General features: G+C 31.4%; 7 protein-coding genes across 18 annotated transcripts; 5 read left to right on the top strand and 2 right to left on the bottom strand.

Annotated features, from left to right (window-relative positions):
• Nucleotides 1-7,782: 7,782 nt before the first annotated feature.
• LOC112754221 (uncharacterized) lies at nt 7,783-8,861 on the bottom strand. Its single transcript, XM_025801788.3, has one exon. The coding sequence runs from the start codon at nt 8,711-8,713 to the stop codon at nt 8,036-8,038; it is 678 nt and encodes a 225-aa protein (XP_025657573.1). The 5' UTR covers nt 8,714-8,861; the 3' UTR covers nt 7,783-8,035.
• Nucleotides 8,862-14,032: 5,171 nt separating this feature from the next.
• On the top strand, nt 14,033-17,126 carry LOC112728864 (inactive cytochrome P450 76AD1-like). Its single transcript, XM_072221442.1, has 2 exons — nt 14,033-15,009; nt 16,451-17,126. Exons 1-2 carry the CDS (start codon nt 14,038-14,040, stop codon nt 16,895-16,897), a joined length of 1,419 nt encoding a protein of 472 aa, XP_072077543.1. The 5' UTR covers nt 14,033-14,037; the 3' UTR covers nt 16,898-17,126.
• A 5,384-nt stretch (nt 17,127-22,510) lies between these two features.
• LOC112720307 (cytochrome P450 76T24) lies at nt 22,511-24,821 on the top strand. Its single transcript, XM_025771204.3, has 2 exons — nt 22,511-23,473; nt 24,022-24,821. The coding sequence occupies exons 1-2, from the start codon at nt 22,565-22,567 to the stop codon at nt 24,625-24,627; spliced, it is 1,515 nt and encodes a 504-aa protein (XP_025626989.1). The 5' UTR covers nt 22,511-22,564; the 3' UTR covers nt 24,628-24,821.
• A 2,027-nt stretch (nt 24,822-26,848) lies between these two features.
• LOC112754226 (putative acyl-activating enzyme 19) lies at nt 26,849-34,640 on the top strand. Its single transcript, XM_025801799.3, has 16 exons — nt 26,849-27,322; nt 27,863-28,363; nt 28,641-29,041; nt 29,218-29,934; nt 30,314-30,963; nt 31,093-31,168; nt 31,252-31,338; nt 31,724-31,767; nt 32,268-32,376; nt 32,473-32,532; nt 32,944-33,025; nt 33,118-33,182; nt 33,274-33,333; nt 33,569-33,613; nt 33,975-34,087; nt 34,180-34,640. Exons 1-16 carry the CDS (start codon nt 26,938-26,940, stop codon nt 34,409-34,411), a joined length of 3,627 nt encoding a protein of 1,208 aa, XP_025657584.1. The 5' UTR covers nt 26,849-26,937; the 3' UTR covers nt 34,412-34,640.
• Nucleotides 34,641-36,333: 1,693 nt separating this feature from the next.
• On the top strand, nt 36,334-43,403 carry LOC112754252 (probable phosphopantothenoylcysteine decarboxylase). Of its 12 annotated transcripts, XR_011874668.1 has the most exons (6): nt 36,334-36,502; nt 37,062-37,429; nt 37,930-39,107; nt 39,206-39,260; nt 40,727-42,010; nt 43,222-43,403. XR_011874668.1 is itself a non-coding variant. In XM_072221499.1 (5 exons), the coding sequence occupies exons 2-4, from the start codon at nt 37,082-37,084 to the stop codon at nt 39,214-39,216; spliced, it is 633 nt and encodes a 210-aa protein (XP_072077600.1). In that variant the 5' UTR covers nt 36,361-36,502; nt 36,985-37,081; the 3' UTR covers nt 39,217-39,260; nt 43,222-43,403. The 12 variants fall into 12 exon arrangements, 7 of the variants coding, with proteins under 7 accessions (XP_025657626.1, XP_072077593.1, XP_072077600.1 ...); XR_011874663.1 differs by lacking the exon at nt 39,206-39,260 and having other exon boundaries at nt 36,339-36,502; nt 37,930-38,203; XR_011874666.1 differs by lacking the exons at nt 39,206-39,260; nt 43,222-43,403 and adding an exon at nt 42,543-42,686 and having other exon boundaries at nt 36,339-36,502; nt 37,930-38,203.
• A 6,184-nt stretch (nt 43,404-49,587) lies between these two features.
• On the top strand, nt 49,588-55,883 carry LOC112754291 (calcium-dependent lipid-binding protein). The gene is made up of 12 exons (XM_025801891.3): nt 49,588-49,882; nt 50,057-50,191; nt 50,822-50,923; nt 51,007-51,057; nt 51,736-51,856; nt 52,086-52,207; nt 52,304-52,402; nt 53,326-53,406; nt 53,502-53,587; nt 53,721-53,946; nt 54,313-54,477; nt 55,194-55,883. Exons 2-12 carry the CDS (start codon nt 50,087-50,089, stop codon nt 55,611-55,613), a joined length of 1,578 nt encoding a protein of 525 aa, XP_025657676.1. The 5' UTR covers nt 49,588-49,882; nt 50,057-50,086; the 3' UTR covers nt 55,614-55,883.
• Nucleotides 55,884-62,424: 6,541 nt separating this feature from the next.
• LOC112728872 (uncharacterized) lies at nt 62,425-63,846 on the bottom strand. The gene is made up of 2 exons (XM_029290401.2): nt 63,816-63,846; nt 62,425-63,719 (listed from the first exon to the last, which is right to left on the bottom strand). The coding sequence occupies exons 1-2, from the start codon at nt 63,844-63,846 to the stop codon at nt 62,425-62,427; spliced, it is 1,326 nt and encodes a 441-aa protein (XP_029146234.2).
• Between the last annotated feature and the right edge of the window lie 7,806 nt (nt 63,847-71,652).

Raw genomic sequence — 71,652 nt, forward strand, 5'->3', positions numbered from 1 at the left:
GTCGGGAGCGGCTTCTCGAGGGGAAGAGGGAGTAGACGACGTCCCGAGCACTTCGTGTGAGGAGCGGGGTGTCACCTGCAAAGACATTCCGACGCTCTAGTCAGTGAAGTCTGCAGGCGAAAAAGGGTGAGTGGTATGTGACGTACCTTGGGGGAAGGGTAGGACCTTCCCCATATATCCGTGTCAGAGGTGGGCCCTACAAGGACAGGCCCACCTCCTTCGATGCTTCCTTCACACAGCTGTAGCAAGTTGTCAGGGACGCGTATCCGGGTCGGCGACTGGGCGCCTCATTCCTGACCGTTCGGATCGGGTGGTGCTCGGGTCGGGCCGGCCCGCAAATGGTTTGGGCCAGGCCGTAACAAAATTTTAATCACTTTTTAATAAAATTAATAAAAAAATAGAGATAATTGTTTAAATAAACTGTATGCAATTTTTGTAACAATAGCAAATCGAACAAGTGTCTGAAAGAGATGATGTTAGTTGCTGATGGATAGAGCAGCTAGCTAAAAAGTTACATGATAAACTATAGGTGACAAAAGAAGAGGTTGAAAAAAAGGACAGAAGAAGACGTTGCAGTCTTGCTGGACCAGGGAATTTTGCCATTTATGGGACTATAGAAGAAAATCAGAGATTTTGAGCTGTGATTATTGGTATTGGTAAAATTTTTATTATTAATTTAAAATTTAATAATATCTATTTTATTATTTAAAAATTAGATTTAATACAATTTATTATAATAAATTAATTATATTAATTAATTAATTTAATTAGATATTTAAATATTATACTATTATATAATTTATTATAATTTTTTTAAAGTTAAAAAAATATTTTATTTTATTAAAAAAATATATAATTTAAAATTTAGGACATGAAAAAAAAAAGACTTTCAAATTTTACTAACACAAAAATACATACTCTTTTGAAGATGTTAAAATAAAAGAAAGTAAAAGAATTAAATAAAAGAAAGTAAAAACTGTTTTTAAAAAATAAAAATAGTATATAAAATAAATATTTTATTATTGAACTTCTTTGCCTCATCTACCACTTCTTTAGGTTCTACGGCTTTGGTTCGAAATATAACAGTACCATAGGAAATTTTAAAGTATGAATAAATAACTATTTGTACCTATGAGAGATGAAAATCCTGACATTTGTATTTATGATAGCTTAAAATTAAACTTATACCTATGATAGATGCCTTCCGTGTGATAAAGTGTCCTGACTTAAATCTGAGCTTGGTTCGTGGGAATCTGATTCTAGGTGGCACTCCAACTATGGCAAGGTCTTTGACCGAGAAGATGCTGTCGCCGCCGGCAATGGCACCACCGCAGGAGGCCTAGCCGGCATCACCAGTACTTGAGCCCCACAAGGCTTAGGCTTACAAATATTACCAAAACCAGAACAGAAGTATTGAGATTGAGGATTGTTCCTGTGTGAAAATGAACTCTGAGGTATAGCTCGTTAGGCTGACGCTTGAACTGACTTTTCTTGGAGTAAAGAGTGTGGAACGTCGTCTTCTTGTGGGGAAGCGGCGTTGGATACCTGCAAAGGGATTCCAACGCTCAAGTAAGTATGAGTGTGAGAGAGTTCAGAGTAAAAATTAGAATGAATTGTGTACATTTAGATTAGCAACTCGTTAGCACTTATAGTGGGTTGTTCGAATGGTTTGTTATCCGTATCTTTGTTGCTGGTTTGACGGGGTTTATGCTGGCCGTTGCCCGGGTTTATTAGGATAGTGATAGCCTTGAGTGGAGTAGTTATCCTAGAGAAATTATCTCTGCCAGCTATACTAGGTTCCGAGATTGTTATTGTGGGCCAAGGTTTTGGGTAACGGATCAAGGATAGATACCGCACTCACTGCAAGAAGATTGAACACAAGGACCCAAAAGAATCGAAGACAAAAAAAGAACCACAACATCAGAATCAGAACCATTTAACCAACCAGGACCCTAACACAAAACAGAGAAATTTCTTGTCGTTAATCCACAGATAAAATCAGATCCAGAAACAATAGCTTTAAAGTTTAAAAGACACACCTTTTGTGAAATTAGCATTGAAAATTCCGTTACCACCCCCAACAAAAAACAGAACCATTGGATCTTCTAATAGAACAACTATGAGAATCACCGAGAGTCAAACCAGAATACTCAAAAGCAACACCTTGATGAGGAACCTCAATTTGCCCAAAACTGTTACTTCCTTTACACACTAAAAACTCAGTTGAATTCAAACCACAGGTGTGAACCGCCATCCACAATGCTTAACATTGAAATGTTTCGAAACTCACTCTCTATGGAATCCGGAACGGAAGCGTTACTTCCCCAACACCGAATTTGAGAACTTTCCTTCAAAATACCACATGAAAAAACCAAACCTACTGGTGATATGGACGCGAACCGGTCCGACCCAGATGAAAAGTCGGAACCTTTGCTTTTACCAGTTCTCCAGCACGATGCCGTCCTGATTCCCACAACTGTGGGGCAAACCTGGGAGTCTCCGACGGCAAAATTCTCGAATAGAACAGTGTCACTGTTGTAAAGTGGCTTGCTTGTCAAGTCACTTTTGTTGTATAAATGGTTATTTATTCTTTAAAGTATAATAAAATTCATATCTACGTAGTTCAGTTAAAATTAATCATCCTTAACTTGAGAATCTTTAATTCTAATGAAAAAAAGTAATAATAAATAGATGAAAATTTTAACTTATTGATGCGAAATAATAAAAGTATAATTTGTTAGAAAAAGTTTTCAAAATATCATATTAGATACTTTGGTAATTGTTTAAATATTAGAAATAATAATTATTTTTATTATTTAAATAATTATCCCTATTATTTTTTATTAATTTTATTAAAAATAATAAAATTTAAAGTTAATTGATATAAAATATTATAATATAAAATTAAAAGTACTCCTTACTTATAAAGAAATGAGTCTAATAAATAATTATTTTATTTAATATATTTATAATTAAGAGTACTCCTTACTTATAGTACATGTGTAATGAATTTATTAAGAAAAAACTATGAAGCAGCAAGAAACTCAAATGAATTTTCAGCTTACCAGAATTTGTAAGACTATTTAAATGGTCAAAACAATCCTCACACCATCATGGAGTAAAAGATAAATAATTTATCAAAATTTTGGCAAAAATAACGGAAAGATAAGTTTACCATAGAAAAATGCTATTTGTACAATAAAATTTAGTTTTTATTCAACTTTTAAATCTAATATTTTATTATTTTAATCTTTTAATTAATCATATTTCCTATTTTTAAGGAACCATTTTTATTTTGAATACTTATCACTGTAAAATTTGTAACCACTTGCAAATTAATTTTTTGCAAACTAAACCATAAAACTCATAACAACTTTTCGTGTACTAATTTTTAAAAAATCAGTGAAGTTTTCAAAATCAATTAAACTCACTTCAATTAATTTTTTTATTCAAAACATTCAAAATTTATGCCAAAAACACATCTAAAATTAAATAAACAACATAAAGATGGAGGAGGCACGGAGATACGCAGGGGAAGTGCGCGTCGCGGAGAGGAACGCGTTGCCGAAGGAGGAGATCGTCATAGAGGAGTGCCCAACGTGGGAGAAGACGGAAGACGGAAACGGGCCACAGATGAGGAGGGAGAGGCGATGCTGGATCTTTATGGAGTGAAGATTTTACTAGTGATTTAAGATGGTTTAAGATTTATTTTAGAATTATAAATTCAAAATTTTAAACTCTAACTAATTTGATTTTTGGATGTGTATTTAAATGGTAATATATTAATAATTAAATATATTAAATTTGAAACAGAAATTTAAAATTGAAATTTAAATTTTAAATTTTAGTTTTATTTAGTTTGTATTTTAAATGTGTATTTAATTTTAAAAAGACACTAAATTTATTTATAATTTTTAGATGCATTTGTTTTACTTTTTTTTAAATCATTGTAATAAAAAGTTGAATATTGTACAACTTTTAAAGGATACCTAGTTGAATTGTTTACCATGTATCTTAAATCCTTAAGAGAATCAACTACTTTGATGTTATTAGCCAGCTTGACAAAAATTTAATTGGATTTAGCTATATCATCATCCCACGTATCAAAAGCATGTAGAATTTCTTCGTGCTTAGTTCGCTTAACTTCTTCAATTTCTAAGGCTGTTGATGTGAACATCTCAGCACGGAGAACAACATCTTCAATTTTCCTTCTTAAAGAAAATAAACCTGATCATATTGAAATAACTGTCATAAATAATTGAAAATTTATTAGGTAATTTATTAGCTATAACAGCCATTATGCTACCAAGATTTATAGTTTGACATTAACTTCAATCTAGCTCATCAGATTTATAGAAGAGCATTCAACTGTTCAAACCCAAAGCACGTGATTATTTGCATTTGATAAAACCCAAAGTCTGATTGGAATTTAGAACGGGAGAAATGATATGCACGACCCCTCATATCAATACCAGACGTGTTTTCTCATAATTAGGTAAGTATACCATAAATCCTACTGAGTACTGATACAATTTCTTGTAACTTAACTGTGTGTTTTGTTTTAAAATTTGTAAAAAAAATCATCTATGCCAAAGAAAAATAAATTCTATTTTCAAGCAATGTATCTGTATTATCATAACACCTAAATTTGTGTATTTAAACTAAGAAGGACTGTTCATGACTGCAAATACTCGCCACTAAATAAATCATGTTTTGTTATGCACCAGGACTTAAACGTGGAGTTCTAATCAGCAAGCAGAGGTGAAATGGATAATGTGATAATGAGCTGGAGTTAGTTATATACAAAAGAACATAGTTCACTACAACATTTTGGATCTATGGCTACGGTTTTTTTGGTCACGGTGAAAAACCGTGACTATAGACCCTCTATGGTCACGGTTTTTTAAGGTGACCAAAAAAAAAGCTATGGTCACGGTTTTTTTGGAAAGGGTGACCATAGAGTATCTATGGTCACGGTTTTTTAAAAAAGGGTGGCCTAAAAGGGTCTATGGTCACGGTTTTGGGGGGTGACCTAAAGGGGTCTATGGTCACGGTTTTTTACAGTGACCAAAAAGGGTCTATGGTCACGGTTTTCACATAAAGGGTGACCATAGGGTACCTATGGTCACGGTTTTGAGGGGTGATCTAAAGTGGTCTATGGTCACGGTTTTGGGGGGTGACCTAAAAGGGTCTATGGTCACGGTTTTAGGGGTGACCTAAAAGGGTCTATGACCACGGTTTTTTACAGTGACCAAAAAGGGTCTATGATCACGGTTTTTCAAAAAAGGGTGACCTAAAGGGGTCTATGGTCACGGTTTTGGAGGGTGACCTAAGTGGCCTGTGGTCACGGTTTTGATGGGTGGCATAAAAGGATATATGGTCACGGTTTTAGAAGTGGTCTATAGTCACGGTTTTTTACAGTGACAAAAAAAGGTCTATGGTCACGGTTTTTCGAAAGGATGACCTAAAAGGGTCTGTGGTCACGGTTTTGGAAAGTGACCTAAAAATATCTATGGTCACGGTTTTCGGAGATGACCATAGATATTCTATGGTCACGGTTATTAGGGGTGGCCTAAGGTGGTCTATAATCACGGTTTATTTTTTTAATTCATTTTTTATTATTTTAAGTATCCCTCCAAAAACGCCGTCGTTTTCCTCCCCCCCCCCCCCCCCCAATTCCCTTCCCTCCCAACAAAATTCCCATTCCCTCCTAATTAGTAACTTAGGAAAAAAAACCCTATCATCACTTCGTCACAGCCCCCCTCCAATTCTCACTGTTTTCCTTCGAGCCAGCCCGCACCTTCGTCGAGCTCCTCCCAACCCTCTCCATCGTACGTCGTTTCCCTTTCTCCCAGCCCTTACCATTGTTGTTCACCTTCCTCCCAACCCCTACTTCATCACAGCCCCCATGATCGAAGAAGGCAGAAACCCTAGTGTCGCTGAGCTCCTCTAGCGCGTCTCACCGCGAGGAAGAAGAGTAGGCGTCGCGCTCCTCCACTATCCAGCCACCGTGGAACTTCGAAGAGAGAGAGAGAGGGGTCAATAGCTGAGCTCGTGTCCGTCACCGCCTCCACTGCCGTCACCGCCGCCGTTGAAGCTCTGGTGCGGCTGCTGCTGCCGTCTGAGCCGCCGCCAGGGGAAGCTGCTGCCGCCATTACCACGGGTGGAGTTCGCCGTTGAGCTGTGCCCCGTTCAGTTTCATCGCGAGTTTCCTGTCACAAGAGCAAGCCTGATTATGTGAGCAAGTCTTATTCGAAGTAAAATCTTCTGGGTAACATTCAATCTTCTACTTTAGGTTGAAGTATCTTCTAAGTATAGATTGGATAAAATAAAATAGTTTTTTATCTGAAAGGGAATGAAGTCTAAGTTTATAGATTAAAAGGAAAAAAAAGAAGTAGAGGGGGTGACCATAGAGGCTATGGCCACGGTGAAAAACCGTGACCATATGTAGGGCTATGGTCACGGTTTTAGGTGGGGTGACCATAGAGACTATAGCCACGGTGAAAAACCATGACCATAGATAGGCTACGGTCACGGTTTTAAGTGGGGTGACCATAGAGTCTATGGCCATGGTGAAAACGGTGACCATAGGTTGGGCTATGGTCACGGTTTTAAGGAGGGGTGACCATAGAAGCTATAGGTCACGGTTTTTTACCGTGACCATAGATTAACCTATGGTCACGGTAAAAAAACGTGGCCTAAAGTGTCAGATTTTGAAAATTGAAACCGTGACCATAAAAACCGTGACCATAGATCAAAAAACCGTGACCATAGACCTATGGCCACGAGAGAATAGGCCATGATAAAAAACCGTGACCATAGATCCAAAACCGTGACCACAGATCTATGGCCACCCTTTTTACTAGCTATGGTCACGGTTTTTTACCGTGACCATAGGCCTTTTTTTTGTAGTGGTTATTGAAGAGTGGTCGAAAAATATAAATACAAATGCAAATATGTATCATTTTATATAAATGATAATACTTATGGAGTGTTGCACAACAATATTTCTACTTCTAGTAACGATGATGATGATGATAATACTTCTCCTTTGGCAATGCCTTTGTTTCATCACATTATCAAAGTCTCCAAAATATTATTAGTTAAACTTACCATAAAATTGCCACCAGGTCCATACCCTTATCCCATAATAGGAAACATCTTAGAGCTTAGCCATAAACCCTATGGATCACTCTATAAATTTTCTAAAACATATGGTCCTATAATGACTCTCAAATTTGGTAGTTTAACAACTATTGTTATTTCATCACAAGAGATAGCCAAAGAAGCATTAACCAAACATAACTTAGCATTTCCCAATAAGAAAGTCTTAGATATGACAAGAGCCCTTGACCACGTGTCTATGGTGTGGTCACGCGGATGTGATTATTGGAGAACACTAAGAAAATTACGTATTAAACTACTCTTCCACCTTAACTCATGACAACAATAAAAAAGTCTTGTGTCCCACAAATTCAGTCCAACAAAATACATAAATTTAATTACAATTTTAGCCTTTATTATTTTATCTTATCTTATCTTTTGTTATTCTTATCTTATTTTTATTTGTTTTTTTTTTTATTGGAATGCTCTATGCTTGGATTACTACTAACATTGGTTATGTATAAAAAATCAATGGATTAAAGTATGGTGCCAAAGCCAACATCCAACTTTTAACATAAATGGACCTGGCATGAAGAAAGAGGCAATTCAATTCTCACAACCCAAGAACATAATTTACCCGATGACAAAAACAAAAAAAAACATAATTTACCCAAAAAGTAAAGTTGAATGTTGCCAAGTTCATCTTCAAACTTTTTAAATTATATGAATCATCTACTGAAATCTACCTCCGAGTATGAGAAAAACAGATGTAGTTATAGTGACAAAATCGACATAGACAAGTAATAAGACACTGATGCACACACTTATTGGACAAATTACAGGGTATGCCGAAGGGTCTTGTCCCAACTTCCAATGTTGAAAAAGGTTGAAGAATCCCATGACTATTTGAATGGAATCGAACCAAAATTTTTCACATGAAATCATAATCGTCCAAAGCCTCATATCGATCACTGATAGCAAAATAATCATCCGGTTTTTCAACAATAAGCTGTTTTTTCTTGCCACCTTTCTTTTTCCCAGCATTGGCTTCTTTCTCTGCTTTTATCTTCTCTTTTGCAATGGCAGTAACTGAAGATGCAATGTCTTTTGCATCGGCTCCTTTCAATTGAACCATAGATAGTCTCATTACAGCCTTCAGCAAACCAATATAATGATAGCTTTTCTCAAAAGCACGAAGCCTGTGTGAGATGAGCTCTGCATACTCCAAGAAATCACTCTCTGACTTGGGTATGAAAGTATCAAGGTTTTTCTCATCTTTTTCCCCACCACCAAACAATTCTTTGGTACTCTTATAATCTGCTTCTTTAACCAGTCTTTGTTGTCTAAGTTTTTCAGCCACAGGATCCAACGATTCTTCCTTTACTGGTTCTACACTCTTTCCCTTCTTTTCAGCAGCTTTTTCAGATTTTTTAGGAGCCTTTTCGGTTGTTTTAGGGGCAGGTGCCGATGCCAGAGCAGGCTCATCTTCATCCTCCCATGATTCCTTTACATCATTTTCATCCACATCTTCATCATCCCATTTACTTTTAGTCACTTCTTTTTTGTTAAGGTCAATAGGTGCAATTTGCTCATCCTCCCAATCGTCCATTTTGCTGTGTGCACTTCTTTGACAAAATAGAATAGCAAAATAGCAGCTGATCAATTGGTGAGCTACGACGGCAGAAGCGTTGATCGGAGAGAGTGATGATGTGAAAGAGAGAGAAAGCGAGATTAGGGCACAATTGGTTTTGAGTGTGTTTTGGGAATTTCTATTAAACTACTCTTCCACCTTAGTATATATAGAGCATTGATCTAAGAAAGATAAAAGCAAATAAAAATAAGATAAGAACAACTAAAGATAAGAAAAGATAAAATAATAAAGACTAAAATTGTAACTAAATTTATGTATTCTGTTAGACTGAATTTGTGGGTCACGAGACTTCTTTATTGTTGTCATGAGCTAAGATGGAATAATAGTTTAATATTATGTGCTACAAACATATTCTCCCCTCGAAAGCTAGAATCAACTAGCACACTTCGCCACAAAAAGGTGCAAGAATTGGTGAATTTTGTGGGAACATGTTGCACCAAAGGTGAGGCTATTGATATTGGTAAGGTTGTATTCATAACAATAATGAATTCATTTTCCAATACACTTTTCTCTATGGATTTTGCTAACTATGGAGCTAGTGATGATGATGATCATGGTTCTCATCAAAATTTCAAGGAGCTTATAGAGGGAATATTGGACGATGCTGGAAAGATTAATGTAATAGATCTTTTCCCAATTATAAAATTTCTTGATCCACAAGGCCTAAGGGGAAGAGGTGAAGAATCTTTTAATTAAGAGACTATTGAAGGCTTTCGATCATGATATCTTCGATGAACGAGTGCGGTTGAGAGCATCTTCTAACAAGAATCTGGGAGGGACTTGTGACCTGTTAGATTCTTTTCTAGATTTCATCGAAGTGAATAATGGTTCCGCAGATTTGGGCCGCCACCATTAGTTACATTTATTTATGGTAAGTGTAGTACTTCTACCCTCCATGTCAAAATATTTCATAGATGTGAGTAATAACTAGATTGTGGATTTGAGGAAGAACGTCTAAATTTTATAAAGAGTAAAGTATCGTTTTTGTCCTTAATGTTTGGGTAAGTCCTATTTGTGTCTCTAATATTTAAATCGTCCTATTTATATTCCTAACATTTATAAAAGTGATTCAATGTTATCCTATTATCAATTATACTAACAAATCATATTATATTTTTCAATTATTCTTACTTGAATGTATTCATTCTTAATTAGGTCTCACTTGGATGTGTTCGATTTTAATATTATATCCACTATTTATGTTTAGATTCAATTATGTCCCTAGAAAAGTGAATTATGTAAATGTTGTAGGAATTAGTTTCAACTTTTGATGAGCTATTTTTCGGAGTGGATTATCGATTCTATCCCAGATATTTGTATTCTAACTTTAAGAAGAGATTTTTAAAACTCAAACTAAAGCGTTCGTGTAATTGATGGCAGGATAACATTGAATCACTTTTACAAACGTTAGGGATACAAATAGGACGATTTAAACGTTAGAGACACAAATAAAATTTGCCCCAATCGTTGGGGACAAAAACGATACTTTACTCATTTTATAAATTAATACTTTCTCTAATTAATATAGTTTATTATTTGTAAATTGGAATTGCATGACATCTATATAACTCTAAACAATTACACTGGTGAATAATTTTTTATTTATTTGAAATGTCACAAAATTTAAAGTGGGATTAAAAAACTGTATCTAATAGAATATTTTAATAAGTTTTGAATAAGTAAAAGAAATTAAACTTTTAATTAATTAATATTAATTAATTTTTTATTATAATTTTTTTAAATTTTTATTTTTTGGAACATTTAAAATTTAGAGTTAAAATATAGAATTTAGATTCTAAAATTTAAGGTTAAAATTTAAGATAAAAATATAATATTAAAAAATTAAAAATAAATATCATTTTTTATTTCTCACTATTATTTGTCTAAAAGACAAAGTAATTTTCTATAATTTAAAAATATATGTGTAATCATCCCTCTCTAGTCATTTAAATAATTGGTCTAATCGATTCTCAACTATTTTGTTAGAAATAAGAGACTAAACTGGAGGAAAGATTTGTATATTATTGAATGTAATCAAGTTGTCTAGAACGATACAATATAGAATGATATTTATAGCTACTAAGAGAATCGAAATAATAAAGACGTAATATCCTATAATAAATATTCAGATATGCTAAATAATGCTAATTGATTCTAATTATATTCTAACATCCCTCTCAAACTCAAGTGACAACTTGAGTTTGAAACATATTTAAAACAACGAAATTAAAAATGCATAAACTAGTAGAACAGATGCAGAAGGAAATGCCGGAAAAAAACGCAGACGGAACTGCCGCTGTCGGAAGGAATAAACGCAGATGGAACTGCCGCGGGTGCAGACGGAACTGTTGGAAGAAAATGCAGACGGAACTGCCACAAGGTAACACAGACAAAACGCAGACGGAACTACCACGAGAAAATGCAGACGGAACTGTCACAAGAGAACATAAACGGAACTGCCACGAGAGAACGCAGATGGAACTGCCACGAGAGAACGCAGACGAAACTGCCACAAGAGAACGTAGACGGAACTGCCGAAAGAGAGCGAAAACTATATGATTTCTTCATAAAAATAGGTAAGTAGCGGATGACAATGGTGTTTGATCATTCAACTAAAAATAGGCTAGTCGGCGAGGTGAAAAAGTATCAAAGGAGTGACAAAAGAGAAAGAAGAATGGCATAGAAAAAAATACAAAAACTACGGTGATTTTACCGCAAGGAAAATAACCTATCCTCTTCAAGGAGCATGACTTTGAAACCATGTTAGAAACAAGAGACTAAACTGGAGGAAGGATTTGTATATTATTGAGTGTAATCAAGTTGTCTATAACGATAAAATATAGAATGATATTTATAGGTACTAAGAGAATCGAAATAATAAAGACGTAATATCTTATAATAAATATTCAGATATACTCTAATTGATCATAATTGATCCTAATTATATTTTAACATATTTAATTAACGAGATTAAACAATTTTTGTGAACACTGACCTATTTATCATGAGCTTTTTTATTGATATACACATGGAAAAATCTTTATTTTTCATAATACGCACGAAACTCTTCCCAAAATGCGCATGGCCAATTTGCAATCCTCACCCACGAAATGAAAATAGGCACCATTTCAAGTAAGGTAGCCATGAAATAGGTGCTGCCATCTGACACACGTCATGCCAATTAAGCTCACCAGCCACAAAATGGAGAGCACCTCAAGACTGACACACACGAAATGTCCAACTCACTAGCGGCACACATGAGTTGGCCCATTCCACGACTGTCAAGCACAAATAGGTTTGGGGCAGTGAAGGCAGTAACTCCCAGCGGTGACAATTCCCGTACGAAGATGCAGTAGATAGTTTGGAAGGCAATTTATTATAGTGTTGTAAATGAAGCAATATAAAAGAGGGCGAATGGAAGGGACCAATTCGGAGGGTAGAAAATAGGAGAGAAGTAGTGTGGTTTAGTGTGTTGTTGTGTTTTTGGTGGGATAGGAAACAGGAAACAGATGCATGTGGGCAAAAAATAATTCAACCCTTCGAAGTGGTCCCCTCCCCTTCGCCCCCTTTTATATTGCTTCACCCATAATATTACAATAAATTGCTTCCCAAACTATCCACTACATGCTCGTACGGGAACTGTCACCACTGGGAGTTGCTGTCTTCACTGTCCCAAACCCATTTCGTGCCTGACAGTCGTGGAATGGGACAACCCATGTGTGCCGCTAGTGAGTTGGACATTTCGTGTGTGTCAGCCTTGAGATGTTCTACATTTCGTGACTGGTGAGCTTGGCATGGCATGTGTCTGATGGCAATATTTATTTTGTGGCCATGTTGTTTAAAATGGTGCCTATTTTCATTTCGCGGATGAGGGTTGCGAATTGGTCATACGCATTTTGGGAGAAGTTTCCAATGGTGCGTATCATGGAAAATAAAGAAATTTTCATGCATATATCAATAAAAAAGTCATTTATCATGTGTCAGGAACCACTTAGATCAATTATTTGAGTGGTTAGAGATTGGATAAAAATGTTTGAATTGTAAATGACTGCTTTATTTTTTGAATAAATGATTAGGAATTGAAACAAATCTTTACTCAAAAATTAACTGATATTCGCTCAAAAAGTTGACTCCCTAATCTAATCATGCATTATTGCTTAAAGTTTAATTTTTTATATATGATTTTCGGTGTCATATGGATGATTATTTTCATTGTATATTACCATTTACCAGGACTTGTTTAATGCTGGGATAGAAACAACAACAAGCACAGTGGAATGGGCAATGAGAATTGCTATGTAATCCTGAAAAGATGGTGAAAGCCAAAGAAGAGCTTTTAGTAGTGCTTGGCAAAAATGAAAAGCCTCAGGAATCAGACATGTCAAAACTTCCTTACTTGGATGCAATTGTGAAGGAAATCTTCCGAATGCACTCTCCAATAGGACGAAATTCTAGTACTTGGAATAATCCAAATTCCTTTGTGCCAGAAAGGTTTATAGAACGCAAAATGGATACTAATAAAGACTTCAATAATTTTGAGTTAATTCCATTTCGGCTGGAAGAAGAATGTGTCCCGCAATTTCATTGGTTCATAGAATAGTACCTTTGATTTTATTAGCAACTCTTTTGCATTGTTTTGATTGGAAGATTGCGGGTGAGAAGAAACTAGAAGAATTAGACATGAGAGAAAAAGTATGGTCTCACTATACGTAGGGCTCAATCACTCATACTCATTCCAATTCAAACCAATTAATAATATTTTCTTAAAGACAACGTAACTTTGTGTATGCATGTGTGATTTTAAACATGTATGAATTATTGTTGAAATATATATTGTCCATTTAATTCTTTTTGTACGTATTCTTTTTGTCAAAAACAATGCATGGCAACTAAACTGTTACTTTGCATGCCGAAAAAATTCAATGATGAGTGGTACCTTAGCTTCCATTTCAAAATTTAACATACACATGGCTGACAGCACAAGTTAGCAGAACCTCTAAGAGTGCATTAAATTTGTTTGTTTTTTTCTTAATAATGTTAGAAAACTAATATTATAGCAATCAATTTGAATGAATAATATAACAAGTTGGCTAAAGAAAAAACAGCTTTTCCCTCGTCTTATTTTCTCTGATCACTTCAATAAATTTATTGCTAATTAATAATGCCAAATTAAAAACAATAAATTTTGATAGTATTTTAACATTTCTTTATCCAAAATATTCTATATATCTTATCTCTATATATACGTATGTGTCATCATCTACTTTATTCGTGTTCAAGATATGCCACACCAACATCCATTATTATCATATATAGAGTATTATTTTTATTATTACCCAATATTTCTCTTGATGATGGTTATCCTTGTATGGCCATGCCTTCATTTTTTCATCAAGAAAGTTTCCAAACCCACCATAAAAATGCCACCAGGTCCTTACCCTTATCCCATAATAGGAAACATCTTAGAACTACTTAGCCATAAACCCTATGAATCACTCTTTCACCTTTCCAAAACATATGGCCCCATAATGACTCTCAAGTTTGGAACCTTAACCGCTATTGTAATCTCTTCTCCAGAGATAGCCAAAGAAGCATTAACCAAACATGACTTAGCATTTTCCAATAGGCAAGTCCTTCATATCACTACAGCACTTGGCCACAACAAAGTCTCTATGGTGTGGTCACCCGTATGTGATCATTGGAGAACACTAAGAAAACTATGTTCCACAAACATATTCTCCCCTCAAAGGCTTGAATCAACTAGCAAACTTCGCAACAAAAAAGTGCAAGAATTGGTGAATTTTGTGGGAACATGTTCCACCAAAGGTGAAGCTATTGATATTGGTAATGTTGTGTTCATAACAATAATGAATTCATTGTCCAATACCCTTTTTTCTATGGATCTTGCACACTACTATGGAGCTAGTGATGATGATCATCATGGATCTCAAAATTTCAAGGAGCTTATAGAGGGTATATTGGATGATGCTGGAAAGATTAACGTTGTAGATCTTTTTCCAATTCTAAGTTTCCTTGATCCACAGGGCCTTAGAGGAAGGTGTGAAGAATCTTTTAAAAGGTTGTTGGAGGTTTTCAATGATATTTTTGAGGAAAGAATGCGACTAAAAGTATTATCGTCCGACAAAAGCAGTTTTGGAGGAACTTTTTATGATGTACTAGATTGTTTCTTGGATCTTCCCAAAGTGTATGAGTCTTCAGAACTGAGTCGCCACCATTTATTACATCTATTTCTAGTAAGTAATACTTCTACACAAGATCTCCAAAATAATGTTTCCTAAACTAGAGTGACAACTATTATTTTATGCTCGCATAAAAAATACTACTGACGGTTGAGAATAAATTATGTCTTAGATATATACCCACACTATTATTATATATTAAGTAGAGACTAGAGAGTACAAATAATCTAGATAGACTTATATGTGTATCTGATAATTTTTTTATTCTATTCTTTCTAAGGCACTAGCTAGTCCCTTTTTTAAGAAAGGTTAAGATTTTAACGAACATATGTCATCACAAAATTTTCGTATTTATCATGATCAATAAATTTTTGTATTTTTCTGCTTTTTTCTTTAAAAATTATGTACTTTAATTTCAAAATATTTTATGCTTATTATCCTTAAATTATTTCTATATTTTCTCTCAATAGTTTCAAAAAAAATTTGTAATCATCACAAATTTTTTGTATTTATCGTCAATAAAATTTTGTATTTTTTTCATTGTTTCTTTTCAAAAAATTATATATTTATGTTTAAAAAATTAACGTGTTTATTATAACAAAATTTATGTATTTTTTAACTAAATTTATATTTTCTTCTTATGTTTCTATTCAAAAAATTGTGATTATCTTTAAAAAGTTTATGTATTTGTCACCATAAAATTTTTGTGTTTGTGGTTTATAAATTTGTGTTTAATATTTACCTTCAAAAGGTTTTTATATTTATCATTAATAAATTTTTATATTTTTTATTTTTGTTTTTCATCAAAAAATTGTGTTTATCTTAAAAAAATATATGTTTTTATCGTTATTAATTTTTTACATTTTTTTCAATAAATTTCTATGTTTTGTTCATATATTTATCTTCTAAAATTTCTATATTTATCATTACAAAATGATTATGTTTTGTATAAAAAACATCTATCTTTTTATTATGCATTTTTTCTTCTTTTCTTCATTTTTTTTTTTGTTTCTCTTTTTTATTTTTTTTTTCATTTTTTTTCATTTTTTTTCATTTTTATTTTTTTAAAATACATAAAGAAACTGAAAAATAAATAAAAAGAAGAAAAAAATATAGAAGAAGAATTAATAAAAAATCAAGGAGAAGAAGAGAAGAAGAAGACGACCCAAACGAAAAAAGAAAATGAATAAAATGAAGTTGAAGAAAGAAGAAGATGTAGATGAAAATGGAGGAGAAGAAAAGAAGGAAAAGATGTACGGGAAGCTAATCGTTTGAGTAAGATTAAAAAAAAATACGATTAGAGGTGATGATTAAGTAGACTAGGTTATAAAATGAATTTGATCATCGAATTATTATAATATAATATTTAATCATGCGGTGATTTTATTTATGTTTTCACAAAATTTATTTCATTTCATTACACAAAATATACACTTTCACATTAAACTATATATTTGATTTCGGATGTGTTACATATGCATGAATTTTTTGGTAGGACTTGTTTATTGCTGGATTAGAGACAACAACAAGCACGGTGGAATGGGCAATGGCAGAATTGGTGCATAACCCTAAAAAAATGGCTAAAGCCAAAGAAGAGCTTTTACAAATTCTTGGTAGAGATGAAAACCCTAAAGAATCAGACATATCAAAGCTACCTTACTTGGAGGCAATTGTAAAGGAAACATTTCGGTTACACACTCCAATTCCCATTTTGTTCCACAAATCAAATTTCAATGTAGAAATCAATGGCTTCAAAGTTCCCAAACATGCAGAAGTTTTAGTTAATTTATGGGCCATAGGACGAAATTCTAGCATTTGGAGTAATCCAAATTCCTTTGTGCCAGAGAGATTTCAAGAGTGGAAAATGGACACAAAAGATAACAATTTTGATTTGGAGCTGGAAGAAGAATGTGTCCTGCAATTTCATTGGTACATAGAATAGTACCTTTGATTTTAGCCACTCTTTTGCATTGTTTTGATTGGAAGATTGCGGATGAGAAGAAACCACAAGAGTTAGACATGAGAGAAGAATATGGTCTTACTGTCCGTAGGGCTCAACCACTTTTACTCATTCCAATTTCTACCAATTAATATTAGCTTGAAGGAAACTAATTTGGATTAGTCTAGTAGTCAGTTTATTAATCTACTTAAATAAATATTAAAAGTTTAAATCTCGTTTTATGTATATAATAATTTATTGGTCAATGACAAACTTTTAAATAAAACTCAAATCATAACGAATTAATTTTTATCCTATCAAATTAAAAAATACCGTAAGAAACTAAAAAAAATATTTAACTTGATAACTAGTGTGTAGATTTTATAATTTTTTTATCTAAGGATTTTATTTATGTATAATAAATTATATGGTGAATTATCATTTGGTAATATATAGTTTTTCTTAGTGCTTTGCAAAGATATGTGATAGATAATCATTTTTTGTTACTATTGAAGGTTTGGTATTTGTAATGTATTGTTGGTTATGAAATTATTTCTCATTGATGGTTTCAGTGGCTAAAAGAAGGGGTTGAATCTTAGCCCCCTTTTTTCGTTTGATAACACTTGCTGATTTGTCAGACTAATTCTGGAAACTTTTACTCTTTTTATCTCTTCACTATACACGAGACTTTTTTTTTTTGTCTCGTCCCTAGTCACGAGACTTTTCGTTTTGTCTCGTCACTTGGCATGAGATAATTCTGGTTTTTGCTCCTGTGTAGTAGAAAACAGAAATGGAGTAGAAAGGAGAAGAAGATTGCACCCAGATATATCCTGGTTCGGCTGCTAAGTGCAGTGTAGCCTACATCCAGTCTCCATCACAAACATGATGGAATTTCACTATAATCAATCTGATTACAACTTGTAAAGTGCTAACCCAACTTACAAGGGGATTCCCACAGAATCATGATACACAACATAGATGAACAAAGGACCTCTAAGACATCTATGGCTTTTTCTTTTAATTCTGCACTCTCTGCCTTTTTCCGCTCTATGGCTTTTTCATACAAACCTCACTAGTTTGCCTTTTTCCATGAGACTCAAGACATGACAAAATTAAACAGAAAAATTACAAAACATAATACATTGAAGGAGAAGAGAAAACTGTTAGCTCAGGTAGCTCTGAGAACTCTGTGCCTTGCACTCTCAAATTTTCTCCTTACTTCAAACAGTGGTTGTCCACCCTTATTATAGAAGAGGGGAGCCTCCACTTATTGAAGCCAAAACCGAACCAACTTCTTCCTCCTTCAATGAACAGAACTGGTTCGGCCACTTAGAGAGAGAAGAGATAACCATGTAAAACCCAACATGCAATTACCTCTAGTCTTTTCTTGATCATCACCCTTCATCAATCCGAGCTCTCCATCCTTGGCTTGCTCTCCAAGACGGATTTCTGGCCCTTGATGCTTCATGATGATGATGACTTCATCTGCTTCAATCTCTGCCTTCAACCATTACTTCGCCACTCTAGCTACTCCCTGTGGTGGTTGAGCAGAATCAAAGACAAGCCATGCTTCAAGAATCTCCCTTGCTGGCCGAATCTTCATCTTCCTTTTCTGAGCATAAAGAGCTCGAGATTACCTCACCAAATCTAACCACATTTGGTGAAAATCTCAGCCACTACATACTTTACTTTTTCCTGCCATCATTAACTTGATGGTCTTGATGCATGCAACTTCTTCTTTTTCTTTGTTGATGAGCATAGCGTCCATAGCTTCTTGGACAAGGACCGAAGAAGAAACAAGAAACAGATGAGAGAGAATAAACAACTTAGAGAAAAGCAATTCAATGTGATAAACCACTTTGTTGGTGAAAGTTGCTTTTACTTCCCTAGCTTACAGTGGCGTGTTTGTCATAATACCCATCAATCAATTCAACTGAATTTTTCTCTCTCATATTTCCCATGTATTAATTGATAATGTAATAGATTTTGAAATCCATCACATGGTGAAATACTTGGATCCGTTGGAAGCATTTTGCTTTCATTTTAATCTTGGTTTCGGACCAAGTTTGGAACCATTCATCACAAATGAGATTTGGGCTTGTAGTATTGAAGTTAAAACTGGCCAAATTAGTTAACATTTGCTTTCATGATGAATATTGTTTCGGATCAAGTATGGAAAAATTAACCATGAGCTTGGTTGTAATAATATTGAGCTTGGCCCATCAATAAAATTCAGCTACTCAATATAAGTCATGCATCAAGGTTGATTATTGGGCTTAAACCAGAAACTCATTTCTCGGCCCAACATAAAATCTGCACAACAAAATTATTAATTAAGCAAATATGAATCAAGATCAAATTAATAATTTTGTAATTAAATATTTTAATAATGTTTGTTCATCGTCAAAATTAAATAAGAGTTTTCCAAACTCATCACCCATAAAAATTTAAATTTATAAGATAAAGTACTGAATATATAGTTATATTTTGAATACATTTTTATATAAAAATTATTTTTTGGGTTTGTGTAAATTTTTTATATAATTTTTCTTTTCTTATGTTGAATTTCTTTTTTCTGGATTAACAAAAATTGAATTCTAAATTTTTAGATTGAAAAAGTTTTAATACCATGTCAAGAAATTATATTTCTCAAAAAATTAATAAGATGATGGAAAAAAATACATAAATAATTAAATCTCTATTACGTAAAAAGTTGAAAATTTTAATTTGTTTGTTGAAGAATATAACAATCAAACAAGTTCTATATTTTTAGTACGTATTTTATTGTTATATATATTTTAAGTTGTTAACATATTTTGTTTAATATATTTTAATTTATTTTTATTTATTAGTGAACTAGACTTTATGTTAAAAGGTTTAGATTTTCTGTTTTAGCTAATCTAAATTATATAAATATTTTTAAACTATCATAGCCACAAATTATTAGTGAATGAAAAATCTTCTCTAATTTCTGAAAAAAAAAATTGTAGTTTGAGCAAGTGAAGTTGACTTTGCTTGTTACATTGTCCTTAATACTTTTTGATGTGCATGCAATATATATGTTCTAAAGTGATTTTGTTTAGTTTGTCAAAAGGAACTAATTTACTTTTCCATTCGCCTAGCAAATTAAAACAATATATAGGCGTGGAAGGTTATTATGACATAAAAGTTTTCTGATGTGTTAATTACTAACAAATAAAAAAAACAGTATTAATTTATAGGCGTAAGAGTCGTAACCAATTAACTACTATACGACATTAAAAATATTGATTCAATTTGCATGCAGCGTTAATCAAGATTGCGAGAATTGGACCGATCAATAAACCGATAAAATTATTGGTTTAATAATTTATTAGTTCAATCGGGGTTTAATTGGGATTCAATTGGTTTAATTAAATATTAAATAAAATTATTAAAAAACTTAAAATAATCTTAAGTATATAAATTTAATAATTTCTAACTTAATAAAATTTAATATTTCATATAATAAATTATCCATTACTTAATATTAGAGGTTCACAAACAACTTCAAATATCAAAGTTTATAACTAAACAAAAAAAACGTACATAATAACAAACCAATAATGTTCTACATTCAGAAAATCAAAGACCAGAAAACAACTTCAGAAAACCATGAAAATAATGAAAAAGCAAGCATATTCAGAAGCAGCAAAAAATATTCATCATGAAGCAGCAAACAGAAGCAGCAAAACATATTCAAAATAAAAAACAGCAATCATGAAAATAATGAAACAGCAAACATATTCAGAAGCAGCAAAAAATATTCATCATGATTCATAAAGCAGCAAACAGAAGCAGCAAAACATATTCAAAATAAAAAACAGCAATTATGAAAATAATGAAACAGCAATCAAAATAACCTCAGAAAATCAAAAACATAAATCAAGAAGGCAGCATAGAACAGGCGAGCTCATAAATCAAGATCAGAACCTCAGAAAATCAAAAACAAAAATCAAGAAGGCAGCATAGAACATGGAAGCTCATAAATCAAGATCAGAACCTCAGAAAATCAAAATTAAGAAACATAGAACTCATAAATCATAATCAGAATTCAGAAGGAAGCAAGTTCAAATTTAAGAAGACAAGAACAGACAATAGAGTCTTACCGGCGAATGAGGAGGCGGGCTCGGCGACGAGGAGGCGGGCTCAGCGAGAAGCAGAACGTGGTGGTGGTCGCGGCTGCTGTGGATGGCTGTGGGTGGCGAATGACGAGGCGGGCTCGGCGACGTTCGGCGACGAGGAGGTGGGCTCAGCGAGAAGCAGAATGCGGTGGTGGTCGCGGCTGCTGTGGGTGGCTGTGGGTGAATGGAGCTTGGTGGCAATGGTGGCCTTGGTGGGTGAATGGCCGCTGGCGCTGAATGCACTTCGAAAGGGGAAGAAAGGGGAGATTACTCAGATTAGGGTTAGTGGCATAGTGGGTTAAGTTACGACTTACGCGTACGCCTTTGTTTTTTTTTTTATAAAAAAAAACAAAACGACGTCGTTTAGCATCTGAAGTTGCAAACCACTAAACCGCCAAAAAATTGGACGATTCTTTCGGTTCAACGGTTAACTGCTGGTTCGACCAATTTTTTTACTGGTTCTTTATCAGCCGGTTTTCGACGTTATCTGGATCAGCTAAGTAATTGTCTAATCGGTTCCCGATTATTCCGGTTAAACCGGCCGGTTCAGTCCGATTTTCAGAACCATAGCGTTAATCTTTGACAGTGAAAGATCATCACTACAGTGTTACAAATGTTTCCACATTTCAATATGAGTTAACATACATAGTAGACTAGTAGTGGTGCCAACATATCACTAGTGTGAACCGGTTCATACATACTTGTGGTGCTAGTTAATTTAAACATACATCACACTACCGAATTCATACGGAAATAGATCCAGACAATATGTCTATAGAATTTAAGGCAAAATATAGAAGTCAACGAACATTATCCAAAAATAGTAGTAATTCGTGATTCTCGCATATAATAATGCCAATAGTGAAGTTGTTGTGGGATTGTAAATGCCGAATAATATATATGAAAAAGTATAGGGTACCAATATATTATCTGTCAATTTATTGTCAATAATAATTAATTATTATATTTTAAACATATATATAAAAAATATATCTAAAAAATATATCTATAAAGACACTTCTATTAAACACAATTATAAAAAGTACATTTTTATTAGACATATCCATAAAGACACTTCTATTAAACACATTTATAAATAAGAGTTGGCAGAATAAGTTTTGTAATTTGTAGTTATTAATTAATCATTATTAATGTTTTTAATGATATGAGATTTTTTTTTGCTAGTTAAATGTTAATCAGATTTTAATAAAAGTATTGACCTTCTAGACTTTCTATTTATATCTTAAAGTTAGAAGTGAGACTCCAACAACTCAAAATTTCTAGATAAAAATAGAAAGACTATGCATTTGAACAATATCTTTTATTGCATGAGCACGAGGTAAGATTAATATTGCAATATGTGAATCCACCCAATGCGTGAAGCACGGTGTTTTTGAATTATATGAAACACGTTGTTGTATGAGCCTATATATACCTATACATAGAGGTGCAATAATCTTCATTCGAAGCTATACAATCATAACCAAGCAACAAAGATATAAGAATTGAGGTATCCACTATCATATATATGGAGTGTTACAACATATTTGAGGTAATGATGCTCCTCATTATAATCCTCAAATTAGTACTACTAATCTTTAATAGAGTCTCTAAACCCACAAAAAAAATGCCACCAGGGCCTTACCCTTATCCTATAATAGGAAACATCCTAGAACTTGGCCAAAAACCCCATCAATCACTCTTTAACCTTTCCAAAATTTATGGTCCTCTAATGACTCTTAAGCTTGGAAGCTTAAATGCTATAGTAATTTCATCACCAGAGATAGCCAAAGAAGCATTAACCAAACATGACTTAGCATTTTCCAATAGGGAAGTCCCTGATATCACAAGAGCACTTGACCACCACAAAGTTTCTTTAGTGTGGTCACCAATTTGTGATCATTGGAGAACACTAAGGAAACTATGTGCTACAAACATATTTTCTCCTCAGAAACTAGAATCAACTAGCACACTTCGCCACAAAAAGGTGCAAGAATTGGTGGATTTTCTCAGGACTTGCTCTTCAAGAAGTGAAGCTATTGATATTGGTGAGGTTGTATTCACAACAATAATGAATTCATTGTCCAACACCCTTTTCTCCATGGATTTTGCTCAATATGGAAGTAGGGATGATGGATTTCAAAATTTTAAAGGGACTGTAGAGTCCATAATGGTAGATTCTGGGAAGGCAAATGTGGCGGATCTTTTCCCACTTCTTCGATTTCTTGATCCACAAGGCATCCGAAAAAGGGGAGATGAGGTTACTCAGAAGTTGTTGAAAGTTTTTGGTGATATTTTCGATGAAAGAATGCTACTAAAAACTTCATCAAATAAAAATGTTGAAGTATATGATGATGTATTGGATTCTTTCATTAATATCATCAAAGAAAATAGTTCGACAGAATTAAGTCGTCATGATTTATTACATTTATTTGTGGTAAGTACTTTTGCACAAAATTCTTTTTCTTTTAAAATATTTGTAGTTTGTCTGAAAAGATTTTTTTAAAGAAACAAACTATAATTCTATTAAAAAAAGAATTCAATTCTATTTTTAGTTTAAATCCATAATTTAGAATGATACATAACTTGATAGAATTCAATTTTTTTAATTTTGATTTTACTAATTTGTCTTTAACTAAAAAAATTAAATACTTTTGTAAGGATATTTTAAAACTTTCAATTTTTAAAATTATAACAATGAGAATGGAATTGAAAATCAAACAAAAAGTGATCTGATTTATAAATAGAATAAATATGAGAATTAAAATTCTCATTGAAATTGAATTATTAACTTTTATTTGTTTCAAAACATGAAAAAGAATTCAATTTTTGAATGAATTTCGATTCTTAACTTTTCAGACAAACTCTTAATTAAGTCATTGAATGAAAATTTAGGACCTTAACTAAAAAAATGAAGAGAAAATTATATATTTATATACATCTATGAATGCACATAATATATAATTTGTGGTATTGATGTACCAGGACTTATTTGTTGCTGGGATAGAAACAACAACAAGCACAATAGAATGGGCAATGACAGAATTGGTGCACAACCCTAAAAAGATGGCTAGAGTGAAAGAGGAGCTCCTACAAGTCCTTGGCAAAGATGGCAAGCCACATGAATCAAATATCTCTGAATTTCATTACCTAAATGCAATTGTGAAGGAAACATTTCGGTTGCACCCACCAGTTCCCTTTTTACACCACAAATCAAAGTCTATGGTAGAAATATGTGGCTTCAAAATTCCCAAGGACACACAAGTTCTAATTAACTTATGGGCCATTGGACGAAATTCTAGCACTTGGAGTGACCCAAATTCCTTTGTGCCAGAAAGGTTCTTAGAGTCCAAAATGGATGTTAAAGGTTTTGATTTTGGGCTCATTCCATTTGGGGCTGGAAGGAGAATGTGTCCAGCACTTCCACTTGCTCATAGAACAGTGCATTTCATCTTGGCCTCTCTTCTACACTATTTTGATTGGAAGATTGTTAATGGGATGAAGCCTCAAGAGTTAGATATGAGTGAGAGGTATGGACTTACTATACGTAAGGCTCAACCACTCAACCTCATTCCAATCCATGTCAATTAACATAATAATAAAAAAAAAGGCTTCGGTTGAATGATTAAATATGTTATTTTTTAATATGTTGTATCTAAATTTAAATCTTGGCCATGACCAAGTGTGCGAATATGTGATGTTAATATTTAGGATTGGGACTGTTGAATCCATCCGATAAAAAAAATAATAAAAAGTTGTTGCTATACCTATAGTTATTAATTGTATTTGAGTGTTTCTTTGGGTTGATAAAATTTTTTTGTTAATGATCTCTTTATATTAAGTGGAAGTGCAATAATAAAAGAGAAATATTAATCAGAATTTATTGTTTTTTTTACTATTAATTAACTATTAATATTTAAAAATATAGACTAAAAAATCTATTATTAATTTATCAAATTAATAGACTAAAAAAATAGATTGATAGTTAAAAAATAATTATATAAAAATTAATTTTAATAATTTTTGAACATTTCTCATAATACAATATATATATATATATATATATATATATATATATATATATATATATATATATATATATATATATATATATATATATATATACCGAAAAAAGGGTGTGAAGTGCAATAAACATTCTCAATTATGCACATACCAATCTCTAGATATGTAAAGTAAAGAAAAATTATTCAAAAATGTATTTGTAAATAAGGTTAAATTATTTTTTCATGGTCTTTCACTCTCTCTTTAACTTGAGATAGAAGTTTTGAAAAAAATCTTGATAAAAATTGATTTGCAAATAGCCATTTAAATATTTCAAATCATTGTTCCGCTATTTATTTTGTGATTCTCTTGGCTCGTATAATTATTCAATATAGAATAGTTTAGAATCAAATCGTTAATTTAATTTAGTGTGTGTTTGGATTATAGTTTGTAAACGGTAATTTGTATAAAAATGATTTTGCAAATTTGATTTTGATGAAAAATAAATTTATATTAATATAATTATGTTTGACAATTTTTTATATCAAAATAGATTATAATAAAATAAATGTTATTTGAATTATATTACTCAAAATCACTTTTAGATGAAAAATTATTAAAAGAAACATCAATTTAAATAATTTTTTATATTATCCTATCATTTTACTTTAGATATTTGAATAAATCTTATTAATTTATTTTATAATAAAATTAATATTTATTTACTAAATTAAAGTAACATATAAAAATTGATAAAATATATTTTAATACATAAAAACACTAAAGAGAGTACTATACATTTTATAATGTCAAACAAAAAAAATATTTTATATTATTTTAGTACCGTTACTATTCTTTAATTTAGTATCATTTTGGACTATAAATTTTTATAATTAGTATATAATAAAAACGAAAATAAAGTACAATAGAAGTACAATAAAAACAAAAAAACAAAAAAATTCCCTCCAAATATAGAATATAATAATTACAACTAACAACATATATCATATGAATAAAAAAATTACAACAAAAAGTAAATAAAATTCATATGAATAAAACTAAATAAAAAATAAAAAATTTTATAGATAAACATAAATATAGTACAATAAAGGATAGAAAAAAAGAATTTATATAAACAAAAAATAATAAAAAAATATCATAAAAATTAATAAAAATAAGAATTTATATCAATAATAATTGTCATATAAATAAAAAAATACAATAAAAATATAACATCAGAATACTAAAAAAATATCAGAATACAAAAAGTAATATAAAAAATATATATATAAATAAAAAATACAATAAAAAATATAAAAATTAAAATATGAAAGAGAGTACTAAAAGTAATAAAAAAAATTAAAATACTTATCTGAATAATTGTAACAAATTTGAAAGATTTTGACGAAAAAAAATTGAAACAAAAAATATACACAAAAAATTATTGTAAAAATTATATAGTTATTTATATCATTTTTATAAAAAAAATAAAGAATAGGATTAATAGAAGAAAAATAATTTTTTTATTTAATTTTTCAATTATAATTAGTCTTCTTTAACATGAATGTAGAAGCAAAAATTTTGAGCTTCTTGTAAAACGCATATTTAGAAGCAAAATCAGTTCTGAATTCAAAATTTTAAAAAATTACCAAATATAAAAATGGAACGAACTTCAAACACATCCTTAATAGTTAGAGAAGACAATAATTAAGCAGATAAAATGATAAAATATATCACTATAGCTGATATACTCAATTTTTTATTAATGAACCTATTTTTTATTTTTAATTTGCAATTACATAGTTAGAGAAGACGAGTTTTCTTTCACAAAATTATAAATTACAAAGCGATATAACTATAGAAGCATCATTTCTTGCACCATCCTTTTCCGACGAACTCATGAAAGCTCAAAGCCCCGAAGAAGAAGAAGAAGAAGAAACACAAACACCACGCTTTTGCTGCCTCTCGCACGAGTTCTTCCGCGCCGCTTCTGCCAATCCTAACAAAACCGCCGTCATTCACGCGTCTGGCGTCGCCCACCTCTCCACGCGCCTGCGCCAAACTGCTCATCCTTTTCCCCCTCCTGCCTCCTCAAATTTCAACCATGACAATATTTCCACGCTCTTAGAACAGCGCGTGGAGTCACTCTCTCCCCCGGTCTACAACGGTGACCGTTGCTTTACTTACTCTCATCTCTTGAAAGCCGTTGATTCCCTCGCCTCTCGTATAAGCTCTATCCTGCTTGGTGCGGATGACCCTCACCTTATCACGCCCAAACCTCAAGGTTCGTTATTCACTCCAAAAACATAAAATTCAGTTATTCAGTTAGTTGGTTAGTTAGTTAGTTAGTTAGTTAGTTAGTTAGATTGTTGATTGGGATTACTTTACGCATTTGACTGATTTTCTACTCAAGCTTTCCTATGATTCAGAATTCGATTTATGAGCTGGATAATGTTGCTTACTTGGTTTGTGAAGCGAAGTTTTCCTTTAATTTAATTTCTTATTTAATTGAAGTGATTAGAAATTATTTTAGTTGTAAAGCTGCTTATATGTTTTGGTTGGATGAGCTTGGAGGCTAAGTAATATAAAATGTTTACACATGCTTACATGGTAACCTATAAAATCAAATTAGTAACTAATTTGAGTGAAATTTTCACTCTACCGCGGACAGTTATGTCATGGAAACTTTTATGAATGAGTTTTATGTATGAAATTTTCTTCCTTATTTTTACTCTCAACCAGACATGCCCTTAGTGTTCATGTGTTAGGGTGTGGAATGAATGTGCTTGATATGCAGCATTGGCATCCGGTGTTTGTGCTGCAGGTGACAATGCGGTTAACCATGAAAAGGGAACTATTTATGCAGCTGAGAACTTGGAAACTAATGTGCCTAGCTCAGAGTCGGTGGTTGACTCGAGTGAAGAGTATAGGCCAAAGATAGTGGGAATATATATGCCACCTTCTGCGGAATATATTGTAGCCGTTCTTTCTGTATTGAGATGCGGGGAGGCTTTCTTGCCTTTGGACCCTTATTGGCCGAAAGAAAGGTTATTGTCAATTGTCGCTTCCTCAAGCGCTGATCTCATTATAGGTTCCAAATCTTCATTTGGTAGTGAGTTGGACGAGCTTGATGAATCGCATTGGCTGGTAAAGTCAGTAAGTTGTCCTGTTTTAAGCGTCTCCATTGAAGAAAGCCTTCAAGAATATAGTGATTTGACAGATTTGTTATGGCCTTGTGCCAATGAAAAGAAGAGATCATTCTGTTATTTAATGTATACTTCTGGTTCAACTGGAAAGCCGAAAGGAGTGTGTGGCACTGAACAAGGTAAGTTGTTAATATTGTTTGTTGTGACTATTGTAGTACACGAAGCAAGATTTCTTTAATATAGTTTCACATGGTTTGTGCAGTTGCTGTTTTACTTTCCTTGTTTGCCTTCTCTGCCAGCTAGAAAAGAAATCAAAAGCGAAGATCTAAGAAAATCCAGAGAAACATTAAAATGAAATTTGTCTGAAAATAATATGTTCTTAAAATGAATCTGAACCATATGCTTTTTAATCTATTATAATATATATTCTCACAGTATGCTTCATATTCTTTCTAGGTCTTTCAAATCGCTTTTTGTGGATGCAAGGATTGTATCCTCTGAATGGGCAGGAATCATTGTTGTTTAAAACATCAATCAGCTTCGTTGATCACCTGCAAGAATTTTTCAGTGCTATTTTGACAGCTTGTATGTTAGTTATTCCTCCTTTCAGTGTTCTCAAAGAAAACATATATTCTATAATAGATTTTCTTCAGGCTTATAGTATTAATAGGCTTACAGCTGTTCCATCACTAATGAAGACAATTCTTCCTGGATTACAAACTCATGTTGGCCTGCGGGTTCAAAGTTCACTGAAATTACTTTTGCTAAGTGGTGAACTGTTTCCCCTGACCTTGTGGGAGAAGCTTTCAACTGTTTTACCAAACACATTTATCTTGAATTTATATGGAAGTACCGAGGTCAGAGCAAATGATTATTTTTTCATGAAGCTTTCCATTGCACCATACTATTAATGTCACTCTTATTAGCTAATTTGTTTCTTTTCTATTTTATTGTCAATGCAAGTTATGTAATCTTTATATCCAATTTTTTTTCCATTGATTAATGATTATTTTTACTTTTTCCATTTTTTAAGGTCTCAGGTGACTGTACATATTTTGATTGCAAGAGAATGCCACTGGTTTTGAAGGAAGATATGCTAACTAGTGTGCCAATAGGTTTACCAATTTATAATTGTGATGTTGTGCTTCTTTGTGAAAATGCCTCGTCAAAGGAGGGAGAGCTATATGTTGGTGGTTCCTGCATCTCTAGAGGCTACTATACTGAGTCTAATATGAAGTCTGAAAATTTTGTAAAATTGCCTCAAAGTTATTGGATGAATTCCATGAATGATTGCAAAAGCAAATTATACTTCAGAACTGGTGATTTTGTCAAACAGTTGTCAAGTGGTGACTTTGTATTTTTGGGAAGAAAAGACCGCATTGTAAAAATCAATGGTCATCGTATTGCCCTGGAAGAAATTGAAGATTTGTTAAGAAAGCATCCATATATAAATGATGCTGCTGTAATTTGTCGGAATATTGAAGAGCTTTTGCTTCTGGAAGCCTTTATAATATTAGAAGACAAGGAAAGATTGGACGAATCATTAATACCTGCAATTAGAAGTTGGATGATTAGCAAACTTCCATCGGCTGTGGTTCCTAATTATTTCATCTTCGTGGATTCATTTCCTGTGTCATCTAGTGGTAAAGTTAATTATGAGTTGTTGGTGGACTCAAGATTATTGACAATGAATGTCAAGGACAAGGTTGTTAACATTGACTGCAGCAGTCTTCTGCGACGAATTCAAAAGGTATTATTTCATATTTTGTGACAAATTATCTTGTCTATAAGAAAAGATATCGCAATTTCTCCATTGTCATCGAGACTATGTTAGTGAAAAACATTGTCAAACATACAGGATTGCAAATCAGACACATTCCATGCGGAATGAAATAAGTGCCTTTCTTTGCATTATTTCACTTTCCAAAGAATACTTTTACATAAGACTTGAATTATTTTTGCAAGTAAATCTATTTTGTGAAATTACACGTCTTTTTGACTGCTTATTTTCCTTTGTATATTGGCTTTTCTTGCTTTGAAGGATTCATTATTCTCTTCTTAGTTTCACTTCATCCCTCATCTATCTAACAAATATTTTCTTTATATTGATTTGATGAATACTTTAACAGGCCTTTCATGATGCTTTAATGGTTGAAAAGGTTTGCAACGATGATGATTTCTTTACCATGGGTGGTAACTCTCTTTCTGCTGCACATGTTGCTCACAGTTTGGGGATTGACATGAGATTTCTTTATTACCACCCAAGTCCTTTTAAGCTTTGTATGGCTCTTCTTCAGAAAAGAGGATCCCGCGCTTTGCATAACAAGTTGGATGATTGTTTTGAACTAATTACAGAAAGACAAGATAACCATGTCTCATCCAATCATATTGAAAATTCTAATACCCATGAGTCATGGATGATTTCTAAAGGTAATGATGATAATTCTTTACCTTCTAAGCGCTTGAAGAGGGGTATTACAGATGTTATGTTGAGTGCTGATGAATCTTCCCCATGGCATTTCTCTCCAATATTTGAATCATCTTCATTTAGCCGATGCAACAAGGTGTTGCATAAAGGGCAGCCTGCAGTTACTGGTACTCAGCAAACAACTTGGTTGGCAAATGCACCAAGGGGCAGCAGAGGTCATATAAAGGACTGTTGGAAAGTTTACATGGAATCTTGTGTTGATGCTTCCCCAATGCTTGTGTCTAAAGGCTCAGACATTTATTTATTCATTGGATCTCATTCACATAAATTTCTCTGTATAAATGCCAGAAGGTAAGACAAATTATAGTTTTTAAATGGTCTTAATTCGCTTGAAGTACTATTCACAATTGATGCTAGAACTATTAAGAGAAGTATAAAGAATTCTGCTTCTAGTACTTGTAAAACTTCTACTTCATATAGTGGTTCTGTCCAGTGGGAGATCAAACTAGATGGACGCGTTGAATGTACAGCAGCAATTGTATCAGATTTCTCTCAGGTTGTTCTCATTTGTTTGTTATTCTAGTGTCATAACAACATAATATTCTATCCGCTTGTTCTAAACTCATCGTATTTCTCTAGGTGGTTGTTGGATGCTACATGGGAAAAATTTATTTTCTAGATTTTTCAAGTGGAACCATCTGTTGGAGTTTTCAAACGTCTGGTGAGGTATCTGGTTTAGTGTTTCAACGAATTCCTGTACTTGTTCTTTCTTGTTTGAGGTTCCCTGGTCTTGCTTGAAAGTCTTAAGATCATGGACCATGTGAAAGGATGTAGTGATCAAAGCGGATTGCAAATTCTATAAATTATTTGGATTATTACATTGTTAATGAAAATATTATGAAATTATGTTTCACGTTTTCTATGAGGGTGTTCTGTGCATGGTGGTTTGAACAAAATGTCATTTCTGATGTGCAGATACACGTCAGTCCTGCAATTTTTTAATCTTTTTTATCATATTCCTTTTCCCCCTTTATTTTGGAGGATATCTCGTTGTCACCTCTATTTGTAGCTAATTTGACTAATTTCTAATTATGTTTTTAAACTCATGAAGGTAAAGTCACAACCAGTTGTAGACACAAGAAGACATTTGATCTGGTAAATTTTTATGCTCATCTTTCTATATGTTGATCAATCATGTATTCTTTCATATAAATAAGTTTTGCACATCATTATTGGACCATAGATCGTGCTTTCCATTAGTGGCCTACACATGGTGTTTCTGATTTCCAAACAGAATGTGATTTACTGCATTCATTTTTCCATTCATATTATGTCTGCTTTGGACCTTTAGGGTGTGTGTGGTTCAAGTATTACTTTGTTACAAAGATTCCATTCCCATGGGAATTAAAGATACCCAAGGGAAAGGTGGGAATTGAAATGATGGTATTTTGGTTCCCGGGTATCAAAGTTGCTTAGGAATAGCTTTTCAAACTTTGAACCAAACATGGGAATATGATATTCCCATCTTAAAATTCCTAGGAATTATTTATAATTCCCCCCAACCACACACACCCTTAGTACCTTGCTTGTCTAGCTTTCTTGTGAAACTTTTTGAAGTTTTCAAATTTCAACATGTATTTGATATATATATACAGGTGTGGCTCTCATGATCATAACTTATATGCGCTTGATTACAAAAATCATTGCTGTGTTTATAAACTACCTTGTGGAGGCAGTATATTTGGGTCACCTGTAATTGATGAGGTGAATTTTCTATTCCAAATGACATACATCTATATCAGTTAGTGGCAAGCAGAAAGATTGTTGAATCTTATTTACTCATACTAATTTTTCTTGTAGGTTCGCGGATTGCTTTATGTGGCTTCTACTGGTGGTAGAATTACAGCTATATCAATATCGGTATGATGATAATTCTATCAGGACACAATCAAAAGTGTTTCTTTAGGGGACTGCAATTTTGTGATGATATTGATTATTTGGGGCATATAATCTCTCAGATTTTTCCAGGTGGACTAAGGAGTTAAAGAGTAGACTTATTGATAACCTTTGGACTAAAATGTGTATGAAATGCGTAGTGAATTACATAGAAGAGCTTTTCAGTCAAGACTTTTAAGTAATGAATATGAACAAAAAAGGAAAAATATAAAAAGAAAGAAGAAAGAAAGAATTGAACTTGATTAGCTTATACCCAAGAGATTAATCCTTTGATTGAATATTAGAATCAGACATGCATTAGTCTGTTACTTCTGCCACATGTAGAAGTTCATTGCTTGTTCTACTCAGACTAAAATGTTCCCTTACTAAATCCAGGATTTTTCTTTTACTGTATTGTGGCTAAATGACTTGGAAGTCCCTGTCTTTGGTTCTCTGGGCATCACCGAAATTGGAACTGGTATTTATTGTTTCACTATTTCTTCCTTTTGATTATGTTGTTTGTCTTTCTAAATACCAGATGTTTCTTTTTCCTTTTGCTGTTTGTTGCAGTAATATGTTGCTTAGTAGATGGCCATGTTCTTGCATTGGATCCAAACGGATCCACAGTTTGGAAGGTATAAACTTCATTTATGTTTACAATACTAAATTATGTTACCAGATTATGGAAGTAATTTTAACTTGCATTAGTGGTGAACTTTTGCTCAGCAAACAACTGATGGACCTATATTTTCTGGGCCATGCATGCCTTCTACACTTCCTCATGAGGTATGTCAATATGTCATACTCTTCTTGGATTATTACTTGGCTAATTCTCAATTTTATTTTCATGAATTCAATATCTTCCGCTTTACCACTTCATGTCCTTTTGGTGGGATCTACAAAATATTGTGAGAATTAGGATAGCTAGAGTGCTTAGGGTAATTTATTTGTTACCGTCTTTGTTTGTAATTCATTGAAACGTTTATCTGTATTAGTAATCGTTTTGTTTATTCCATTCTAGGTGCTAGTATGCTCCAGAAAGGGAAGCGTGTACTCTTTTAAACCGGTGAGAGCTAATCAATAAACTTGTTCATATTTTTTTCTCCACCTCCTTCTCCCTCTATCACTTAAAGGTGAATTTACTGTGTTGTATTCATAGTAGTTTTAGTGTTTATAGTTGGATTATCTTATTTTAGATACAATACAGTTTATATACCAAAGTTTCTCAAGAAAATTTTTGAGCAAAAATAATAAATCATTTTTACAATAATCGTCTACAAGACATGAACTACAATTGCTGCATTTATGTGTCAGTTAAATACTAATGAATACTAGCTCTACTAAATGTAGTTCCAAGTAAAAATTACCAATATAAATGATTGATTTGGGTCTATATTTCTTTTATACTTATTCTGTATTAACTCCAGGAGAATGGGGATTTATTATGGGAACACAATGTTGGAGATCCAATAACTTCATCTGCTTATGTTGATGAGCACTTGCAGCTAGTCTCTGATGATGCCTCACATTCCTCAGACAGGTTAATCTAATTGGTTTTTTCTTAATTAAAGGGATAAATGTATCTTATACATCAAGTTCAAGCATTGTTATTTTTTCCTTTTCTCTTTTCAGGTCAATCTCCATTTGTTCAAGTTCTGGAAGAATACACTTACTTAGAGAGAACCTGAATTCCTCCGATGACACAATTCTACGGAAAATTGATGTGCAGGAATTTGCAAGACTTGACTTGCTCGGCGATATATTCTCTTCGCCGTTAATGATTGGAGGCCGGATTTTCGTTGGTTGTCGGGACGATTACTTGCATTGTGTTACCCTTGAAATGCCAAAGCAACACGAAAGTTAAGGATGATATATATAGCTGATTTTTTTTTGTACTGTGTTAGGTAGATTGGTTCTGTGTTCAAAATCTTCCAAGTATGAAATTTTGAATGTGTAAACAGGATGAACACAATTACACAAGCTAGATCATGCAGCTTTTATTACCTTTTACTAGTTGGAATCAAAAGGAAAGGAGGAAAGAAAAGAAACAGGAAAAACAAATGGCATAAGATGGTAGAGTTTCATGAACTAAAGTTCTCGATTGCGAGATTGTGATTATGTTTTAGGTGATGACTTTGGTGTCTAAATTTTGATATCTAATTTACCAAAAAAGTTAAAAGTTAATATTTAATTTAGATAATATGAAAAAAATTTAAAATATTAAAAACTTATCTTAAAAAAAAGTTAGACAAATTCGATATCAAAATAGATGACACTAGAAAATTGTCTTATATTTTATTATTTTCAAGGTGAGGAGAAAACTTCAATCCTCTACCTAAGAAGAGATTTATAAACTATATTCATTTTTAATGAAAAAAATAATATTTTTTTATACTTTTTTCTTAATTTCATTTATGGTATAATTAGTATCAACATAAAGAAGAAAAAACATATTCACCATAGAGGATTTAAATATTTCTCTCACAAACAGGCTTTTAGCTTAAGCGGAGGCATATATATAAATTTAGAAGAGTAAAATATCGTTTTTGTCCCCAACATTTAGGGTAAGTTCTAAAATTATCTCTAACATTTTGATCGTCCTATTTAAATCCCTAACGTTTTAAAATTGACTCATGTTGTCCTACTGTTAGGGATCCGTTAACAAAATTGACGGCGGGATAAAATTGAGACGATTTTGAAACGTTGGGGACTTAAATGAAAATGTTAGGGACAAAAACAATACATAAAAATAAATTTTAATTTAATTTTATCTTTTAATAATATTAATTTTTTACTGTACATAGTATTCAATTATTTTGTAATTATATCTAAATAAATTACACTTAATCACATTACTTTCATTTTAAAAAAAATTATTTTTTTATAAAATTGAAAGAATTTTAATACATTAGAGACAAAAGGTATAATTTATATTTTATTGTATATATATTATTTTTTCTTTTCTGCAAGTTTATATACTAGTCATTCTACAAACATTTCATGATAACTACAAATCTTTAAGAATAAATTATAAAAAACAATTAATTTATTTAAAATGAAAGTAATATGATTAAGTGTAATTTACTTAGATGTGATTAAAAAATTGATATTATTGAATGATAAAATTAAAATTTATTTCTATGTATCATTTTTGTCCACAACGTTTTCGTCCTATTTAAGTCCCTAACATTTCAAAATCGTCTCAATTTTGTCCTGCCGTCAATTCTGTTAACGGATCCCTAACGGCAGGACAACATTGAGTCAGTTTTGAAATGTTAGAGACTTAAATAAGATGATTGAAACGTTAGGAATAACTTTAACACTTATCCCAAACGTCGGGGACAAAAACGATATTTTATTCAATTCAAAAAAAATGGATATAATGATAGAGTTATAGACGAAAAACTCCTCCATACAAAATTTACGAAACTATAAATTATAAATTATCATAAAAGAACTATAACAATGCCTTTATGATTTTTATCTCAAACTACAAATTACTCCTTTTTAATATTTTTTTTTAACTCTTTTTGATATACATAAATTAATTAAGATATTTTTTGATAAAAAATTTATCAAGATAAATTTGTGTTAATAAATAGTTAATAACTTAAATATATATTGTTTACTTCTTGGCCAAATCGTAAGTTTTTTTTTTGTTTATCAAAAGTAAAATATTTTAAAAACGTATTCAAAACCAAAGTAAAATTTATTGTGTATCATTCAGCTGAATGTCCATGTGGACCTGAGTCAATAGCAAAACCGAAAGAGAGGTTGAGTCGTTATGACTTATAAGAGGCTCTGTGTTTTCGACTTTTACTATGTTTATTCTATGTTGTCTCAAATTGTCTCTTCTCAACAGCACAAAACACGCGCATGAGGCAAGAGCTCGAGGTTTCGGTCTGAGGTTCAAGCTGAGTACTTAGGATTTTGTGTCTGTGACAAGATTTCACAGGTTGGTGCCACTTCCTGTTCCTCGTTTTCCTTTTAGGGTCTGATACTCATGCATTCTGTTACTCTTTTAAAAATTGTTAATTTTAATTTGTTTGGACGACCCATTAAATTTTAGAGAGTAAAAATTGGATCTTTTGTTGGGGTTTACGCGTTTCCTGAGAATAGAAATCATGGGTTTTTTTTTATTCCCACTACGTGTTCGACAATATGTTCAAGTTAACCTCCTTCCGGTTTTCATACTATGTTGTCTCAAATCTGGTTTGAATTGGGGCACTGCTTCTTTCTTTTTCGTTATTCTAAATGAAAATTGTTATCACGGGTTCACTGATTTGTTGCTTTTATATGGATTTGGAGATATATGATTATATGTTAACAATTCAGGGCCATAGTCACATATATGCTATATGAATTAGTTGTATTATCGTGGCGTTTTTGAACAACAAAGGAAATTTCTCCTTTTTTGCATTGATGTGGCATGAACAGAAGTTTTCTAGTTTACAAATCTGGAGGTTTTTAATGAGTAAAGATGAAAAATCTTGTTTATATCATGGATATTCAAGATCGTTGTTGATATCTCTGGATGATGGCGCGCTCAGAAGCTGTAAGTTCAGTAGGAGATAATATGTCGGTAGATAATGGATCAAGGAAGCCTCGGATTCTACTCGCAGCTAGTGGGAGTGTGGCTGCTGTCAAATTTGCAAATCTTTGTCATTGTTTTTCTGAGTGGGCAGAAGTAAGAGCAGTAGCAACGAGTGCGTCACTGCATTTTATTGACAGAGAAGCAATTCCTAAGGATATAGTTTTATATACGGACGAGAATGAATGGTCAAGTTGGACGAAACTAGGAGATAGTGTGCTTCACATTGAGCTTCGCAAATGGGCTGATATCATGGTCATCGCTCCATTATCAGCAAACACTCTTGGCAAGGTAATTAGATTTATACATGTTGCACATTTTGCCCCAAAACCCAAAACATATTTTATCGTACGTGGAATTTAAAACTAGTTTGTCTTTGACTTTAAACTACGTTTCTAGCAAGTTTACACAATATTATCTGTGTTCCAATGCATCACATGGGCGGATGGGCCTCGTTTGGTAAATGTCTCAGCATAGAGGCACTGGGACAGTATAGATGGAGAAAATCTGTACACATTGTCTCTATATTTTAGATGGATAGAAAATACAGAGATACCATGTTCTGGGACAGAAACATTTCACCTATCTTTGTGTATCTCTTTGCAAACAAGTTAGTGGCTTTCAAAGTCTTCATATTCTGTCCCGGGACAGTCTCCGACTGTAACCATGATCTTTTGTTTTACTATGCATCTTATTAGTTTACAAATATATTTCTAATTTCAGCATAAGCAATCAACAATCATTGCTTTATTTATTTTTTTCTTATTTCGCGATTATATGTGCTGTTCTAGATTGCCGGAGGGTTGTGTGACAATCTACTGACATGTATTGTTCGAGCGTGGGACTACAGTAAGCCATTCTTTGTTGCACCAGCCATGAACACTTTCATGTGGAACAATCCTTTCACGGAACGACATCTCATCGCCATTGACGAGCTCGGTATATCTCTCATCCCCCCGGTTACAAAGCGGTTAGCTTGTGGTGATTATGGCAATGGTGCAATGGCTGAACCAGCTACCATTTACTCTACTGTGAGGCTATTTTACGAGTCAAAGGCTCAACAAGGTAATGGTGACGTGTAGGAATGTTGATGATTATACAAGTGTGAATGACCTTTATAGTACTTGCCTTGGCCTCTTGATCTTGGTTTTATTTGCATTCTTTTTTAGAATTATGTTTCTCTTACATTCAGGTCTAATCTGATCATAGCAGATGGTGTCTATTAATATTGCTATAGCATTCTCCTAATTTCTAGAGGGATGCTTTTGTATCTCTTCAGTAACAGCTCTAGGTGTGTATGCTCTTCTAGCTTTATTAATAATAAAATTTTAGCAAAATATAGGGTTTGGTGTAAAACCTGGTCAAATCTTAATTAAATAAGTAATTAATTAAACATGGTTGAAAATGATTGAAAAATTTAGCAATCGAAATTTGACAATTTAAAGATGATATTTGGACTCAGAGGATTTTTTTGAGTCGAAAAACATTTTTCTTCATAAAAATGCGCACTGAAAATTTGACTGGCAGTACTGGGCTACTGGCTGAGATCAACCCGGTACTGCAATTGAAAAAATTAATTATGAGTGAAAATGTTAAAAAGTTAAAATTCATGTTTGAGAAGGTAAAAATGTTTAAAACGTAGACTAAAACGCTAATCTTAAAGGCTTTGGTCTAGTCACCAAAAAAAAAAGGCTTTGGTCTAAAGTTGGGCCAAACGGCCATATATGTGAACTAGGCCCAAGTTGGGTCCAAGCCAGCATATATAAGCCTTAACTAAAGGCCATTCAACACAACACCACACCATTCATTAGTGTTCATGCTGAAATTGAAAGAGAGGGGAGAATGAGTGAAACCCTAGCTCCATAAACACTAAATCCACCATAATTTTCTCTCTGGAGCTCCAATTGTCGCACTGTTTGCGACCACGCGAAGCCCTTCTCATCTTCTACAATTCTATTTAAAAAGATTGGTAAGAATCTCGAGTTCTCATACCCCATTTTCGCAGTTCATGATAAATTCGAATTTAAGCTTTGTGTATTGAGAAATCTTATGGTTTTGGTTGTTTAGGAGTGCTCTAATATGAGCTATTAGTGAGTTTCATCAACCATTTCCGTGGGTTAAGGTAAGAGATCTTCAAACCTTTGTGATTTATGAAATTTTATGAATCCTAGATTGATGTATGTATGAAATTGTGTATATTAGAGTGTTGGATGATTTTGGATACACATTGGGAACTTGCAATTAGCTTGAGAAGTTTTTGGGTGAACCTTGGAGTGGAGATTCACAAGTGAAGAGCTTAGTTTTGATTTCCAAGAGTTACGGTTTAAGTTTCATTTAAATACCGTATAATGTAGTATGAAATCTTAGGCTAGATGCTCCTAGGATTAGGTTTGAATTGCATATTTGGTTGGAATTGATGTGTAGTTGAGATGTTGTAATTGATGATTTGGATGAAGTTTGAGTAATTATGCATAGTTGATGTGGTGTTGGAATTGATGTTGGATGGTGAATTATGTTTTTATGAGTTATATATATATTGGATAGATGAATATTGGGCCGGAGGCCGAAAAAATGTAAGAATGGTAAGTGTTGATTGAATTGTGTGATGATGCATAAGTTTGAATGGAAAATTTGGTGTTGAATACGTGGAAATCGGAATGATTGATGGAATAGTGGAAAATGAGGTTTTGATGTGTTGAATGAATAAAATTGAGTTGAAATGTGTAGATGAAATAGGTTTCATTTTGGTTAATTGAGAATGTGTGAATTGAGTTGGTTTGGGGTCATTTGGTCATTTAAAAACTGTTTTGCCTTGTGAAACAATTGGAAAAGTTGGTAAATGCTGTTTTTGGTTAATATTGATTTTCGGCCAACTTTGGTGGGCTGTATCTCGGTCCTCGAAGTAGAAAATTTTACAAAATTAGATTTTTATGAAAATTCATTTATCAATCTTTCTAACGGTTCAATAATGGTTGAAAAATGAATTTTGTGGAAAAAGATATAAAGGTTTGAAATTTGGGCTGAAAAACTGGTTTTTATAACAAAAGCTTTTTCAAGTTCTGGTATGGCTTACGTACGCGAGAGTTGGCCTCTGTCCAACACCCATGCGTATGCTAACATAGGCTGCGTATGCGATTTTGGCACAAAAACGTTCATGCGTACGCGACGCAAGTTCCTCCTCGTGAGTCTACTTCCTTTCAATTATATATATATACGTGAGTCTACTTCCTTTCAATTATATATATATATATATATATATATATATATATATATATATATATATATATATATATATATATATATATATCTTTAAGAGTCGTACCACCTTATTATCATTGAATTATGACTCGAGCATAATGATTTGAATAAATAGGATGTTCATTATGGTATCAAAGCAGTTTGTCTTGGTGAGTCTGAAGGATAGATTACTTATGCCTCAATGTATACTCGAAATTGTACCTATGCTATTTAAGATATCTAATTGATATGTTTAGCATGAAGTTCATGAGTATGCTTTTGGGAAATTGAAGTAATTAATTTGAGATATTGAGACTGATCATCTTGATATCACTTGGTTTGTGTGGATAGGACCCGAAATGGCAACTCATGGACAGGGTCGAGAACTGAGAGAAAATGAGGAACCCGCTTCGTCTCGTAATCAAGCCGACTTCTTGGCGGCGATGACCAACCTTGTCAACACAATGCAAGCTAGTGCGGCGACTACAAATCAAGCCATGGAAAGAATGAATGGAAATGATAACGGATCTGGAGGAAACTCAGTTGAAGGAGGTCCGATGACATTAGCAACTTTTCTGGAGGTTAATCCCCCTGTCTTTAGAGGATCAACTAACCCGATGGAAGCTGACGACTGGTTTATAGCAATAGAGAAAGCACTACAAGTGCAACATGTACCTGAGGGTCAATTGGTGGAGCTTGCTGCTTATCAGCTAGCTGGAGAAGCGCAACAATGGTGGCAAGGAACTTACCATCTTCTGCAACAAGGAAAAGGGAATAATGTGATCACTTGGGAGGTTTTCAAAGAGGAATTCTACAACAAGTATTTCCTGAATTCGTGAGACAAGCTAAGGACTAGCTGGAGAAGCGCAACAATGGTGGCAAGGAACTTACCATCTTCTGCAACAAGGAAAAGGGAATAATGTGATCACTTGGGAGGTTTTCAAAGAGGAATTCTACAACAAGTATTTCCTGAATTCGTGAGACAAGCTAAGGAGTTGGAGCTGCTTCAATTGAGGCAAGGATCTATGACTGTGGCTGCTTATACAAGCAAATTTGAGAAATTGTGTCGTTTCTCAAGAGTTTGTCAGGGACCTCTGGGTGATCCTAAAGGATATGAGGAGTGGAAGAGTATGAAGTACCAGGATGGTTTGAGGAACGATATCATGCGAGTTGTGGCGCCTCTTGAGGTTAAGAGCTTTGTAGAATTAGTGAATAAGAGTCGTGTGGTGGAGGATTGCTCTAGGAAGAATGCGACTACTAGTACTGACCGTGGTGGTCACCACGGTCGAGGAGGAGGTGCAAGATCCTTTGCTCCAAGGGGTCGGAACTTCAAGAGAGGAGAATATGTTCAACAATCTTAACGTGATCGAGCTACTTTCCAAGGGAACAACAACAACCATCAAAGGAGATATGGGCGACAACCTCAGAATGATTTGACTTGTATGAGGTGTGGAAGTTATCACTCGAACACTCCATATAGAGCTGAATTGGGACTTTGTTGTAGTTGTGGAGGAGCTGGTCACATGTCTTGGAACTATCTGGAAAAAGCCAACCAGAATGCTGGGAGAGCGCAACAAGGTCGTGTGTATGCTATAACGACGGATGATGCTGCCAAGTCAGATACTTTGATAAGAGGTAAATGCGAAATTGGTGGTAAAATGTTAATTGCATTATATGATGCGGGAGTTGGCCTCTGTCCAACATCCATGCCTACGCAAACATGCGCTGCGTACACGACTTTGGCACAAAAACGCTCATGCGTACGCGAGCAAGTCATACTGTCCAAACGTTCCATGTACACAAACATGTGCATGCATGCGTACGCGACCACTCCTTCTTTTCAGAAAAGTGAATTTTTAGGCTCTCAATCATTCCTTGAGCATTTTAAATCTTTATAAACTCCGAAAAAGAGTCTAGAGCCTATGTAATTAAGGATAGAGGAGTTAGAAACGAGAATTAAAGAGATGAGTTGATGAATTGGAAAGAGAGGAACAAAGTGTGAAGTGATGTATGAAGAGGATGAATGTGATAATTGATTATGATGATGAATGAGATTAATTAAGACTGAGTATGAATTAGGAAGAGATTGAAGAGGAGATTGTTAATGAGATTGATAATGAAATTATTGTTAAACATGATTCTGATTGTTATATATCTGTTTGGGTAGATGCAGTGGCATTGATCCACTTGTTTCGGGTTCGGTTTGAGCCTTCCGGAGTAGATGCAATGATTTGCCTCCAAGTTGTGACCGGGCACTTAAACTCCCTGGATCTCCCCAATGAAATGAAATTGATTGCATGATTATATATAAGCATAGACTCTTGGGGATGTGCGCTTAGGGACTGTCTAGGGTTCGCTACTAGACATGTCAGGTTGGTTTGATAACCGATAGATGAAATTCATCAGCTATAGGGTAGATATACATCATTTGTATATTTTTTATTTGTTTGAGTTTGTCTAATTGTATTAGTTTGCCTAATTGAATATATTATATGATTATATGCTATTTGCTTTACTTTAACTTGCTTGTGTAGTCCTTGTCTGCATTTATCGTGTTTGCTTATTTGATAGGTACCTCATACTAGTGTCGATTGACGCTGAGGGCTAGTTTCTATTCTGTTTGAGAGTTGTGAAAGTATGAAGAATGTTGAGTTAGAATTAGAATCCTTTTATGATAGTTGTCAATTTATGGATTAGAGATAATTTAAGATGGATATGACTCGGTATGGAGTTTAAGATTGCTTAGTGATTTCGTGTTGCCTTATGCAGTATTATTTGACATTTTTATCGTACTGAAAACCCATGAGTCGGGATTTCTAATTTCGTATATATCTTCTGTTTTTCAGATGTAGATCCTAGTGCTTAGCAATGAGCTGTGATTCATTTGAGAGATGGTGAAGATCTTTGGGTCTTTGATTTACTTTTGTTTAGAATACTCTGTATTTATTTTGAAAAACTTTATATTCAAATAATAAAAGTTACAAATTCAAATGTGATTAAAGTATCACTTTATCACTTTACTAACATAGTCACTTTAGAGGGTCTTTTTCCTATATATATATATATATATATATATATATATATATATATATATATATATATATATATATATATATATATATATATATATATCCTGTCTTTTTTTTTATTCTTCTTTAATACTTTACTTTATATCACTTTTCGAACGCGCTTTATCTTTCTTTTATTGATATGAGAGTATTTTTGATTCGCGATTTCATTTTACTCATTTTCAGGCTTTTCGTTTAATATTTCCTTTCAATTATATATATATATATCATAAATCCACCATAAGAGTATTTGAATAATTCGAATGTTACATTTGGATATGTGGAAAGGGAGCTTTGTCTTTAAGATCATTCAAGCCTAGAATTAACTACCAATGCAATTATCTGTTTATATTACACCTTTTAGTGCGGTCCTTTCTCAAATTTTGCATTAACAGGACATTTGTACACCGGGCTGCCCTCATAGGATTTGGACCTATTCAGGTTCAGTGTTGCATCTAAACGGTTGATAAGAAAATTAATGGTTTAAGATTATATCGGTAGTTTTGCATATCATTTTAGCTTATCTCGTCAACGGTCCAGAAGCATCCAAAGTAAATCAACTATAAAATGGTGGTAGGAACATAGTGGTGAAGAGGTAGTTTGATGTTCAAGTTAAGATTATCACTTGCAAAGTGCTGAGAAAGATGAAAGAAAACTAAAGTGAAAACTAAAACCGACATCATTATAAATGAAAATGAGTGATTGTGAATGTTTCTTAGTACATGTTAAATACGTCGCTTCCTAATTTTGGTGTTGTGTTTTTAATAGTGTTTTTCAACAATGTTAAGATTTGGTATTTTTTTATATATATAAAGATCACAAATTTAAAATTTAACTGTCAGATTTGTAACTCTTAAATTTTTTTTAAAACATGTAAATCTGAGAGTTAGATTTATTTTATTTTAAACATATAAATCTGATTCTAAGATTTGTATTTTAGTATTAAAAAAATTTAAATATACAAATTAGACCTTTTGATTTGCTTTACGATTGAAAAATTCCTTTTTAACACAAATCAGACTCTCCATTTGTGCATTATGAAATCTGATCTATAAATTTTATTATTCTTCAAATTCGAGAGTCCAATTTCTTATTTAAAATTAAAAAAATTATATCAAAGAAAAACACACTAATTAGCTATTATAATAAATTACACACAATTTTTTTTTTCATATTTAAAAAAATTAGCTAAAATAAAAAAAATTGTTTTGCAAATGTGGCCATTTGCATGCATTGGATAAATCTAAACCCTAAATTTATTTGCAAATGAGGCCGTTTGCATGCTTCAGATAACAATTGCTTTAAATACAATTACAAATTTGAGCTAATAACTGACATGTATGAAGAATTGATGAATCTATTCTGCAAATTGTTGTAAGTAATGCTCATGATAAATGGTTTTTGAGTATTGAGTTGATAAGGAATCTCCTTCATATAAAAACCCCTACTAATGCTCCTTGGCTGATACAACTAATATTACACAAAGCCCTTCAAAGCTTTGAGACTTGAGAGTTAAGAAATTATTTCAAGATAAAAAAAAAAAGGTGAAAAACTTCTTGGTTTCTGAACTATCCAAACTAAATGTGATAAGAAGTCACTTAATGGGAGCTCAACAATTATATTCAGACACTGTTTGCCACCAATTATATAATTTCTTGAATTTTCGTTGAGTATAAAAGTGAACAATGAATAATATTAGCTTAACATAATATTAAATCTGTTGGCACAGCAAATCATTGAATTTTTTTTTTTTTTACATCTTTAAATAAAAATCTTTGAAAAGTTTGCTACTCTGTTTTATAAACTATATTTAGAAATTTATGATGATACATTGTTGGTGTGGAAACTTTCTAGAAAAATATATGTACTATTATTCAGTAAAAATGATTGCCTACTTTTTGTATTTATACCAAATAGTAGTATATAATTTGATATATAAGTATAAAATTCAGAATGTCAAACTTATTCTCCTAGATTTATTTGAGCTTGTGATTACATTTTAAATAAAAAAATTAGATTTAATAGAAAAGAATTAAAAAAAAGAAGTGTATAAAAATTATATACAATCTAAGGACTCTAGAAATCATGCATCCAAGTTTCTTTTTTCTTCATATAAAAATGAGTTTCTTAAAGAACAAAGAAAGATGAGGTGCATTGGATGAGGAGGAAAACAAGTAACATCCAAAAACTTTTTTTAAGTTGCATGTAATAATAGTTATAATGTTGTCCCATCACGCCAAAAAGTTAATATGTTTCTATTGTATACATGGATAAATTCATAAATTAGAATTTGCATCACTTTCCAATATCCCCTAGTCAAAAACTAAAGAGATCCCTCTGTGATTTTCCAATGCAAATAGGAACTAGAAAGTGAATAAGCTTGCTTACCCCATCCTCAAGAATCAAGATATTAAACAAACAAAGCATTCCCTTTTTAAAATAAAATAAAAAAGAAGTTAACTTTGGCAAATTAAAAAGCCTCAGGGACTCAAATGAAGATTGGGTTGTTAGGCTTTATTTTAGGAGGTTTAGTTTTAAATTTAGCTGTACTGAAAAAGTTTGATGCTATTTTTTTAGGATTTCTATTATATTGGAATAAAGAATTTAAATTTAGAGTAAAGTATCGTTTTTGTCCCCAATGTTTGGGATAAGTCCTATTTGTGTCCTTAACGTTTAAATCGTCATATTTGTATCCCCAACGTTTATAAAAGTGATTCAATGTTATCCTACTATCAATTATACTAACAAATCAGATTATATTTTTCAATTATTCTCACTTTGATGTATTCATTCTCAATTAAGTCTCACTTGGATGTGTTCGATTTTAATATTATACCCACTATTTGTGTTTAAATTCAATTATGTCCCTAGAAAAGTGAATTATGTAAATGTTGTAGGAATTAGTTTCAACTTTTGATGAGCTATTTTTCGGAGTGGATCATCGATTCTATCCCAAATATTTGTATTCTAATTTCAAGAACAGATTTTTAAAACTCAAACTAAAGCGTTCATGATGTATAATTGACGATAGTATAACATTGAATCACTTTTACAAACGTTAGGGATACAAATAGGATGATTTAAACGTTAGGGACACAAATAGGATTTATCCCAACAAAAACAATACTTTACTCTTAAATTTATTATTGTTGAGACCGATTCAATTTAAATTTTTCTAGTAGTCAGTGATTATTTTTTCAAGAATACACGTGAACTAAATGATGTTGTCTCTAAAATTTTGATTGTATTACGTCATATATAAATTATTTTTTTAGTCATAAAAAATATATTTTTTTTGTCATTCGTACCTGGAATGACAAATATGGTGGTAAACAAATTGACAAAAACAAATATTTTATTCAAGTGTAATTTTGTGATTAATAATTCTCTATAACTTGAAAAAAAATGTGATGCCCTACAAAAATCCTCCAAAAATTTCCTCTGTTTGGATCCTTTAAAGCCATTACACCATATGAGTTTTAATTTTTACCTCAACTGTGCTTTTTATCCATACATTCTGGAAAGTGGGACCTCATTAACTCATGTCAACCAATAATAAGATATTTACACACATTCAATTCTCTGCCAATCACCATCTACCAAATACTAATAATTTAGTATAGATATTTGTTCATTATTTATTTCCAACTAGCATATATCACAATATTTTTTAGCTTAAGCCTTAATGCCTCTCCCAACCCCACACACCACAAAGAAAAAACAATAAATTATTTGAAAGAAGAAAAAAAGTTGTAGGCCCCTTTATCGAATAAGAAAGTATCACAATAAATTATTTAAAATAAATCCATATATGGTGGAAAAAAAAAGGGAAGAAAAAGATTTATCATCTTAATAATGAAGCAATTCGCCACATGACATAATAAATAAATATTAATCCCACCATAAGAAAGGGGGAACAAGAAAAGGACTAACAAAAAAACTACACCCCCTTTATGGTTGAATATGAAAATATATATAACAATAAGTTATTTAAATAAATCTGATATTTTTTGAAAGGTAATATTGATTATAATTAACAATGCTACTTTAAAATATTAAAGAAGGGTAAATTATATATGTCTTGATGATTTATTTATGCATTAGTAATATATTTTGGTTAATTTATGCTTAGATGATGGTTTTGTTAATTATATGATTTAGTTGTTTTAAACTGACCTTCACGTTCCTGTTGCAGAATTTTTATGAGCTTTTACTGATAAAAAATATATATACTTTTTGAAATTTTTTTATTCATATTATATGCTTATTTAGGCGTTATTAAATTCATATAAAATATTTTTTTATAATAATTTTTTTATTTTTTAATATATTTGACAAACTTTTAATAATAAAAATAAAGCACTAAAAAAATAAAAAATATTTTTTTAAAAAGTTACCATTTACATCTTTTTTTAAAAGATCTTTTTTTCTTAAAAAAAAAGATGTTTTTCATATAATAAATTAACAAAAAAATACATTTATCTTATTTTACTCAAATATAAATATATAATTGATAGATATATAAAAAATTACATAAAATATCTAAATATAAAATTACTTTTATTTTTATAAATTTTTTTTAAAAAAGATCATTAAATTTTTTGTTTAAATAGAGTCCAAACAAGTTCTATATCTTTTGATTTTGTTATAAAAAAAAAAGGAAAATTAAGAAGAAGAAGAAAGAAACCTAATCGCCAGCTTAGTAGTGAAGTAATTGGCCACATGGACATTATATTTAAACTTAACATTTACAATTTTCATTTACTATCTAAACTAGTAAGTACATGTAATAGAGTAATAGACTTTTGGTAAAGCCAAATGTGTCTACAAAAATTCCTTGAAACATGACTGAAAAAGTCAAGGAAGGAACACACAACACATGGTATGCCCTAAAAATGTGGTTTGCTTCTTGGGCATGATTGCTCTTTGGACATACCTAAAGAGACAAAACTCCAAATGGCATAAAGCTATTAGTTTAGCTATCACTTTTCCTTCATGCTTCGATATATCCAAAACTATAACGGACCAAACGGTCAACAATACTAGTAGAGTAATTTTCTGGATTAATTGCTTTGCTTTGACATGACATTCATATCTGTTCATAAGCTATGAAATCATTTTTTTATTTTTTTAATAAGTTTTTAAAAGTGTAATTTTTTATTATATAATACTTTTTATATAATTTTTAATCATCTATTAAAAAGTGTATAACAAAAAATTAAACGACAATATTATCTGAGAAAATAAAAATAAAAACCACAATATATATATATATATATATATATATATATATATATATATATATATATATATATATATTAAACGGCTCAATTATTCGAATGCTATTTGTTCAACTATTCAAAATACCAATCATATGTCCCAATTATTTTTTGTGGTCATGTATCCAAACTAGAATTTAAAGATTTTGGTTAGATAATACTTTGTGTATTTCATAATAATAAATAATTTTAACATTTCATTTGTAAATCTATCAATTAAAAGTTCATTTAAATATATTAATTTATAAATATATCGTAAAATTCAAAATAATTTCTCAATATGAAAGGGTTATTGATGGAAAAAAATAGTTGTTTTCCATTTTGTACACCAATTTTAATTACATACAATACTACAATAGTAAATCTTGAGTATAATGTTATATTTTTTTTGTTTATAATATTGCTATTTTATTGATTTCCATTCTAATAAAAAAATTTAAAACTATTAATTAATTATAAATTATTTACTTAACCACTTTATTTAATAAAAGTTTCCATTTTTTATTGTTAATTGTAATAAAAATTATGTAAAGAATAAAGATAAACTCAAATAAATATTATAGCAAAACGTAAGAATAAATTCTCAAAATAAAAAATATATATACTTAATATTTTCAATCTTAAAACAATCAAAATTTACCTTATTTATTAGTAATTAGAATGAAATATTAATACAATAATATAAATCCATTTTCAATTTAACCTTGCAATTGAGTAATTGACACTTGTATAGTTGTATTAAACAAATAAAATCCCAGAAAAAAATGCGATCTTGTAAGATAATTGAAGACTAACGTTGAATGAGATGTGAGTGAGTCCTTATTGGCTTATGTAACTATATACAGCTAAGCTTAAAAGCTTTTAATGCTTTGTGTAAAATCCTGATTCTTGTGGAGGAAGAGAAGATAAACATTGAAAGTGACGTTATAAACAAGAAAATTATTTTCTTTTCTTTTTCTTACAGTTCTTTTTTTTGGCTTATTTTCACAGTTTTGGGGCAAAAAATAATACACAGAGAGAGACAGAGTCCTACAGTTTCTGGCATAAACAGGAAACTGAAAGAGAAACTTGGGTTTTTTTCTTCCCTTTTGTTTGCAACTTTTGGTCCTTCTCTTCAGAATTTCACTTCATACCCAAAATTGGGATTTCTTCCTCCAAAGGTAGTGATTCTTTGAGATTCTTTCCTCAAATTTCACATAAAGTTTCAATTTTTTGGCTTGACTTGTATGCTTTCTCTATGGATTGGTCTTAAATTTGTGATTTTTTCATGTGGGTAGGTTTTTTTTTTTTTCTGGTTTTGACCCTTTTGGACTTGTGTTTTTCGGTGCTGACAGGGAAGGTGGTGTTTGGAATCTGAGAAAAAAATGGGGTTGATTTCTGGGATTTTCATGGGTATCTTGTTTGGCATAGCATTGATGGCAGCATGGGAGCGCATGATGAGGTACCGAAGCGCCAAGCGAATTGGAAAGGTATGGTTTTGATTGGCACTGTTCTATTTGTGTTGATTTTGGTTTTTGCTGATGAACAGTGTTGGAGATTATGTGGATTCTCTGTTCTGAGCAATGTTGGGGGAAAATGGTTGAGTTTAGTGAGATGTAACAGTGTTTGACTTGGTCAAATTTGGAGTGAAATTTGGGGGATCATATGTTTCATTGAAGGTATGGAATCATTGTGAGAAAGGATCATATAGAGTAGCAATATTGAGTTTGAACTTTGAATACCCTGAAAAAGAAATTGGTTGGATGAGAATACAGATTATGCTTCTTGAAGCAACTGGTTATTCAAGAAGCTTAATTAGATTCTTCATCTGCTTACTAACTGAGTTCCTATCCTTAGGTTATGTTTGGGAATTTTTAGATGATTGAAAACAACCCTAATTTAAACTACTAAAGTAGAAGAATGTGGGATGGTTCGTGTTGTCAATCTTCAACAGACGAGCCAACAAAAAAAAGGGGGGAGGGGGTTCATATTGTGATGAATTGTATGACATTATCATATAAATTGTCTTGGCCTTATATTCTATTTGAAAAACTGTCGTATGTTATCTGTGAATACATATTTTTCTTGTCTTTGACATTGACTATTTATTTGCCTTGCAGGCAGCTGATATTAAAATCCTTGGATCCCTTAACAGAGAAGATCTGAAGAAACTTTGTGGCGATAGTTTGCCGGAGTGGATATCTTTTCCTGCATATGAGCAAGTATATTTTCTCGTTGCTACTGTTGTTGTCATCTGGTATAATTGTTCTCTTTGTATGACTCTTCTTTGCATTGCTTTTTAAAGGTGAAATGGCTAAACAAGGAGCTGTCCAAACTTTGGCCATTTGTGGCAGATGTGAGTAAGCTGATTATGCATTTATATAATAGTTGAGGACTGTTTTGCAATGCCATCCATTGGTTTCTTACAAGATTATTCTTGGTTAGAACTTGACGTTTCCCTCGTTTCTGTAGTTGAGCATGTTATTTTAGAGAACATTTCTTGTTCTTAATCAAATTAGGTTCTGATTATTCTCGTAGCTGAGTATATTGCTTCCAAATCTATGTTGTTTGAAGGAAACGGTTTTCTTACAGATGTATTTTCTTGCTTTGGTCTCAAGCAATAGCAGTACAAGAAAATATGTACTATCACTTTGGATTATTATCATTCTATCCATTGTGTTTATAAATTTAATGGTTCATTTAACTTAAATATCAATATGTTAAGTGGTTATGAATGATACTCTTAATGTGAAAAGCCTCGGGGTCAATTTACCCCGTTGGTCCATTTTCAGGATTACCCTCAATATATGTTCATCCTTTTCCATTTCTCCTGAACTACTCCCTCTAATTGCATTTCTCCCCTTATTTTCACTCTCAAATTTATGTATAAAAAGTTACAGGTACAGATTTTGTACACATTGTTTTCCTTCCTTGGCTTAGACATGAATCCCATGTCCCTTTGTCTTAGACTCTACTTCTGCTGTAGTTTCATTGTAAATCTGACTCGTTGATGGTGGATTTCGTTCACTTGTAGGCAGCAACTTTGGTTATCAGAGAATCTGTTGAACCACTACTAGAAGATTACAGACCTCCTGGAATTACTTCTTTGAAGTTCAGCAAGTTGTCACTTGGAAATGTTGCTCCGAAAATTGAAGGTATCAAAACTATAGTATCCTTCGGCATATTCTTTTCTATTCTAAAGTTACTAAAGATATATATGTGACATATGCAAAACTGCCCCTCACCCCCCACCCAAAAAAAACCCCTCTTTTCTCTTCCTTTCGGCATATTAATATTCCAACAAGTTTAAGTTTCATTATCCATATGCTGTGAAATCATTGTATGCCAGTAACTTATGTACCATTGATTCCTTCACCCATGCAGGTATTCGAGTTCAAAGTCTTACCAAAGGTCAAATCATAATGGACATTGATTTCCGTTGGGGTGGTGATCCCAGTATTATTCTTGCTGTTGAAGCTGCACTTGTTGCATCAATCCCTATACAGGTTAGACTCACTCCGCAGTGTATCTCTCGATGTTGAGTAATCATGATCCTTCTACAATTGGGAAAAACTTTTTACTTGTTTGTTTTTTTGCTTCAGTTGAAGGATTTACAGGTTTTCACCATTATCCGAGTTATATTCCAACTTGCTGAAGAGATCCCTTGCATTTCTGCTGTCGTTGTTGCCTTACTTGCTGAGGTAAATGAAGCCATAAATTTGTATAAAAGGATATTAATAAAACTGTGAAAGAATAAGAAAAGAAAAAATGATGAATTTTTTATTGTTGTGTTTGATATAGAGAACAATGCTACCTATTTATACTAAATTGATTATGAATTTCAAAATAGCTAAAACAAGTAAGGATAACAATTTTAGAAAAAGATAAGGATAACAAATTTTGTTTCTAGAAGAAAAATAATAGATATAGTGGCTTCATGTTTTGGTGTTCCATTCTTTCTTACTAAGCAAAACTTAGCAATATTAATTATTTTTTCCAATCATATCCCCATAATTAAGGGAGAGAAAGAGGTGGAAGGAAATAATTAAAGAATAGAGAATTTATGTCATGAGGGTAATATTGTAAAGGGTAAAGTATACTTTTTGTCCCTAAAGTTTGGCAAAAGTTTCAAAAATACATCTAAGTTTTATTTTGTTTCAATTTTGTCTCAGAAGTTTTTGATTTGCATCAAATATACCCTTAACGGGTAAATTTTCAAAAAATTTAAGACCAATCTAACAATAATGCATGAAAATTATGCTTGATTTGCTTATGTTGAGGGTTGTTCTTATGAAATTGTTGTTGAATTGGTCTTAAATTTTTTGAAAAATTAGCCGTCAAGGGTATGTTTGATGCAAATTGAAAACTTCTAGGATAAAATTGAAACAAAATAAAACTTAGGGGTATTTTTGAAACTTTTGTCAAATTTCAGGGACAAAAAATATATTTTACCCTATTGTAAAATATCCAAGTTTCTCTACAATTGAGGTTTCTTTAATCATTTTCTTATTCCATGTACATGATTAAAACTGGTGAATTATTTCCAACTGAAGATAGTTGCAGGTAAGCTACTTTCAATTTTCCAGTCTCAGAATTACTGACTTTTCAACTAACATTTGATCAGCCGGAACCCAAAATTGATTACACTTTGAAAGCTGTTGGTGGAAGTTTGACAGCAATTCCCGGAATTTCAGATATGATTGATGTGAGTCTTGTCTATTCATGCACTTGTGTCTTTCCCTTGTACTGATTTGAAACTAGCACTTCTAATACTCCTATAATTTACACTTCACTTAATAGGATACAGTGAAGTCAATTGTTACTGATATGCTCCAATGGCCTCATAGGATTGTTGTTCCCCTTGGCGGCATACCTGTTGATACTAGGTAAATATGAACTTCAGGATAGTTTGCCTTTGGTTTTCTTTCCTTCTTGTTTCGATCAAAACGTGTTGAACTAGGAATACCATCAATGTTCAAATATATTCATGCTACATAAGTGATTTTGGTTTATTTGCAGTGAACTGGAGCTTAAACCACAGGGAAAGCTTACAGTCACCATAGTCAAAGCGAACGAGTTAAAGAATATGGAAATGATTGGAAAATCAGATCCTTATGTCGTTTTGTATATTCGACCCTTATTTAAGGTTAAAACCAAGGTTGTTGACAACAACTTGAATCCTGTTTGGAATCAGACATTTGATGTGATTGTAGAAGACAAGGAGACACAGTCACTTATTCTTGAGGTTTTACCCTGCTAATGCTTACCTTATTTTATGCTTCTCGCTTCTGCTGACTACTCCTTCTGTCCAAGAATAAATGTCTCTTTTGTTTTTTTTTTCGGGGTGAAGGTTTATAATTTTATGCCATTTTTACAATTTATTAAGCAGGGCAGTTTTGTCGAAACAATAATGATACATTTTTCCCCCCTCCAATTTTTCGATTTTGATTTTTTTGTTGACTTTTGTGCTAAAACCTGAAAAGGCACTTACTCTTGGACAGAGAAGTAATGCCCTTTATTGAAAACAAGAGGTTCTTCTGTCTTATTATAGCTATACATTGATTTGATTTAATAGAGCTAATGTATATCATGTTCATGATTCTCGAAATAGGTTTTTGATAAAGATATTGGACAAGATAAGCGATTGGGAGTAGTAAAGTTACTCCTCAATGATCTGGAAGCAGAAACTGAAAAGGATCTTGAATTGAGGCTGTTGCCATCTCTCGATACATTGAAGGTTAAAGACAAGAAGGATCGAGGAACCTTGTTTATAAAGGTATATATGGAAATATACTTGATTGTAACATTATGATGAGGGCTTTATTGCATGGTATATAGAGGTTCTTGCATTATAAAGTAATTCATGAGACTCTCTATAAAGCAATTTACGCATTTAAGAGCGATGATCCGTGGTAGTAACAGAATTTCTGTTACCATCTAGTTTGAAGTTGGATCCTAATTGTCTCTATTCTTATACTTAAAATAAGTCAAAAATTATTTGATAATTGTCATAGGGAAAAATTATAGACACTGAATTTCTGTTACCATCTAGTTTGAAGTTGGATCCTAATTGTCTCTATTCTTATACTTAAAATAAGTCAAAAATTATTTGATAATTGTCATAGGGAAAAATTATAGACACTGATAGATACAAACCTGTTTGGAAAATAAGATAAATAACTTAAAAAGCGAAATGTGTTTGTACCTAGTTAATTTTTCCAAGTTTCTATTACTAAGAAACTTAGCAAACACAGCCAAAGCTCAAAGGGTTATTGGATGAGATCATGCATTAAGATGTGAACTCCTTCATTTATATGCCTTAACCTATCAGCTTAAGTTTCATGGATTGTTAAAAATAGAGAAGGTTACTGATTCTTGTCTTCCTATTGGGTTTTGAAATCTTAGTATCATTGGCATATTTATTGAACACCTACCATCCCATTTGGCCTCTTACTTGATTGAAAGATAAATATAATCATGTTGGAATTGCAGGTCTTTTATCACCAATTCAACAAGGAAGAGCAATTGGCTGCACTAGAAGCCGAGAAAGAGATACTAGAAACGAGGAAGAAACTGAAGGCGGAGGGAGTGATAGGAAGCACGATGGACGCACTAGATGGAGCAGCGTCGATAGTAGGGTCCGGTGTTGGTTTTGTTGGTTCTGGTGTTGTTGCCGGCGCAGGGCTTGTTGGAAGCGGTCTTGGCGCTGGAGCCGGACTTGTTGGAAGTGGTATTGGTGCCGGAGCTGGGTTTGTTGGTAGTGGTCTTGGAGCAGTTGGTAGCGGCTTTGCGAAAGCCGGGAAGTTCATGGGGAGGACAATCACAGGTGGCCATAGTGGTTCCCGAAGGAGCGGCTCGTCGACCCCGGTGAATAATGGACAGGAGAGTGGTGGTGGTGCGAAGCCTTTGTAATGTAACTTTTGCATTGAAAGAGTAAATGAGAGTAATCTATTATATATTATCTATGTTACCTTTTTTCTTTCATAGTGTTCTTCTCTAAGGTTGTTTTGTTAATTTTAGATTGAAACATGATAGCATAAATGTCAATTAGTTCAGGTGGTGAACCATCTTTGTATGTAAAATTGTGGTTTGACATGGATTTGTAATAAAAAGAAAAAAAGAACAAATTGTAAAATTCCTTATTTAATTCTAAAACAAAAGTGATTCAGAGGGGAATTGAAATTTGGGGTTAATCAAATTATTAGGGTTTTTGCATATGCTTAAACAACATGAATTGTGCAGCCTCATTGGTTGTTATTATTGCAAGTAGGGATGCACATGGGCCGAGTGAAGTCGGATTTGATGTGATCCAGACCCGATTCGAAATATAGACTGGGTCTATTTATTAGACCCAAACCCGGCTATAGACCTGATGAAACCAATACACTTTCGGGCAACAATTATACCGGATGAAAATCGAGCCGTTAACATTATATTACGTTGATACCTTCTTGTAAGCTAGCATGTAAAAATATCTAAATTTCTAAGACTCCAACCATTATTTGACATGGTAAAATTCACTTAGAAAAAAATAACAAGAACCAACCCTTCTTCAAAATTAAAGCATAACCACAATCAATACTAAAGCATAACTACAATCAATACTAATATTGTCTAATAACACCAAATATTTAAATTAATACAAATAACACAATATTATGCATTAGTCTAAAGTCTTATGCATTCTAAACATAAAACAGTAACTTATAGTATTATAATGACTAATAACACAAAATATTAAGGTTTACAATACTTAAATTCCACATAAGAATAGTCATGATCCATCACTAATAACAAAAATATTAATTGTGTATGATAGCCGGGCCGAGTTCGGGCGACCCGAGCTATGACCCGGACCCGAGATATGGCCCGGATCCGACCCGAAATAATGACCGGGTTTATTTTTTAGACCTTTATCCGGCCCTAAACCGATGAAATCACACCAAATTAGCCCCTAAAATGTTTGGAATCGGACCGAATCTTCAGACCGGGCCGGGCCATGTACACCCCTAATTGCAAGGGTTTGGTTTGGTTAGGGGAATATTCTTGGTATGGCATCTACAAACAACAATTTGAAGTACCCTGTAAATATGAGTGGGCAAATTACAATAGAAAAACTTAAGAAAATTAATTTTTAGTTAGTCCATATTAGTTAATTTTAAGGTTTGGATTTAGAATTTAGAATTAAAAATTTATAATTTAGGGTTAAAATTTAAAATAAGTAAAAATAATTTTAAAAAATTAGCTAATATTAATTGAAAAAATTAGTTACCTAAAATTATTCATTACAATAACAATTCATTTATAATCTCCTTAGTTTAAAATATTATACACAAATAAAATAAACAACCAGAAAAAATGATTTCTAAACAATTTTCAAAAAGGATGGCATGGCAAACATTTAATATTCAGGAAGTAGATTTTTTATTTTTTTTTTAATTACTTAGTAAAATATAATATTTTATCTTTTTGTATATATTTTTTTTAATCTCATTTAAAGAATGTGAGATAAAAAAATCACATTTTATTAAACAATTGAAGAAAAAAATGGAGAGAATCTGTTACCTAAGATTCGTACAATGATTTTTAAATACATTTTCTAAAGGATGGCATGACTTAATTCCTTCCAAAGTTCAAATTCCTTCAAAAAAACTAGCCTTTTGAGCCATGCATAAGCTTCTGTCCACATCCCACACTTGGCACCATAATTTTACATTGGAAAATGATTTTTTGTATATATTATTTTTTTTACATCAAATTGATTCCCTTCTTTTTTTCTTATTTATATTTTTAGTGGCAATTTCACATTCTATTCAACAATAAAAAGGAATGAACAAACTACTTTAATGTATATATATATATAACTTAACTCATGATAGATGCATACGTATCTTTGATTTTGTCATCTTGATTCTCTTGTTATTCCTATGGCTATAAACTCTCAATATTCCAACACTATAGGATCTTGCCTTGAACAATATCATAGTCCGTGAACACCATAATGATCATTTCAAAATTCAAAGTCGTCATAATAATGTGGCGTCTCGTCACAAAACAACTAACCTTATATTATATCAAATAATAGAATATCTATATTATGTCACTCAATTTGTTGAATATTCATTATCACGCTTAGGAAATATGCTTCATCTTGACCTTTCTTTAACTCTACTTGTATTTGATAATGAATTCTTGTTTGCAAAAAAACAGAAAAATTAAATACTATGATGGACTTATCATGTAATATGTTTGAATTTTTATTTTCTTTTATACGAGTTGTAATGTATACGCATTTGTTAATTCTACATCTATTCCACCGACAGCTACGTTTGTTGTTTTACAACTATGTCTTATTACAAACACACTAACGTCTTTGTCTATTTTTCTTTTATTAGGTGTAGAGAGATAATAATTAATAAGTTAATTCATCATTATTTTTCTTCTCCTAATTATATTATATATTTATTCTTTTTTCTTTTCCCTAATAAAACTTAGGTGATTCACTTCCAAAAACGGAAAAACCCCGGTTCAAACCATGAATTGAATTTAACAAATTGAAATTGAACAAAGTATGCCTTGTTTTTCAATTCTTATGGTGTTATTAATTATTTTCTTATAAGGAGTTCAATTATTCTATGTTGTAATTTACATATTAATAAGGATTATCTCCAATGGTTATCATGTGCGTCCATTAATTACATACAGTTAACAAATAGTTAAGACATTCATAATAACGCCACACCAGAGAAAATGAAATGATATTCTCTATATATATATAAGCCAACACCTCTTGATTTCTCAAAATATATACTATTTTTTTTTTTAAAATTAATTTTCATACGTTGATAATTAAAACAAATGGAATTTACATGTATATATCTAATTGTGTATCATTACATCAGTAACAATAACTTTCTATTACCTTACATGACTAGATTTATCAGTTGAGTGTATGTAATTTAGGCCACTATTTTTAATTAGTCTCACTTTGCCATAATGACAATGCCGAAGGGGCTAAGCAAGCTATAATTGTAATTAATACAAACTAAACTCCTCCTTGGATCTACTACTTTGAAAAGAAAAAAAAAGCTTCATTTAACAATTACGTATAAATAATCATTTTAAAAAAGTAAGATAATTTGATGGTTTTATAAAATTATTTATATATTGTTTAGTAGCCATTTAAATAAAGATGTCAAAAATGTCTATTTTTAAAGATGTTATTTTTTAAAAATTAAAATTTAATATATATAATCAATTAAAATATATTATTTTTATTAAAATTAGACCGACAAATCAGTTTAGCCAAAAAATTAATAAATTTAATTTTAAATCAGTATAAATTAATATTTTTCATAAAAATTTACTACAATATTCCTATTATAAAAAATAATTAAAATACTCCTATATATATATATATCGAAAACTTTAAATCCTTTCCGTACGACGACAGAAAAGAAAAATGCTAGAATTTAGAATTCTCAAAATTAATATATATAATAAGAGTATTTTAGTCATTTTTTATAAAAAAATAATATTAATTTAGACTGATTCAAAATTTGATTCACCATTTTTTGGTCAAATTAATTTGTTTGACCTAATTTTGACAAAAATAACACAATATAATTGATTATATGTGTTCAATTTTAATTATTAAAAAACATCTTTAAAAAAAAAACGTTTTAGACATCTTTATCGAAGTGGCTCCCATATCCTTTTAGAACCAAAACTAAACTCTTTGTATAACATTAATATTGTTAATTACCAAATATTTTTGCCAACTTTTCATGAAAGTGTTTAGAAAAAACCACATTAAAGATAAAAATAAATAATTAGATATTGTATCGAAGAAATGAGATATGGGTGTTTATTGGGACCATTGCATACATTACATGATGAAATTATTATGAGGAGGAATGGAAGTCTACTGAGACCTTTCACGGGATCATTGTGATGTGTATAAATTGGATATGATGATGTTGAGTTTGAATAATGTGTCCACAAACTCTGCAAATATATCAAGTGATGAAGTCACAGTTTAATAGCTCAAAACCAAAGCACTGTACTCATATATATATGCCCCCATACCGTTTTTTAATTCCTTTGGTCCTTGCATACATCGAAAACGAGTCACATATATATGCCACATGCATGTCACATCCACCAATTTCACTTCCTTCATTTCAAAATATTGAATGTTCATCGAGATCTATCGATATTAAATTTGTTAGGACGATGGAATTATGAGTCTATATACGATTTTCTTGGTTTAAATACCAAGAATTTAGAGCACTAATCTAATCAAATAGGAGTATCTGAATTAACGTTCTATTCATACTTAATTAATTACTATTTGATTCACATCATGTAAGAAAAGAATGATGTGTGCCTATGCTAGATATCCTATTATAAATTATAGTAACTTAGCCTTGTTTATCATCTAGCAAAGATTTGGATTATATTGCATTCATTACTATATACTTATGGTTTTACAAGAAAGTATCATTTTTACTTGTTTTAACAATTTATTCATTAAACATAAAGTTCACATTGGGTGGGAGCGGTTGTTCATCTTATTATCTCTTCTGTTTTTCTCTCTTTTACTTTAAAAATATACGTGTTTATTATGGTGCCTAAAAATTATTATTTTTAATGTAAAAGTATGAAAATAAAAAATTTAAAATATTTAAAATTTACTAACAAAATAAATTAAACAAATATTAGATACCAAATATAAAGCACCATTTTATATAAAAACTCATTCCTATAGATTCACCTATATATGTATAATACCCACAACTAATTTGTCCTAGGATCACTCACTCATATAAATGACACTATCATATTTTTCATCTCTCAAACTCACTAACACTCATAAAATAAGGGAGAGAATTTTCACATTTCAAAACATACACATTTCATTATAGAACACTCAAAATACATAAGGCATATATGCCTTTATATAGGCAATGCTTCCTACTAAAATAATAATTTATGAATTACAACTCAATTTTGTAATGACTACTATTTTATGAGTTGGCTTCATGAATCATCTTTCAACTTGTATTCATGTAGTTTCTATAATCTTCTAATTTCAATTCAATTTGATTTTGAATTTCTTCAATGTTGTAGAATATTGTAGATGTACTACTCTCTTGAATGTTCTTCAAAAATCTTCAAGCTTCCAACATCTTCTAGTAAATAGATGATTATTGTTTTCAACTCAAACTTTTCTTCTTCAATTCTTTAACCATGTTTCATGAAGATTCTAGTCCTGCAAGTTGATTTAAAATTTTAATCAACATTGCCTCCCTTAAATCAAACTTGCATAATTAAGCATCTTCTTCAATTTGTAAAATAACTCGATCTTCAATGGCTTTATAAATATATCAGCAACTTGTTCTTCAGTTGGACAATACTCGATCACTGGTTTTTGTTTGTATCCTTTTGCAACTAATCTTGCTTTGAAACGATCAACTTTGCCATTGGGTTTGTACTTAGTCTTGTAAACCCACTTTACTCCCATTGGCTTATTAATTGCTGGTAAATCGATCAGCTCCCATGTGTCATTCTTCTCAATGGCATGAATCTCCTCATCCATTGCTTTCTTCCAATTGTTGTCTTTAAAGGCTTCTTCAAAGTTCAACGGCTCACAATCTGAAAATAGAGCAAAATTTATGATTTCTTCATCAGACGGATCGTTGTCATTGCCAACTTCATAATCTGCTAATCTAGCAGGTAGTCTCCGCTCTCTTTGAGGTCTTCTAGATGATTCAGGTTGTTCGGTTGCATCTGGTTGTCTTTCTTCTTCATCATCACATGTATTTGAAATTACAATCGGATGTTTTTCTGTCTTTGTGTTCCAGTTCCACATGTCTTTCTCGTCGAACGTCACGTCTCTGCTGATGATTACTTTCTTTGTTTCTGGATTGTACAACTTGTATGCTTTTGAGTCTGTGCTATAGCCAATAAAGATACACTTCTCGCCTTTGTCATCTAACTTCTTCCTTAATTGATCTGGTACGTGGGCATAAGCAATACACCCAAAGACTCTGAAATAATGAATGGAAGGCCGCTTTCCACTCTAAGCTTCCTCTGGAGTTTTATCACGAACACTTTTTGTTGGACACCTATTTAAAATATGAACTGCTGTTGCGACTGCTTCTGCCCAAAACTCTTTAGGCATTTGTTTTGACTTGAGCATGCATCTGACCATCTCCATGATGGTTCTGTTCTTTCTTTCAGCAACTCCATTTTGTTGAGGAGTGTATCTAGTTGTTAGTTGGTGTTGAATTCCGTGTTGTTTAAAGTATTCTGAACATGCAAGATATTCTGTTCCTCTGTCTGTTCTGAGAATTTTGATTTTACAACCACTTTGTTTTTCGACAAACGCCTTGAATGTCTTAAAGACATCACATGCTTCTGATTTTTGCTTCAGAAAGTATACCCATGTATATCTATTAAAATCATCAATAAAAGTGATAAAGTACCTGCTACCACCATTACTTGGAACTTCTACAGAACAGAGATCTGAATGCACAATTTCAAGTAATCTTCTAGCTCTCCATGACTTTCCTGTAGGGAATGGATCTCTGTGCTTCTTTCCCAGTTGACAAATCTCACAAATACAATTGGGAATATGAATCCGTGGTAGGCCAGAAACAAGTCCTTTTCTTGACAGGTAGTTTAGGCCAGAAAAATGAAAGTGCCCAAACCGCATATGCTACAACCAGTTATCATCAAGTATCACAGAACTCATGCAAGAGGGATTAACATGTTGAATTTTTAACGGAAACATTCTGTTTAAGGTCATCTTTGCTTTATCTATGAACCTTCTGTTGTTGTCAAATACAATACAATATCCATGATAAGTTATCATCTTATATCCCTTCTCAGATAATTGCCCCATACTCAGTAAATTGTAATCAAGTTCAGGAGCATAGAAAACATCAGAAATATAACTCAGAGAACCATCTTTCAATCTAATTGGTATGTGCCCTTTTCCTTCAATAGGGATTTTTGTACTATTACCAAACTTCAATAATAGTTTAACTGAATCATCTAATGAAGAAAATAACTCCTTTCTACCAGACATATGATTACTGCAAGCATTATTCAAGTACCATATATTTTCATCTTTAGCACATGAATTACTTGTAAAAAATAAAGTCTGAGTACCCGGATTGTTATCAGTATTTTGATGCTGATTTTCTGCAATGTGTACTTGATTATTATTCATCACTTTGAATCTGCAATCTGCTACTTTGTGTCCATACTTTCCACAATGAAAACAGTTGAAATTGGTTCTTTCTTGATGAAAATTTCCTCGACCTCTTCCTCGGTTGACAGGCCTGAAATTCGTTCCACCTCTTCCTTGATTAGGTAGTGTAAAATTGTTGTAACTTCCTTGGTTGTAATTGCCACGACCTCTACCTCTAAAACTTCCTCTGCCTCTACTTTGAAAATTAAAACCACGACCTCGTCCTTCTTGTGTACGGTTTGATTCTGCAACTTTGTTGAAATTCACTCGACTTTTCAGGGCTTCCTCAGTTGATTTTTCTGACTTCTCCAGTATTCTACTGATGTGGCTTTCCATGGTTCCTTGCAACTCTGCAATCGTCATAGTATCCATATCGTGGGACTCTAGTATCGTAGTCACCACATGGTCATACTTCATCGGCATGGTGCGAAGAATTTTCTCCACCACTTTGTTATCGGGCATATATTCTCTATAGACTCTCATCTTATTGACAAGATCTGTAACGCGAGTAAAATATTGCTCAACAGTTTCTGAGCTAGACATCTCGTACCTTTCATATTCTCTTCTTAAAGACTGTAGCTTTGCTTTCTGAGCTTTATCTACGCCTTTGTATGACAGCTTCAACGTGTTCCATGCTTCCTTTGCACTTTTGGCATTTGCTATTTTACCAAACACCGTATAATCTACTCCTTGATGAATTTGAGATAGCGCCAATTGATCTCTCCTTTGTTGGGCAGCATCTGCTCCTTCTTGCAAACCTGGTTCAATGAAATTTCACAGGTTCTGGGCCTTCAAATGGGTGGACATCAAAGTCTCCCAATAACTATAATCAAGTTTCCCATCTAACTTGGGACCGGACCACACAATATTAAAAGTGTTTGCCATACTGACTCTATGAATAAACAACTATGTGAGAACTTTCTCACACCTCACAAACTCTCAAACACCAGGCGCTGGATTAACCAGCTCTGATACCAAATGTAAGTATAATACCCACAACTAATTTGCCCTAGGATCACTCACTCATATAAATGACACTATCATATTTTTCATCTTTCAAACTCACTAACACTCATAAAACAAGGGAGAGAATTTTCACATTTCAAAACATACACATTTCATTATAGAACACTCAAAATACATAAGGCATATATGCTTTTATATAGGCAATGCTTCCTACTAAAATAATAATTTATGAATTACAACTCAATTTTGTAATGACTACTATTTTATGAGTTGGCTTCATGAATCATCTTTCAACTTGTATTCATGTAGTTTCTATAATCTTCTAATTTCAATTCAATTTGATTTTGAATTTCTTCAATGTTATAGAATATTGTAGATGTACTACTCTCTTGAATGTTCTTCAAAAATCTTCAAGCTTCCAACATCTTCTAGTAAATAGATGATTATTGTTTTCAACTCAAACTTTTCTTCTTCAATTCTTTAACCATGTTTTATGAAGATTCTAGTCCATGCAAGTTGATTTAAAATTTTAATCAACAACCTATCATTATTCTAAGAAAAGTAATAGGAAAAGACATCTTTATATATAGTTTATTTAGATATGTGTGCCTTAGCTTTGACATCTCTTAAGAGACAATAACATCATAATATAAACATATAAATAAAATTGATTATAATATTATAATTATTTAAACAATGTATGATATATAAAAGATGTAAAATACCAACGCAAATATAACATTATTGTTATCTCCACCGAAAAATAAACTATTTAATAATATTTCACCAAGGAATACTTGTCTTTAAATATAATGAAACCAGGCTACTCAATGATTTGCCCTTAATTAAATTATCTCTTTTAAGTATGGATACTTAATTTCTTAACCACCAAAAAAAGCTTTATCATGAAAGAAGATATTCAAATCCATACAGTCATGCATGTACAGATATATATATTCTAGGAGTTATATTCTAAGATGCTATCATATTTTAAATTCAAATAAATATATGACAAATTAAATAATTGACATATAAGTACTTGGCCCTTAAACAAAAGTAGTATGTAGTAGTGTAAAGGTTTTTGTAATGTAATTTTATTTTTCTGTGGACCACTGAAATGAATAAGAATGTCGAAGAATAAAATGATGTAGTAGCATCATCATGACACTAATTAATTTCAAGGCATATATAGCATGAAATATATATTTAAATAATTAAGAATAACAATAAGGACAAAAGAACACAGTGGAGCATATACAATAATCCAATAATGAAAACAAAAAAGAGTGAGGTGAGTGATGTGTCACAAAATCTTAATACGACAAACATCTCATTCATTCTCTCATTTTCAACGTTATTAACATACAAATGCATGTTGAGAAAGGTTACTATAAAACAATACAATGCACACTGTCCTGCAAGAGATATATATATAAAGCTGTTATGTTGTATATATATAAAGACAAATATCACTGTCCCTTTCTTTTTCATCAAAATGGCCAAACCATGTAAGTGGTGCTACGTACCTTTTATTTAATTTTTAGAGAAAAAAATGAAGAAATTAAACTATATAAGATAGATGTATTGTTATTCATGAACCCATAAGGCACAAGCTAGCCATGCCCAAGTGTCAATTGCAACTTGCAACAGTTGCATTATTCAGTAGTTTAGATTTTTTACAATTAAAGAAAAGTTGTGTGTATAATATCACATAATTAAAAAAGAAATCGTTTAAATGTTTTTTTTTTTTTGTTAGCTCTTAAAAAGTAATTTCTTATAAGAGTAAAGTTAGGAACCAAAAACATATCAGCCAAAACTCAGTCAAATACTTTTGGGTGAATTCAAAATTTTTACGAGTTAATATATATGGATGTTTCTTCTATTAAGTATTAGAATGTTTCTTTTTCATATTAAATGGGTGTTCTTTTATATATTTTTTGAATTTGTGATTGTTAGAAGTGGATAGATTAATGTGAGAAAAAAGAAAAAGGTTTTTATAGGTTTTAATTAGGTTTATTTAATCAATTTGAAATTTTTTAAATTTTGAATTTAAAAAATTTAAAATTAATTAATTATTAATATAAATTAATATAGTTTTGTTTAATTTTTGGCTGATAAGCTTTTGGTTCCTTATACTTTTCCTTCTTATAATATTACAGATGTGACTAGATTACATATATATAAACTTAGGTAATTATTTTAATAATGACAACTTAATGTAATGATGATATTATGAATTGTTAAATAATTTAATAAATTTAACTAAATATATTTAATTGAATTATCTAATAATTTATAATATTATTTTCACGTAAAAATATTATAATTAAAGTAACCACCATAAATTTATATTAGAATTATATTAACAATAATGATACATATGTATTAAATTTTAATTATTAAATCAATTATTTATATAAAATATATTTAAATATAAAATATATATTAAAAATAAATTTATAATATATATTTATATACAAATATATAATGATTATTTTTTTATTTATACATAATATTTTTATTGCAATAAACAATATTATTCTCCACATACATATAAACACATTATTAGATTTTTCGACGATATATATAACTATTATATCCAAATCATATCCAAATAAATATAATAGGAGAAAGTGCTGTTTCTTCTTAATCATTTGATCATTTCTGGACACTTGGAAGCTTTTGATATCTCAAAGGCAATCTTGCAAAGGAATATTTTCTAGTCCAGAAACAATTGCACCTTTCTTGCCAATTGAATTGAATTATATTATAATGTTAAATATTAATGCAATATTCGTTAAGTATTTTTAAATTTTAAATTTTTAAATATCTTTTTAGAAAACTTTATATATTTTGAAATTGCTACAATGTTACTTAAGATCAATAATACACATCTTTATTGCTTTATGTAGCTGTCGAAGTTAGTTAATTATACAACGTTTCTTATAATATTTGAAGGGTGTTAAGTGTTAACTCTGTTTCTAATCCAAATTAAATAAATAAATAAATTAAAAGTCTAGGAAAACAAAATTTGTCTTTTGATTCTCTGTGACTTTCTCTCTCTTTTGATTTTACTACGAAAGTAATAAAGTAAAGAATTGGACATAATAATGATGAGTTAGGGCATTGGAAATATCGCTCTCACGGGTCAGCCCTACCTCCGACAATAGTGAGCTTCTACTTTTTAGAACCAACCACTTCCCAACTAGTGGGTCTCACATGATAATTCATATATTTTCTTTTTTTATTTTTTTTATGAAAAAAAAAGAAAATTAGTCCTTGAAATAAATCTATTCATAGGTTGATTAGGGTATACACTATAATAAAAATATTTTTAATAAGTAATAACAAATATTTAATGATAATAACGTAATGATCATGGTCAAATGACTTATAACTTAAATGATAATCTTTGGATATTCACTAAAGATCGCAAATTTTGAGTCTCGCTTTTAATTTTTAAAAAAAATAATGTAATAATTATTGTATAAATATATATATTTATATTTTTATAATAATTATATATTTATTATTATTATATATTATATTATCATGATATATTTTTATAATTATTAAGAAAGCTCTTATTTAAAATTTTGAATAATAAAATATAAAACGGCTAATACCTAATTATTGATAAAAATAAAATAAATAACCGCTGAGGTAAAGGTAATTTTTTAGCAGTAAACTAGTGATATAAAATAGTGGGGTTGTTGCATGGAATAAAAGTGTGCATCTTTCTCCCTATAAAACAATATCACCGATCATATGTTTCAAAAGAAAAGAAATCCAGTAGAATCATGATTCATGAGCTCTCCTTTTTTCTCTACAAGAGAAATAAGAATCAAATACAGTATATTTAAATGAGAAATATATCTCACAAAAGAGTGATAGATTATTTAATTAACCTTTGGCTTCTTCCTTGTTTTATTTTATGCTTTGGCATGGAACTTGATCTCGAAAGGTGTAAAAGCAACCATGCTACTTTTTCCAACTTTTTGGTTTTTTAATTAGATACCTTTTAGATTCTTCCTGCGAAGTTTATTACAAAAAAGTCAAATGCTGTATTTGTGTGAACTGTTATGTCGTACTAGCAAATTACCTTAAATAATGTTGAATTATTATATTTTAAATTTTATTAAACTGTAATTTGAATTTTTTTTTTTGTTGGCTCCACTCATATCTTATACTTTGTCATTATATGAACAAGCGGGGATTAGGATTTTAAAATGTTCTCAATAATATTGTTAATTAAGGATGATCAAATTGTTTGTTTGAGAGGGTAATTTTGCTTTTAGTGGAACTTTTAATTGATAGGAATATAAGGAAATGTTTCATCTTTTAAGAACCATACACCCACACAACACATTTGATGTGCCATGCATGTACATATATAATATAATATTGCTATCACTGACTTTTCTTCTAAAAATCATCTTCAGTTAACTTTGAAATATTATCATATTATGTTTTGTTCATAGCATGTAAATGAACCATATTTCTTCTCCACATGTTACTTAGTGGATTGGTAATAATGATCATACTATAAAGCTTTTGGGTCAACAATAATGCACTAGGAAAATGATACAAGAGAGATTTGAGAATTTTGATATGGTAAATTCTGGAATAGTTATTATATGTGGTGGATATGATTATTATAAAATTTTGATGATTTTTAGAAAGTATAGTTAAAATTAAAGCCATAACTACTTGTTATTACTTAGCAATATTTTTTAATTTGAACACATGCATATTTTTTAAAAATTAAAAAGTGCTATCTTAATTATAATTACACATTTTAAGTGTTATTTAAATTTTTTAACGATTATAACCGCTGTAATGATAGCCATCATATAATATTTATCTTTAGATAATGAGTTATAATATAATATTCTCAAATACTCTTAAGTACTATATATTCTTTTAATTTAATTATTCGGAGAATTTTCTTAGTTAATTAAGAAAATAAATTAAGACACTGCTTAATTATCTTGTCACTCTTATTTAAACTCATATTTGTTGGATATATATGATAGTGCAATATTTGAAAATATTGAGAATGAGCTCATGTTAATATTTTTAATGATTTAGCTAAAAGATGCTCTAGTAATTAAGAATATTGGTTAAGAGAATAAAAGTTAACATTTTTACTTTTTTTTAATATAGCAAATACATAAAAACTTAAAGTATTAACATTTACTTGATATTTTCTATAAAAAAATATTCTTCTCGTAGTAATAACATTTGTTAACAATAACCTATTTTTAAATCTTACATAATCTACGCACTTTCAAGCACAAATAATTAATAATGAATTATGTCCTAACACTTTTTATTTCCTAAAGTACAAAGTAAGTTCGGTTGCTAAGGTGTAAATAAAGAAGAAGAAGAACCGAAAAAATATCTTCAATTAGAAAAACATTGTACTTATTCCAAATAACTTTATTTATGTAATTAACATAATTTAAATAGGGAAAAAAATAGTGTATGTAATGTGCTATCATGAGAAAGACTTTGTAAGTTTGTTATAATCTTTTTCCTCAAGTAATCATTCCCTTATATGTCCATAATAATAGATGTCAATTATTAATTTGTTACAACAAATAAAGTAACATAGGTAACTTAATTGAGAAGTATATATGATGAGTTAACTTGGCATTGAAACATGCAATATGTGGGCTCATTTTTCATATAAAATAATATTGCCTTTTGACTTCAGAAATTTTTGCTAGGTCAATGTTGATTAAATAATAAGTAGAATTGTAGAAAGCAGAATTTTGGTGAAACTTTCTAGTCAACAAAAATTCAATTTCCCCCCACTACGTACTCTATTATAATATTATCAAGCATTTAACTTATACAAAAGAATTTTATGCTAATAATATCTGATGGTATATTGTTAAGACTAGTCAAAATATTTAGTTAAAGAATAAAATTAAAAGTTGGCGAAACAATTTTTATTTTGATCATCACTTGAAAGTTTTCTCTTAAAATATCTTGCTTAAAAAGTTGGTTTTCAATTTTTTTATTTGTTTTTATAAAATTATTTTTTAAAAATTTAAATTAAAAAATTAAATAAATAATTATATATTTAACAAATTTATCTAAATATTATGATTGATATTTAGTTAACTTGATACATACCCTATGAAAAAGAGGTATAAAAAGGTGTAAAAAATTAAAGTAGCGATATTTGAACAACATATTTAATAGTCAACCTTTTAATCTGAGACTGCTACACATACAGTGACCTGATTTATGGTCATAACTTTCTGCTAAAATATTTTTTATATAACTGCCAAAGTCCGAGATTCTTATACTAATTACAGAATTTAATTTGCAGACTTTAATATTTTTTTAATAAAAATTTCATATTTTAATATTAATTTTAAAATTTTATTTTTTCATAAAATAGTTATTTTTTTCCGTGCCACTCAATAAGATGCACGTTAACAAATTTTAGTGAGCCACTTAATATTTTTAATTTTGTAATTTACATTATATTTTTTATCATACTTTTAAATATTATTAACTAATTGTTGATAAAAAATAATAAATTATACTAATTCTATAATATTATTCATAAATTTATTCATAATAAAAGTTGATTTATTAGTAAAATAATGGTATTTTTAATGAAAATTTGATTATTCATGATCAAGACTAAAAATTAAATATTATAACATTTTAAGTATAATGCATTAAGTAAACATCACTTTGAATGAAAAATTTGTACCAAATAGTATACTTGGTCCCACAATTTATCAAGAAAGTTTTTCTTTTTCTTTTTTTTTCTTTTTTACCATTACTTTTTATTTATAATTAGATGATATCATTATAAGCACATGTTATTCTCATTATTACTATTATATGCCATCATATAACTTCACCTATACAAAGGGTAAAATCCCTCACCGCTGCCAATCACCGTCTAGACAAAGTACCCAAAAGAAAGAAAATATATATTATCAAATTAATCTAAAAACAAAGTTAAAATAGTGCTTTAATTTTACTTGATTTTATATACAAAATATATTATCTAAAAGAAAAAAAAAATAACACTACAAAAAAATAAACCTTTTATTCTCTTATATAAAAATACTTCACTTTTGCCTTCTTAAAAAGTGATCACTTTTTCGGTTTCTTTGTATAAAAATAAGAAATTAAATTACTACTACTAACAAACTTACACTTGTGGGACCCACTAACATGGCATGGCAGTGGTGACTGCATCTGCGAAGGTAAACGTTCCAGAGATTGATGCACGTGACATGGGAATCCCTTCCACGCGCAGTTCAAGGCGCGTGATGTCCGTTCCAAGTCCCAACAAGATTCACTCGCTCTTTCAATTGGATTTCCTCGTTGACTTCACTTTGATAATCGAATGAAACATGAAACATCCACAGTTACAGCTCACAACTCTACCAGCCACTACAAGAGAGGCGTTACATGGCGGCAGTTTTTTTCTCTATTAGCGGCGGTTTTAAACCGCCGCAAAATCAAATTTCAGCGGTTTATTAGACCGCCATGGATATTGGCGCCGGGAGATGATTTCGTGGCGGTTTTCAACAACCGCTGGTATAACTGCCGCTGTATCAGTATTTTGCGGCAACTAATTTAGCGGCAGTTTTAAACCACCGCGATATACAGGTATTAGAATTTAGTTCAGTTTTTACCGGCGGTTTCGAACCGCCACAATGTTCTTACATTTTTCCATTAGAACTG

Source organism: Arachis hypogaea, chromosome 2 (genome assembly GCF_003086295.3).
Source record: "Arachis hypogaea cultivar Tifrunner chromosome 2, arahy.Tifrunner.gnm2.J5K5, whole genome shotgun sequence".
NCBI lineage: Eukaryota > Viridiplantae > Streptophyta > Magnoliopsida > Fabales > Fabaceae > Arachis > Arachis hypogaea.

What these genes read in the sequence shown, in the direction of transcription:
- LOC112754221 (XM_025801788.3), bottom strand. Translation starts at nt 8,713, where the DNA reads ATGGACGATTGGGAGGATGAGCAAATTGCACCTATTGACCTTAACAAA.
- LOC112728864 (XM_072221442.1), top strand. Translation starts at nt 14,038, where the DNA reads ATGCCACACCAACATCCATTATTATCATATATAGAGTATTATTTTTAT. An exon ending in ATTTATTACATCTATTTCTA is followed by an intron (nt 15,010 to 16,450) that starts GTAAGTAATACT and finishes ATTTTTTGGTAG; the next exon opens with GACTTGTTTATTGCTGGATT.
- LOC112720307 (XM_025771204.3), top strand. Translation starts at nt 22,565, where the DNA reads ATGGAGTGTTACAACATATTTGAGGTAATGATGCTCCTCATTATAATC. An exon ending in ATTTATTACATTTATTTGTG is followed by an intron (nt 23,474 to 24,021) that starts GTAAGTACTTTT and finishes TTGATGTACCAG; the next exon opens with GACTTATTTGTTGCTGGGAT.
- LOC112754226 (XM_025801799.3), top strand. Translation starts at nt 26,938, where the DNA reads ATGAAAGCTCAAAGCCCCGAAGAAGAAGAAGAAGAAGAAACACAAACA. An exon ending in TTGTATCAGATTTCTCTCAG is followed by an intron (nt 31,169 to 31,251) that starts GTTGTTCTCATT and finishes GTATTTCTCTAG; the next exon opens with GTGGTTGTTGGATGCTACAT. An exon ending in CTTCTACACTTCCTCATGAG is followed by an intron (nt 33,334 to 33,568) that starts GTATGTCAATAT and finishes ATTCCATTCTAG; the next exon opens with GTGCTAGTATGCTCCAGAAA.
- LOC112754252 (XM_072221492.1), top strand. Translation starts at nt 37,082, where the DNA reads ATGATGGCGCGCTCAGAAGCTGTAAGTTCAGTAGGAGATAATATGTCG. An exon ending in CAGCAAACACTCTTGGCAAG is followed by an intron (nt 37,430 to 37,929) that starts GTAATTAGATTT and finishes GTGCTGTTCTAG; the next exon opens with ATTGCCGGAGGGTTGTGTGA. An exon ending in CGAGTCAAAGGCTCAACAAG is followed by an intron (nt 38,204 to 40,726) that starts GTAATGGTGACG and finishes TTGTGTGGATAG; the next exon opens with GACCCGAAATGGCAACTCAT.
- LOC112754291 (XM_025801891.3), top strand. Translation starts at nt 50,087, where the DNA reads ATGGGGTTGATTTCTGGGATTTTCATGGGTATCTTGTTTGGCATAGCA. An exon ending in TGTTGCTCCGAAAATTGAAG is followed by an intron (nt 51,857 to 52,085) that starts GTATCAAAACTA and finishes TCACCCATGCAG; the next exon opens with GTATTCGAGTTCAAAGTCTT. An exon ending in GAGGAACCTTGTTTATAAAG is followed by an intron (nt 54,478 to 55,193) that starts GTATATATGGAA and finishes TTGGAATTGCAG; the next exon opens with GTCTTTTATCACCAATTCAA.
- LOC112728872 (XM_029290401.2), bottom strand. Translation starts at nt 63,846, where the DNA reads ATGGCAAACACTTTTAATATTGTGTGGTCCG. An exon ending in TTTTAATATTGTGTGGTCCG is followed by an intron (nt 63,720 to 63,815) that starts GTCCCAAGTTAG and finishes TCATTGAACCAG; the next exon opens with GTTTGCAAGAAGGAGCAGAT.